At 42.5% G+C, this 59,719-nt stretch overlaps 2 pseudogenes; both read right to left on the bottom strand.

Annotated features, from left to right (window-relative positions):
- Window positions 1–28,514: 28,514 nt before the first annotated feature.
- On the bottom strand, window positions 28,515–46,439 carry LOC100593586 (annotated as a pseudogene).
- A 5,095-nt stretch (window positions 46,440–51,534) lies between these two features.
- Window positions 51,535–52,829, bottom strand: LOC100587734 (annotated as a pseudogene).
- Between the last annotated feature and the right edge of the window lie 6,890 nt (window positions 52,830–59,719).

Below are 59,719 nucleotides of genomic sequence, written 5' to 3'. Positions count from 1 at the left end.
AATATTGTCCAAGTGGATTCTGATGTAAGGGAACAAAACATTGGAAGCGTTTTTTTATTTGTTTGTTTATTTTTTGAGTCAGGGTCTCGCTCTGTCACCCAAGCTGAAGTGCAGTGGAGCGATCACTGCTCACCACAGCCTCAAACTCCCGGGCTCAGGCGATCCACCCACCTCGGGCTCCCGCGCGCACCACCACGCCCGGCTAATTCTTTTCTTTTTTGGGACGGAGTCTCACTCTGTTGCCCAGGCTGGAGTGCAGTGGCGCTATCTAGGTTCATTGCAACCTCCACCTCCCAGGTTCAAGCAATTCTTCTGCCTCAGCCTCCCCAGTAGCTGGGATTACAGGCATGTACCACCACGCCCGGCTAATTTTTGTATTTTTAGTAGAGACGGTGTTTCACCATGTTGGTCAGGCTGGTCTCAAACTCCTGACCTCAGGTGATTTGCCCGCCTGGGCCTCTCAAAGTGCTGAGATTGCAAGGGTGAACCACCGTACCCGGCCCACCCGGCTAATTTTTGTGTGTTTTGCAGAGATAGGGTTTTGCCATGCTGCCCAGGCTGGTCTCGAATTCGTGGACTCAAGCTATCTGCTCGCCTCGGCCTCCCAAAGTGCTGAGATTACAGGCCTGAGCCACCACGTCCGGCTGGAATCGTGCATATATAACAGGCTTTTGGGGGGGGGACGTTGTCAGCTGACTGTATTACTTTTCTTCCATATTTGCCCTGTGTAATGTCGACGTAATACATGCACAGATGAGGTTATGATGCAAAGCCGCTGCTCCTTGCCTCATCTCTCCCTGCTCCAGTTCCCCCTCCTAGAGACAGCCGTGTAGTTTTTTTTTATAATGCTTAGCTCCCTACTAGTCTTTTTGACTTAGATATTTCCATAAAGCTTCACAGTGAAGACCTCCCAAATCAGTCAACTTGGTTCCCAATCATAGTAATAATCTCTGAGATGAGTTTTACTTGTGTAATGCAACTTTAAAAATTAGTTTCATATTAAATTTTTTTCCTACAGTGCTTTGTAGTAAAAAGATTGACATAGACTTTCAACTATAGTTCATCTAGCATTATTATGAAGATTGCTACCCCTGGGGACAAGATTTCAAGATTTGAATGTCAGTTATTGATAGGGCTAAACTTATATGACATCTGGCTCTTAGAAAAGATGTTGAACTTGGCTGGGTGTGATGGCTGACGCCTGTAATCCCAGTACTTTGGAGACCCTAGGCGGAAGATCGCTTGAGGCCAGAAGTTCGAGGCCTGGTCAACATGGTGAGCCCCCATCTCTACAAAAGAAATTATTATTATTATTATTATTATTATTATTGAGACGGAGACTTGCTCTGTCACCCAGGCTGGAGTGCCGTGGCACGATCTCGGCTCACTGCAACCTCCACCTCCGGGTTCACGCCATTCTCCTGCTTCAGCTTCCTGAGTAGCTGGGATTACAGTTCGTGCCACCACGCCCGGCTAATTTTTGTATTTTTTGTAGAGATGGGGTTTCACCATGTTGGCCAGGGTGCGCTGGAACTTGTGACTTAAGATGATCTGCCCGCCTCGGCCTCCCAAAGTGCTGGGATTACAGATGTGAGCTGCCACGCCCAGCCAGGTTGATACCATTTGAACCACTGATCAATCTTAGTACCATTAAAAGTGAGATAACCAGATATGAGATACCTCATGATGTGATGCAATAGAAAATACCTAGTTCCTCCTGTGAAGTATTCCTGATCCCTCAAATTGAACTCAAATCTAATTAAACCTTAGATCTAGCCAACAGTTTACAGGAAATACAAGAAAGGGAAAAATAAAAACGCTGAGATGAAGTAATCAACTTCCACAGGACAAATGACCATATTCCCCAACAGATTAAATTCACAATCAAGGATGGGAGAAAGGTAGACTATTATGGGCTAAGAGTCTTCCCCCCTACGCTTTATTCCTTTTATTTATTTTTTGGAGACATAATCTGACTCTGTCACCCAGGCTGGAGTGCAGTGGCACAATCATGGCTCCAACGATCCTCCTGCCACACCCTCTCACGTAGCTGGGACTACAGGCCCCCAATACCATGCCCAGTTAATTTTTAAATTATTGTAGAGACCAGGTTTCGCCTTGTGGCCCAGGCTGCTCTCAAACTCCTGGGCTCAAGTGATCCTGCCGCCTAGGCCTCCCAAAGTGCTGGGATTATAGGAGATATTTGCTTTATTTTATGAGTTATAATCCATTGCTATCATTATTTATTTTGTTGCTTGAATTGTCCCAGATTTCAGTTATAATCTTTCGATATGTTTAAACATGTATATAATGTCCTTTTTTTGGAATTGTCTGTTTTCCATTTTTCTTTTTTTTTTTTTTAGACAGAGTTTTGCTCTTGTTGCCCAGGCTGGAGTGCAATGGCACAATCTCAGCTCACCGCAACCTCCACCTCCCAGGTTCAAGCGATTCTCCTGCCTCAGCCTCTCGAGTAGCTGGCATTACAGGCATGCGCCACCACGTCTGGCTAATTTTGTATTTTTAGTAAAGACGGGGTTTCTCCAGGTTGGTCAGGCTGGTCTCGAACTCCTGACCTCAGGTGATCCGCCCACCTCGGCCTCCCAAAGTGCTGGGATTACAGGTATGAGCCACTGTGCCCGGCCTATTTTCCATTTTTCTATTGGATTTTTATCCTTTGTTCCTCAAGTTTTATGAGTTCCTTGTATATTAGGAATATTAGCCTTTTATTTGTGCTTTATGTTGCAAATATTTTCTCCTAGTTTGTAAATTGTATTTGACTTTGCTTATGGTATATTTTGCATACTATTTTTTGATTTTTTTAATTTAATTAATTAATTAATTATACTATGGCAATAAAAGATTCCCAAATTAACATACTATTTTTGGTTTTTTGAGGTGGAATTTCGCCCTTGTTGCCCAGGCTGGAGTGCAATGGCTCAATCTCGGCTCACTGCAATCTCTGCCTCCCAAGTAGCTGGGCTTACAGGCATGCACCACCACACCCAGCTAATTTTTGTATTTTTTAGTAGAGACGGGTTTTCACCATGTTGGCCAGGCTGGTCTCGAATTCCTGACTTCAGGTGATCCACCCGCCTTGGTCTCCCAAAGTGCTGGGATTACAGGCGTGAGCCACTGTGCCCGGCCACTTTTTTTTTTTTTTTTTTTGAGACGGAGTCTCGCTCTGTCGCCCAGGCTGGAGTGCAGTGGCGCAATCTTGGCTCACTGCAAGCTCCTCCTCCTGGGTTCATGCCATTCTCCTGCCTCAGCCTCTCAGAGTAGCTGGGACTACAGGCGCCCGCCACCACGCCCGGCTAATTTTTTGTATTTTTAGTAGAGACAGGGTTTCACCGTGGTCTCGATCTCCTGACCTCGTGATCTGCCCGCCTCGGCCTCCCAAAGTGCTGGGATTACAAGCGTGAGCCACCGCGCCCGGCCCCGGCCACTATTTTTTTTTGAGATGGAATCTCGCCCTGTCGCCCAAGCTGGAGTGTAATGGCGCAATCTCGCCTCACTGCAACCTCCACCTCCCAGGTTCAAGCGATTCTCCTGCCTCTCCTCCTCAGCCTCCTGAGTAGCTGTGATTACAGGTGAGGGCCACCACGCCCGGCTAATATTTGTATTTTTAGTAGAGACGGGGTTTCACCATATTGGTCAGGCTGGTCTCAAACTCCTGACCTCGTGATCCGCATGCCTCAACCTCCCAAATTGCTGGGATTACAGGTGTGAGCCACTGCACCCAGCTGCCCCTGGATTTTAAGTCATAGCCTTTTCCCATACTGAGATTAAAGAGGAGTTCACTATGTTTTCTTCCAGTAGTTATGTAGCTTCATATTTTACATTTAGATTCTTGATCCATTTGGCATTTATTCTCATGTATGATGTGAACTATAGATCTAATTTTACCTTTTCCAAATGGCTACCCAGTGATCCCAGCATTAAAAAGCCCATCTTTGCTTTTTAGATGTCACCTTTATTATACACTACATTTTCTTATGGAGTTGAGTCTATTTCCGGGTTTTCTGTTTCCCTGGTCATACACCAGTGCCACACTGTTTTAATATAGAGGCTTTCAAATTTTTGTTTGTTTTTTTGTTGTTTGAGATGGAGTCTTGCTCTGTCACCAGGCTGGAGTGCAGTGGCGCACACAATCTTGACTCATTGTAACCTCCGCCTCCCTGGTTCAAGCGATCCTCCTGCCTTAGCCTCCTGAGTAGCTGGGACTACAGGCACTCACCACCATGCCCAGCTAATTTTTTGTATTTTTAGTAGAGATGGGGTTTCACCACGTTGATTAGGCTGGTCTTGATCTCTTGACTTCATGATCCACCCACCTCGGCCTCCCAGTTCTGGGATTACAGGCGTGAGCCACCATGCCCGGCCAGGCTTTCAAATTTTTATGTCTGACTGGGCAAGTCCCCCTTCCTATATATTTTTAAGTAAGTCTCATTGCTTAATAGCCACAATTCATTTTAAAAATCTTTTTTATTTTGTTTTACTGATTTTCAAGACAAGTTCTCACTCCATTGCCCAGGCTGATTCTCCCACCTTACCTTCCAGAGTAGCTGAGACTACAGGCATGTGCCACCACACCCAGCTAATTTTTTTTTCTTTTTCTTTTCTTTTTTTTTTTTTTTTTTTCTGAGAGGGAGTTTTGCTCTTGTTGCCCAGGCTGGTGTGAAATGGGGTGATCTTGGCTCACTGCAACCTCCACCTCCCAGGTTCAAGCTATTCTCCTGCCTCAGCCTCCTGAGTAGCTGGGATTATAGGCATGCGCCACCACTCCCAGCTAATTTTTTTGGTACTTTTAGTAGAAACGGGGTTTCTCTATGTTGGTCAGGCTGGTCTCGAACTCCTGACCTCAGGTAATCTGCCCACCTGAGCCTCCCAAAGTGCTGGGATTACAGGCATGAGCCACCATGCCCAGCTTTTTTTTTTTTTATTTTTTAAGCAGAGATGAGGTCTCACCATGTTACTCATGCTTGGTCTTGAATTCCTGAGCTCAAGTGATCCTCCTGCCTTGGCTTCCCAAAGTACTGGGATTACAGGTGTGAGCAACCATGCCTGGCTCCTTGGGAGAAATTGAAAATGTGAGCGTGTGAAGTATCTTTCCTCTCCCCAAGCCCAATCTCTCACTTTTGGCATGTGAGGAGTGTTTGAGTATTTGAGGCTAACTCTCCTTATTCATATCTTACTGGGAGTTTAGGAGAGGATCCTGCATGAGGGGCAATATTAGAAATAGGAGGTATCTCCAGTTCCCTCATTTTATATGCAGAAAGGAAGACTCAGAAAAGGAAAGTCATTTGCACCAATAAGAGAGAGAGATGGACATTGGGTACAGTGTACGCTGCTCAGGTATTGGATGCATAAAAATCTCAGAAATCACCACTAAAGAACTTATCCAAGTAACCAAAAGCCACCTGTTCCCCAAAAACTATATAAATAAAAAATTTGAAAAAACTATTAAAAAAAGAGAGAGAGAGGGAAACAAACTTAGAGATAATATAATTACTTGGTTTTACAGAAGCAGAAGTCACAAGTTGCCCACCCAAAGTCACGTGGCCGTAATAATACCATTGAGTCCTCACCATGCTTCAGGCACTGGGCTATTTTATTTGTTTGTTTATTTATTTATTTATTTATTTTGAGACAGAGTCTTGCTCTATCACCCAGGGTGGAGTGTAGTGGTGCCATCTCAGCTCACTGCAACCTTGGCCTACTGGGTTCAGGTGGTTCTCCTGCCTCAGATTACAGGCACCCACCACCATGCCTGGCTAATTTTTGTATTTTTGGTATAGATGGGGTTTCGCCATGTTGGCCAGGCTGGTCTTGAACTCCTGACCTCAGGTAATCCACTCGCCTCTGCCTCCCAAAGTGCTGGGATTGCAGGCATGAGCCACTGCCCCTGGCCTGGGCTATGTATTCTAAATAGTTTGTCTTATGTATTACAACAACCTAAAGATTAGATATTATTATTGCCTCCATTTTTTTTCCATTTATTTATTTATTTAGAGATGGGGTCTTGCTATGTTGCACAGTCTGGAGTGTGGTGGCTATTCACAGGTGCAATCATAGCAAACTGAAGCATGGAACTGCTGGGCTCAACTGATCCTCTTGCTTCAGCCTCCCAAGTAGCTGGGACTACAGGTGTGTGCCAAGTGGCACAATTGTCTCCATTTTATAGATTTTTTTTTTTTTTTGAGATGGAGTCTTGCTCTGTTGCCCAGGCTGGAGTGCAGTGGCTCACTGTGATCACGGCTCACTGCAAGCTCTGCCTCCTGAGTTCACGCCATGCTCCTGCCTGAGCCTCCCGAGTAGCTGGGACTACAGGTGCCCGCCACCACGCCCGGCTAATTTTTTTTTTTTTTTTTTTAGACTGAGTCTTGCACTGTCACCCAGGATGGAGTGCAGTGACACGATCTCGGCTCACTGCAAGCTCTGCCTCCTGGGTTCATGCCATTCTCCTGCCTCAGCTTCCCGAGTAGCTGGGACTACAGGCGCCCACTACCACGCCTGGCTAATTTTTTGTATTTTTAGTAGAGACGGGGTTTCACTGTGTTAGCTGGGATGGTCTTGATCTCTTGACCTCGTGATCCGCCTGCCTCGGCCTCCCAAAGTGCTGGGATTATAGGCGTGAGCCACCACATCCGGCCACGCCTGGCTAATTTTTTGTATTTTTAGTAGAGATGGAGTTTCACAGTGTTAGTCAGGATGATCTCGATCTCCCGACCTCGTGATCTGCCCGCCTCAGCCTCCCAAAGTGCTGGGATTACAGGCATGAGCCACCGCGCTCGGCCATTTTATAGATTTTTAAAGCTGAAGCGGAGAGTAGTAAAGCAACTTGCCCAGGTGAGTCAGACAGCTGGCACAAAGCGAACTGGGGTTTAAACTTGGGTAGATTAACACTCTTAACCATTAGGCTCCTGTGCCTCCCGGCAAGCCACTGGCATTAAAGATAAAGAGCTCAAATGAGCAGACCTAAGTTTAGTCTCCAGTCACTCAAAAATTCTTGTTTTAACCAAGAACTGAAGTGTTGATATTGTACAAACTCCTGCATGAAAGTAAAAACAGATAAAATGAACAGTTTATATTAATGATTTCACAACGCACCAGGCCAAGCCAAGAAGCTAATTGTCTCACAGTGGTAGTTTTTTTTTTTTTTTTTTAACGTATAAGCTTGAGCTTTTGCTTTAAACATATGCACATCTGCACATGTGCATTCCTTCCTTTTGACCAGCAAGTAGAGAGATACCTCCACACCACCTGAATATCCAGTTGCCCATCAACCCTTCATTCAGTGGGTTTGGCATCCATTGAAAAATCTTTGCCTGAATCAGCCATGCTATTCAAAATGTGGGCTTTCTAACTCTATCTTGTCCCTATATTAACCAGCTGGCAATCTTCTAGTAAATAGTTTCGTTTTTCTTTGTTTTGTTTCTTGCCCACTTCCTCTCTCTACTCAATAGTTTTTTTTTTTTTTTAAGAGCTTTCTCCATCAACTACAGGTTATTTGACTATTTTGAAATACAGTTCCATCGCTTCTCAGCCTTTTGGCTAGGATCACATGCAAAATATAGTTCCTACTGGAAATGATAAATGCTTAATTATTTCCTTTAATTGCCAATTTCAGAATAAGGTGTTTGTAAAACAGCTCCAAAGGTGGAATATGAAGCTTTTCAATGATATAACTGAAAGGGATTCTCATTTAGAGTACCCTTCCACTTACATACTGTGGTGTTATGATATCTTGTGTCCATTTTCGTTCAGGTTCCTGGCTGATAACTCCCCATAGGCCTTGTTGCAGTCTTTTGTTATAATGTCGGGTGTGTTAGGCTTCTTGCAGGCTTCAGGCCTCTTTGACCTTCTCCTCTACTCGTTTCACTTGACCCAAGGCAGGACTCAATACTATTCCCCTGCCTTTCTGATTGTGGGTCATAAGACCCTCATTCCAGAGAGGCCAATCACATTTCCAGATAATTGTCCATAAAAACCCAGGAGGACTGGGTTCACAGAGTTTTCAGATAGCTAATACTTGGAGGTTCCTGGAGGGTGGCCTGCCCAGGGAGGGTATGGAAGCTCCACACCCCTTCCCCCATACCATATATTTTGTAATGTTTCTTTGAGTTTTGTGAGCTGCTCCAGCAAATTTATTAAACCCAAAGTGGTAGATGTGGGAATGCCCAAAGCACTAGGGTTATAGGCATAAGCTATCTCTTCTTTTTAATATTATTACTGTTATTTTTTGAGACAGAGTCTGGCTCTGTCTCCCAGGCTGGAGTGCAGTGGCACAATCTCTGCTAACTGCAACTTCTCCTCCTGGGTTCAAGTTATTCTCATGCCTCAGCCTCCCGAGTAGCTGGGATTACAGGCGCCTGCCACCATGCCCAACTAATGTTTGTATTTTTGGTAGAGACAGGGTTTCACCATGTTAGCCAGGCTGGTGTCGAACTCCTGACCTCTAGTGACCCACCCCTGGCCTCGGCCTCTCAAAGTGCTGAGATTACAGTCATGAGCTATTGTGCTCGGCCAAAAATACATTTTGTGGCCTCCCCAGTACCTCAAGCCTGTAATCTCAGCACTTTGCAAAGCTGAGGTGGGAGGACTGCTTGAGCCCAGGAGTTGGAGACCTGGGCAACAAACTGGGACCCTGTCTCTAAAAAATTTAAAAAATTAGCTAGGTGTGGTGGTGCATGCCTGTGTCCCCACTACACAGGAGGCTGAGGCAGAAGGATCACTTGAGCCCGGGGGGTCAAGGCCGCACTGAGGAGTGTTTGTGCCACTGCACTCCAGCCTGGGTGACAGAGCAAGACACTGTCTCAAAAGAAAAAAACAACAACCAACAAACAAACATTTTAGCACCTCAAGCACTCAGAGTAGAACACAACAAAATTAACCTGTAGCATTTAGCCAGTTCTTAGGAAGTAGATCTCAACACTGAAAGAGACAAAGATCAACCATAATCAAAGAGAAGAGAGGTAAATTAGAACATCAAAATTTACAGATTTTGTGCATTAAAGGATAATATCAAAAGAGAGAAAAAACAATCCACTGAAAAGGTGAAATATTTAGAAATCATATGTCTAATAAGGGTCTAGTATTTAGAGTGAATAAATAACTCTTACAGTTTAAGAAAAAACAAGCGGCTGGGCGCAGTGGCTCATGCCTGTAATCCCAGCACTTTGGGAGGCCGAGGTGGGCAGATCACAAGGTCAGGAAATCGAGACCATCCTGGCTAACGTGGTGAAACTGTGTCTCTACTAAAAATACACAAAAATTAGCCGGGCGTGGTGGCGGGCGCCTGTAGTCCCAGCTACTCAGGAGGCTGAAGCAGGAGAATGGCATGAACCCAGGAGGCGGAGCCTGCAGTGAGCCTTGATGGCGCCACTGCACTCCAGCCTGGGCAACAGAGCAAGATTCCGTCTCAAAAAAAAAAAAAAAAAAAAAAAAAAGGAAAGAACAAACAAGCCTGGGCAACATAGTGAGACTTTCTCTATTAAAAAAATTTACTTATTATTTATTTATTATTATTTATTTTATTTTTTATAGAGACAGGGTCTTACTATATTGCTCAGGCTAATCTCAAACTTCTGGCCTCAAGTGATCCTCCTATCTTCACCTCCCAAAGTGCTGTGATTACAGTCATGAGCCACCATACTCAGGCTATATCTCTTCCATAGGGAGAAATCTACTGAAGTCCTTTGTTCATTTTCTAATTGTTGGTTTTTTTTTTCATTTTTTATTTAATTTTAAAAAATTGTTTGCTTTTGTTGCTGTAAAATTTTTTGTGTTAGTTTCTTGTTTTGTCTTTGTTTTTTGGTGTTTTGGGGGCACAGGGGCTTGCTCTGTCACCTCATAGCCCACTGCAGCCTACAACTCTTGGCCTCAAGCAATCCTCCCACCTCAGCCTCCCAAAGTGCTAGAATTATAGGCATGACTTTTTTTTTTTTTTTGTAATTAGCTGGGCATGTTGGTGTGAGTCTATAATCCTAGCTACTGTGGGAGGCTGAGGTGGGGGGATGGCTTGGGTCCAGGAATTGGAGGCTGCAGTGAGCTACAATGGCACCATTGCACTCCAGCCTGGGTGACAGAAGGAGACCCTGTCTCTAAAAAAAAAAAAAGCAAGATGATATATAAATGACAAATGAACATATGAAAAGATGCTCAACATCATGAGTCTTAGAGAAATGCAAATTAAAACCACAATGAGATACCACTTTACACCTACTAAGATGGCTACTATAATGTTGAAAAAAGAACAATCAATGACAGGTGTTGAAAAGGATATAGAGAAATTGGAATCTTCATACACTGCTAGTGGGAATGTAAACTGGTGCATCTGCTCTGGAAAGCAGATGGACAGTTCCTCAAAAAGTTAAACAGAGAATTACTGTATGACCCAGCAATCCCATTTCTAGGTATATACTGAAGGGAAACATATGTTCGTTCACATGAAAACTTGTACGCAAATGTACATAGCAGCATTGTTCATGATAGCCAAAAAGTTGAAACATTTCAAATGTTTATCAGTTGATGCATGGATAAAAAAGTGTGGTGTGTCCAAACAATGAAATACTATTTAGTCATAAAAAGGAATGGAGTACTGTTACATGGTCCAACATGGATGAACCTTGAAAACATTATGCCAAGTGAAGGAAGCCAGACACAAAAGGCTATACATTGGGAGCTTCTGGATAGTGCGTGAAGGTTCCTGGTGGGTAGTGCACCTGGAGAGGGCATAGAAGCTTCCAGCCCCTTCTCACATGTCTTATCCTATGTATCTTGTCATCTGTATCCTTTGTAATATCCTTTATAATAAGCTGGTAAATGGGACCAGCTGGATAAGCAAGGGCCCTCTGGTTTCATCTCCAAACACAATGTGGGCCACTTCATATTGTGCTGCCTCACCACCAGTTAGTACGATGGGTGTAGCACCTGCTCCTCCCACCTGCACAACTAGGACTCTGGCCCCATCTAGGAGGATGGAATTCTAAAAATTAGTAACAACTGAAGGGAGCAATGAAGCTTGAGCCAAGAACTTCAAGTTAAAAAAAAAAAAAGTCCACATTTTGTTTTTGTTTTGAGACAGTCTCGCTTTGTAGTCCAGGCTGGAGTGCAGTGGCGTGATCTTGACTCACTGCAACCTTAGCAGCTGGTCCCATTTACCAGTTTATTATAAAGGATATTACAAAGGATACAGATGACGAGATACATAGGATAGGACATGTGGGAAGGGGCTGGAAGCTTCCATGCCCTCTCCAGGTGCACCACCCTCCAGGAACCTTCACACTCTATCCAGAAGCTCCCAATGCATGGCCTTTTGGGTCTTGCTCTGTTGCCCAGGCTGGAGTGCAGTGGTGCACTCTCAGCTCACTGCAACCTCCGCCTCCTGGGTTCAAGCAATTTTCCTGCCTCAGCCTCCGGAGTAGCTGGGATTACAGGCGCCTGCCATCACGCCCTGCTAATTTTTGTGTTTTTAGTAGAGACGGGGTTTCACCATGTTGGCCAGACTGGTTTTGACTTCCTCACCTCAGATGATCCACCTGCCTTGGCCTCCCAAAGTGCCGGGATTACAGGCATGAGCCACTGCGCCCAGCCAGTATGGAAATTTCTAAAGAAATTAAAAATAGAATTACCAGATAGCCCAGCAATCCCTTTGCTGGGTATACATAGCCAAAGGAAGTGAAATCACCACCTAGTAAAGATATCTGCATTCCCATGTTCATTGCAGTACTATTAACAATAGCCAGGCTCGGCATGGTGGCTCACACCTGTAATTCCAGCACTTTGGGAGGTTAAGGTGGGTGGATCACCTGAGGTCAGGAGTTTGAGACCAGCCTGGCCAGCATGATGAAAACCTGTCTCTATTAAAAATACAAAAAGAAAAAAAATAGCCAGGTGTGGTGGTGGGCGCCTGTAATCCCAGCTACTCGGGAGGCTGAGGCAGGAGAATTGGTTGAATCTGGGAGGTGGAGGTTGCAGTGAACTGAGATAGTGCCATTGCACTCCAGCCTGAGTGACAAGAGTAAAAAAGTCCATCTCAAAAAAAAAAAAAAAAAAGCCAAGATATGGAAACCACCTAGGTGTCCATCAATAGATGAATGGATAAAAAAACTGAAACTGTGACATAGACACTCACACACACACACAGTGGAATATTATTCAGTTATAGAAAAGGAGATCCTGCCATTTGCCACAACACAGATGAAACTAGAGGGCCTTACATTAAGTGAAATAAGCCAGATACATAAAGAAAAGTACTGCATGATCTCACTACTTACATGTGGAATCTAAAAAAAGGAAAGAAAAAAAGCAACTTCAGAAGCAGAGCACAGAGAAAATTCACAGTATCTTTAAACACCTTGGTAGGACTGCCTCTGGTCTGTCAGTCGCCAAAACGATACCATCTGGGGAGTGTAGAAAAGACCTCTCTGCTTAATTTATTCTCAACTTTTCCACTTTACTGAGACTCGTGATTAATCATCAGCAACCCCCCCTGTGTCCTCTATCTCCTCTTTAAATAGTTCATTCATCTTGCTGTAGCTGAGAGATTCTCACCTGGAAGCAATTTTGCCCACCTCCCCAGAGGACATTTGGCAATGTTTGGAGGTATTTTTAGTTGTCACAACTGGAGATGGTGCTACTGACATCTAGTGGGTAGAGGCCAGGGATGCTGCTAAACACCTTACAGTGACAATGTACAGGATGGCCCCTCACAGCAAAGGATTATCAGACCCAGATGTCAATGGCCGAATTGAGAAACCCTGACTCTTTTCTGTAGGCACTGCTTCCTCTTTAGCCCTCTCAGATCATCTGTGTTTTCTCGTACCACTGGGTTTGGAGGCGGAGTGGGAGTCTTCTTCCTTTCTTATTGCTGCTTGCAAACAATTCTCCCTCCCTAAATCCTTAAAAAAGCCCAGCTTAACTTTGAATTTTACATCATCAGACATTATCACTCACTACCTCTCCTTATTGCAGTCATCTACAGATTTTCACTCCTTTCATTGTCATTCTCTCCAACACTACAACCATCTTAAACCTTGGTGATTTCATCATCCACACAGATGATCCTTCCAACATCTTGAACTCTCAGTTCCTTGTATTCCACTCCTACAGGGAGTATGACTCTCCACCACAGTCACTTCCTTACCTACATTGCCATGATTGCCATCATCTGAATTCCACTTTCTGAGCACTACATCCTATCATTTCAGCCCACTCCCTGTAGTAGGTTTATTTCAACAAACTTTTGATCTCATTAGGTAGTGAGTGATAATGTCTGATGATGTCATTAGGACAACAAATCCATCAATCAATTGCATAGTATTTATACTATGAAAATCAGCAAATCTAAAAATTAGTGTTCTTTTCCTTTCTTTCAGAAAGCTAGTTGTTAAACATTTAACTCTTGTGTATTCATGGAATATACCTTAAGCAATCTATGTATGTGTGTGTATGTATATATATGTATGTATATATGTACACATATATAAAATGTTGCTTTGCACATTTAAACATTTTATATACCTGGTTTACTATAGTATGTTTTCTGATATAACTTTCCCTCCACAACATTTAGGTTATGAGATGCATTCATGTTGATATGTGTAACTCTGGATTACTGTTGTTTTTTTTTTCTTTTTGAGACAGAGTCTCACTCTGTTGCCCAGGCTGGAGTGCAGTGGCGTGATCTCAGTTCACTGCAGCCTCTGTCTCCCAGATTCAAGTGATCTTCCCACCTCAGCCTCCTGAGTGGCTGGGACTACAGGCCTGCACCACAATGCCTGGCTAATTTTTGTATTTTTAGTAGAGAAGCAGTTTCACCATGTTGGCCAGGCTGGTCTGGAACTCCTGACCTCAGGTGATCCACCCGCCTTGGCCTCTCAAAGTGCTAGGACTACAGGTATGAGCCAAGGTGTCGGCTGGTTCATTCATTTTTACTGTTCTGCCCTACACAGCAAGAATGTAAGCTCCATGAAGGCAAAGATTTTTATTGGTTTTATTCTCTGCTATATTCCTAGGATTTGGAACAGTGCCTGGCACAAAGCAGGCTCATATTTATTTGAAAAAACAGGCCTAGGACAGTGGCTCACACCTGTAATCCCAGCACTTTGGGAGGCCGAGGTGGGTGGATCACTTGAGGTCAGGAGTTTGAGACCAGCCTGGCAAACATGGGAAACCCCATCTCTAATAAAAATACAAAAATTAGCTGGGTGTGGTGGCTCACACCTGTAATCCCAGCTGCTTGGGAGGCTGAGGCAGGAGAATCACCCGAACCTTGGAGGTGGGGGTTGCAGTGAGCAGAAATTATGCCACTGCACTCCAACCTGGGCAACACAGTGACACTCCGTCTCAAAATAAAAAATAAAGAAAGAAAAGAAAGAAAGAAAGAAAGAAACAAAGAAAGAAAGAAAGAAAGAAAAAGAAATGAATGGTGTGGCTGAAATTCTACCTTTGCCACTTATTTAATTTAAAATATTGCTTGGTTATTTTTCTTTTTGTTTCTGTTTTTGGTTTTTATTTTTTTGCTGCCCCTTGCGGAGCAGGGCTACCCCATACGCAGTGTGCCGAGTAGCCTATGTTGCTGTTTGGTAGTTTAGTAGATCTTACTACACTGAACCACTTGGGTTTTCAAACCTTATCAAGGAATTTATTTTGCATATCATTTGTAACCAGAAGAGGGCAAGCTTGGAGGGAAAAAGAAATAGGTGAGAAATGGAAACAAGTCTTAAATGCAGGACTTTGCCTGTTTTGAATATCTATAGCCACCAGGTGGCAGTATGAGTATGCTGGAAATTTAAGGTCGGTGATCCAGGCTACAGGGGTCTCCGGATGTAGATGGGTGCCCCAAACTTACACATTTTCCACTTTATTTCTCCTTTTGGTCAACTTGTCATTTTTTAACATCATTATAAGTTGATACCTTCTATTTTCCCTTACATTTGACAATACTAAATTTAAAATATTGGAGCATAACAGATAATAAAAATCACATAGCAGGGGGCAGTGGCTCACGCCCGTAATCCCAGCACCTTGGAAGGCTGAGAGAGGAGAATCGCTTGAGCCCTGGAGCCCGGGCAACATGGGGAGACCTTGTCTCAAAAAAAAAAAAAAAATCTACGCATGGTGGTGAGCACCTATGGTCCCAGCTACTTGGGAGGCTGAGGTGGGAGGATCGCTTGAGCTCAGGAGGTCGAGGCTGCAGTGAGCTGTGCCACTGCATTCCAGCCTGGGCGAGAGTGAGACCATGTCTCAAAAAAACAAAAAACAAAAACAAAACAAAACGACAAACAAAAAGATAAAAAGCAAAACAAAACAAACTCACATAACATACAAATCACTTTTAAGCCTGCCTGCTTCCTTGCTTTCTGCCTGCTTGCTTGCTTCCTTTTCTTTCTCTCTCTCTCTCTGTTTTTTTTCTTTCTTTCTTTCTCTTTTCCTTCCTTCCTTCCTTCCTTCCTTCCTTCCTTCCTTCCTTCCTTTCTTCTTGCCCTTTTCTTTCTTTTTTAACATAATCTGACTCCATCACCCAGGCTGGAGTACAGTGGCACGATCTCAGCTCACCGCAATCTCTGCCTCCTGGGTTCAAGCAATCCTCCCACCTCAGCCTCCTGATTATCTGGGACTACAGGTATGTGCTACCATGCCTGGCTAATTTTTGTATTTTCTGTGGTGATGGGGCCTTGCTATCTTGCCAAGGCTGGTCTCCAAATACTGAGCCCAAGCAATCTGTCTGCCTCGGCCTCCCAAACTGCTGGGATTGCAGGCTAGAGCCACTGTGCCAGGCCTTAAACCATTTTAAAGTGTAAAATACAGTGGGTTTTAGTATAATATATTCACAATGTTGTTCTACCATCACCATGACCTAATTCTGGAATATTTACATTAAACCAAAAGGAAACCTTATACCCATTCAGTCACTTGCCAGCCTCCCCCCATCTTCTGACAAGTACTAATCTACTTTATGTCTCTGTGGATTGCCTGTTCTGGGGATTTCAGGTAAATGGAATCATACAATATAGCAGCACTTTTTTTTTTTTTTTTTTGAAACAGGGTCTCATTCTGTTGCTCAGGCTGGTGTGCACTGGTGCAATCTCGGCTCACTGTAACCTCTGCCTCCTGGGTTCAAGCAATTCTCCTGCTTTAGCCTCCAGAGTAGCTGGGATTACAGGTGCCTGCCACCATGCCTGGCTAATTTTTGTATTTTTAGTAGAGACTGGGTTTCACCATGTTGGCCAGGCTGGTCTTGAACTCCTTAACTTAGGTGATCCACCCATCTCGGCCTCCCAAAGTGCTGGGATTACAGGCGTGAGCCACTGCACCCGGCCAGAAGCACATATTTTTAATCGCAGTATTTATCTATGGCATCATACAGATGGACATTGGAGACAGATGGGGGACGTTGAAGGCACATGAGGGATGAAAAGCTACCTATTGGGTACAACGTACACTATTCAGGTGACCTATGCACTAAACATCTAGACTTCACCATTCCACAATTAATCCATGTAACCAGAAACCACTTGTACCTCTAAAGCTATTGAAATTTAAAAATGTTATAAAGGACCTATCTATGGCATCGAAATAAGGCTCTATTTTTAGGAATTTCATCTAAAATATCAAAGTTATATACAAGGTGGAAAAATATACAATTTTGGAACAATTAGTAACCCTAACTTCCTTTAATATTACATAATAAAAATTTAAGGGCTACCTAAATTGTGTTTGCCTGCCCTCTTGGGCAGGGACGCACTTTGATTCTCTTAATTGCAATAAGATAGAGACTGAAGAATGGAAGTGATGGAGAATGATTAGCAGGATTCATGTTCCCTTAATTCTCTAGCAAATAAAATGCAAAGCAATATCCAGACATTACCCATCATGTTTTCAAGCTCCTACATAGTCTTCATGGCTCTGAGCTCAGAGCTGGCTGCAAGTGGTCCCTGATGGGTTTTGCCCACGGCACAGGCACGGCACCTCTGGAGACAGCTGGGCTAATGTTCAGCAAAGGTTGGCAGAAGCAGGGAGAGGGGTTTGTCTTCCTTTCATAACTTTCCCAAAAATAGAACTTGTGAGTTCATGGCAACATTTAGTCACAACTTAATTTTGTAAATAGAGAAAGGGTCTCACTCTTTCACCTGGACTGGCGTGCAGTGGTGTAATCATAGCTCACTGCAGCCTTGAACACCTGGGCTCAAAAAATCTTCCTGCCTCATTCTTTCAAGTAGCTGGGACTTACGGGTGCACGCCACCACACCCAGCTAATTTCTTTTGAATTTTTGGTAGAGACAGGGTTTTGCCATGTTGCCCAGGCTGGTCTTGAACTCCTGGGCTCAAGGAATACTCCCACCTTGCCCTCCCGAAGTGCTGGGATTACAGTGTGAGCCACCATACCCAGCCTCCTTCTTTTTCTTTATCATTATTATTTTTTAGACGGAGTCTTGCTCTGTCGCCCAGGCTGGAGTGGAGTGGCATGATCTCGGCTCACCGCAACCTCTGCCTTCCAGGTTCAAGCTATTCTCCTGCCTCAGCCTCCTGAGTAGTTGGGACTACAGGCACATGCCACCACACGTGGCTAATTTTTGTATTTTTAGTACAGACAGGGTTTCACCATGTTGGCCAGGATGGTCTCGATTTCCTGACCTCGTGATCCACCCGCCTTGGCCTCCCAAAGTGCTGGGGTTACAGGCATGAGGCACGACGTGTGGCCTCCAAAGGGTTTTTCTGAGGGGCTCCCACAGCACTGAATGACGTCTTCACTGGTGACAAACATGTGAAAGATGAATGTACTTTAAAACTGAAATTCACGGCTGGGCGTGGTGGCTCACACCTATAATCCAGCACTTTGGGAGGCTGAGGCGGGTGGATCACCTGAGGTCAGGAGTTCGAGACCAGCCTGACCAACAGGGTAAAACCCTATCTCTACCAAAAATACAAAAATTAGCCAGGTGTCGTGGTGTGTGCCTGTAGTCCCAGCTACTTGGGAGGCTGAGGCAGGAGAATTGCTTGAACCCGGGAGGCGGAGGTTGCAGTGAGCTGAGATCCCACCACTGCACTCCAGCCTGGGCGACAGGGCAAGACTCCGTCTGAAAAACAACAACAACAACAAAAAGCCAAACAAAAAAAAACCCAAAACCAAAAACTGAAATTCACTGAAGTAAAAGTGACAGGAACATAGGGAGAAAATTATTCTACAGCCGTCATAATTTTTTTTTTTTTGAGACAGAGTCTTGGTCTGTCACCCAGGCCAGTGGCATGATCCCGGCTCACTGCAACCTCTGCCTCCTGAGTTCAAGCGATTCTCCTGCCTCAGCCTCCCAAGTAGCTAGGACTATAGGCGTGTGCCACCATGCCTGGCTCATTTTTGTATATAATTTTTTATAATAGGAATAGACAGCTATGTCTTGAAGATTACAAAAACATTCAGATTTTTAAAAATTCAGAGAGCTGGGTGTGGGTGACTTGCGCCTGTAATCCCAGCTATTTGGGAGGCTGAGATGAGAGGGTCACTTTAGGCCAGGTGTCCCAGGCCAGCCTGGACAACATAGCAAGACCCTTGACTCTTAAAAAAGTTTTAAACAATTATCTGGGCTTGGTGGCACACACCTGTAGTCCCATCTACTCAGGAGACTGAGGTGGGAGGATCACTTGAGTCCAGGAGTTCAAGGCTTCAGTGAGCTATGATCATGCCACTGCACTGCAGCCTGGATGACAGAGTGAGACCCTGTCTCAAAAAAAGAAAAAATAAGTTCAAAGAAAGGAGAGGCATAATTCTTTGGAATGATGGCCTAGTACAGCAGTTCACGCCTGTAATCCCAGCACTTTGGGAGACCAAGGTGGGTGGATCACCTGAGGTTAGGAGTTCGAGACCACCCTGGCCAACATGGTGAAACCCCATCTCTACTAAAAATACAATAATTAGCCGAGTGTGGTGGTGGGCACCTGTAGTCCCAGCTGCTCAGGAGGCTGAGGCAGAATTGCTTGAACCCGGGAGGCAGTGATTGCAGTGAGCCAAGATCGCACCATTGCACTCCAGCCTGCGCGACAGAGTGAGACTTGGTCTCAAGAAAAAAAATATTCATTGGAATGAGATTTTCTTTCATTTATTGTAATTCATTAAATATTTAGTAAGTTCCTATTATTTGCTCTGCACTGTGCTAGATGTGCCATGATCAAGAGGATTGGGTTGTCCTGAAATAGTCAATTCTGATCACATAGTTTAAAATGACCTCAGTGAAGAAGAGAAAAAGGAGATGTCTGCAAAAGCCATTGTGATAGTATGCGGCATTTTCTAATTAGTTCGGATATTAATAGAAAATATATGCATGATGGAAATAAGGAAATGTGACCAAAGATGAATAGAGAGAGTTCCACAAATCTGTGAAAATGGCATGAGGAATACTAAAGCTCAAATGAGGGAAGAATTGCAAAGCCACTAATGACAAATAAAACAGTTTTTTAGGCCAGGCACGGTGACCCATGCCTGTAATCCCACCACTTTGGGAGGCCAAGGTGGGTGGATCACCTTAGGTCAGGAGTTTGAGACCAGCCTGGCCAACATGGTGAAACTCCGTCTCTACCAAAAATACAAAAAGTAGCTGGGGGTGGTGTCATGTGCCTGTAGTGCCAGCTACTTGGGAGGCTGAGGCAGAATCGCTGGAACCCAGGAGGCAGCAATTGCAGTGAGCCAAGATCACACCACTGCACTCCAGCCTGGGCGACAGAGTGAGACTCTATCTCAAAAGAAAAAAAGATCACATTTAGCTCCAGAAGATAAAAGAAGACCTAGGTCTGATGCTTGGGCTGTGTAGTGTGAACAAGTGACAGAGGAAGCAGAACCTTTTGAGTCTGTCTTCTGTGTCAAAGAAAATGGTCTGGATACTGTTGAAGGTAAAATAAAAGTTGGTCAGAAGGAACTGGAGCCCAATGTGGGTGAGAAGTGTGAGAATATATAAATTGTACAGTGATCTAAATAATTTTCAATTATCTGGCCTATGTGAATTATATCTCAGCTTAGAGAGCCCTGAATGAGTAGATGAACAGATATTCTGTTATTTGAAAATCAAGGAGAATGAAATCAAGATTGGATATTAACAAATACAGTGGCAATTTCTAATAGGAGAAGGTGGAGCTCTCAAATTATATGCTGATGAAATTGGTTTTGATTCTGGGCAAGATTCAAGAAAGAATTCTTCAAAGTATCATTTATGTGGTCATATAAAGGAAACACATTCTTAGAAGTGAGAGTTTGCTAAAGACGTGTATTTTCAGATTCACTTTATTTTTACTTATTTTTTTGAGACAAGGTGTGGCTCTGTCACCCAGGCTGGAGTGCAGTGGCACTATTACCACTCACCACAACCTCCACCTCCTGGGCTCAAGCCATCCTCCCACCTCAGCCTCTTGAGTAGCTGGGACTACAGGTGCATGCCACCATGCTTGGCTAGTTTTGCAATTTTTTTTTTTTTTTTTTGGTAGAGACGGGATTTCCACATGTTGCACAGGAGTTGTCCTTGGTTTTTCAAAGTGCTAGGATTACAGGTGTGAGCCACTGTGTGTGGCTAACTTTCTTTCTTTTGACATGATTAATGAATTTGTAAAAGAAGGAATGCGAATGACAGGAAATCTTTTTCTTTCTTTTTTTTTTTTTTTTTTTGAGACAGAGTCTTACTCTGTTACCCAGGCTGGAGTGCAGTGGTGCAGTCTCGGCTCACTGCAACCTCCGCCTCCCAGGTTCAAGTGATTCTCCTGCCTCAGCCTCCTGAGTAGCTGGGACTACAGGTGCACATCACCATGCCCAGCTAATTTTTGTATTTTTTAGTAGAGACGGGGTTTCACCATATTGCCCAGGAGGGTCTCGAACTCCTGACCTCGTGATCCGCCCACCTCAGCCTCCCAAAGTGCTGAGATTACAGGTGTGAGCCACCGCACCCGGCCAACAGGAAATCTTGACTTCCATAAGGCTATAGAATAGGTTTCTCAGGGTATCTTCCAGACTGCAAGGTCCTTGAGTGTAAACGATTGTGCCTCATTTGTCATTGTGTCCTCCAATGCCTGCCTGAAACAGATTTTTCTTTTTTGAAGAAACATCCTGAGATTTAGCTTTTATTTATTGATACACAATAGTTGTACATATTTATGCAGTACATATGGTATTTTGACACATGCATACAATGTGTAATGATCAAATCAGGGTAATTGGAATGTCTATAACCTCACATATTTATCATTTCTCTGTGTTAAAAACATTCCAAATCTTATCTTCTAGCTATTTTGAAATATATGATAAATTATTATTAACTATAGTCACCCTACTGTTCTATTGAACACTAGAAATTATTCCTTCTATCTAACTGTATTTTCGTACCCATTACCTAACCTCTCTTCATCCCCCCTTCCTCCTACCCTTCCTGGCCTCTGTAACCACCATTCTATTCTCTACCTCCATGAGATCAAATTTTTAGCCCTCACATATGAATGAGAACATGCAATATTTGTCTTTCTGTGCCTGGCTTATTTCCCTTAACATAACATCCTCTAGTTCCATCCATGTTGCTGCAACTGGCAGGAGTTTATTCTTTATTATGGCTGAATAATATTCATCTATAAATATCACATTTTCATTTCTCTCTCTGTCTTTTTTTAAATACCACATTTTCTTTATCCGTTCGTTCATCCACTGATGGACTCTCTTAGGTTAAGATTCCATTTGTTGGCTATTGTGAATATGCTGCAATAAACATGCAAGTGCAGATATCTCTTTGGAATGCTGATTTCCTTTGTTTTGGGTATATAACCAGCAGTGGAATTGCTAGATCATCTGGTGGTTCCCTTTTTAGTTTTTTGAGGCACCTCCTCTGTACTGTTTTCCACAGTGGCTGTACTATTTTACATACCCACCAACAGTGTAGAAGTGCTCCTCTTCTCCTTGTTAGCATCTGTCCTTTTCTTTCTTTTTCTTTTCTTTTCTTTTTTTTTTTTTTTGAGACAGAATCTTGCTCTGTCGCCCAGGCTGGAGTGCAATGGCATGATATGGGCTCACTGCAACCTCCGCCTCCTGGGTTCAAGCAATTCTCTGCCTCAGCCTCCCGACTAACTGGGATTACAGGCACCCGCCACCACGCCTGGCTAATTTTTGTATTTTTAGTAGAGACAGGGTTTCACCATCTTGGCCAAGATGGTCTCGAACTCCTGATCTTGTGATCTGCCTGCCTTGGCCTCCCAAAGTGTTGGGATTACAGGGGTGAGCCACCGTGCCCAGCTTTTTCTTTTTTTTAACCCTTCCTATGGTGCTGAGCATTTGTTATTTTTGATCTTTTTGATAATAGCCATTTTACTGGGGTAAGATATCTCATTGTGGTTTGATTTGTGTTTGCCTGATATGATTAGTGATGTTGAGTTTTTTTTTATATACCTGTTGGCTATTTGTATGTCATTTATTTATTTTTAGAGACAGGGTCTTGCTATATTGCCCAGGTTGGACTTGAACTTCTGGCTTAAGAGATCCTCCTACCTGAGCCTGATGAATAGCTGGAACTACAGGCATGCGCCACCATACCCTTGTACATCTTCCTTTGAGAAATGTCTATTCAGATCTTTTGCCCATTTTTAAATTGAATTATTTATTTTTGCTATTGAGTTGCATGAGCTCCTTGTATATTCTGATTATTAATTCCTCGATAGATGGATAGTTTACAAATATTCTTTTAATTTTTTAAATGAGTTAATTATTTTGTAGAGACAGGATCTCACTCTGTTGCCCATGCTGGCCTTGAACACCTGGCCACAAGCCATCCTCTTGCCTTGGCCTCTGAAAGTGCTGGGATTACAGATGTGAGTCACTGCACCCAGCCAGTTAGCAAATATTTTTCCCATTCTGTAGGTTGTCTCTTCACTTTGTTAATTGTTTCCTTTGCTGTGCCAGAGCTTTTTAGTTTAATGTAGTCCTATGTGTCTATTTTTGTTTTTGTTGCTTGCGCTTTTGAGGTCTTACACAAAAAAAATCTTGCTCAGACCAGTGTTCTGGAGCATTTCCCCAATGTGTTCTAGTAGTTTTGTAGTTTCAGGTCTTAGAATCAGCTCTCGAAGCCATTTTGAGTTTATTTTTGTGTATGGTGAGATATAAGGGTCTAGTTTTATTCTTAGGCACATGGATATCAGTTTTCTGAGCACCATTTATTGAAGAGACCGCCCTTTCCCCAGTGTAAATTTTTGGCAGCTTTGTTGAAAATGAGATGGCTGCAAATGTGTGGCTTTATTTCTGGGTTCTCTATTCTGTTCCATTGGTCTATGTGTATGTTTTTATGCCGGTACCATGCTGATTTGGCTACTGTAGCCTTTTACTAGTCAGGTAGTGTAATGTCTCTGGCTTTGTTCTTTTTGCTCGGAATTACTTTGGCTATTCAGAATCTACTATGGTTCTGTACAAATTTTAAGATTAAAATTTGTAACAATCTGGTCTGGCATGGTGGCTCACGCCTGTAATCTCAGCACTTTGGGAGGCCAAGGCCAGAGGATCACTTGACATCAGGTGTTTGAGACCAGCCTGACCAACATGGTGAAATCCCGTCTCTACTAAAAATACAAAAATTAGTCAGGCATGGTGATGCACGCATATAGTCTCAGCTACTCAGGAGGCTGAGCAGGAGAATCGCTTGAACTTGGAGGCGGAGGTTCCAGTGAGCCGACGTCGTGCCACTGTACTGCAACCTGGGTGACAGAAGAAAATTCTGTCTCAAAAAAAAAAAAAAAGCTTTTTCTTTTTATGTAAAAATGTCATTGATATTTTGATAGGGATTGCATTGAGCCTGTAGGTTACTTTGGGTGGTATGGACATTTCAACAATATTAACTCTTCCAATTCGTGAACATCAATTATCTTTCCATTTTTTTGGTGTCCTCTTCAATTTCTTTCATTAATGTTTTACAGTTATCATTGTAGAGATCTTTGATTTCTTTGGTTAAATTGATTCTTAGGTATTTTATTTTATTTTTGTAGCTATTGTAAAATGGGATTGCTCTCTTGATTTCTTTTTCAGATTGTTCACCGCTGGCATATAGAAATGCTACTGATTGTTATATGTTGCTTTTTGTATCTGCAAACTTTACGAAATTTATCAGTCCTAAAAGTTTTTTGTGGTATCTTTAGTTTTTTCTCTAAATAAGATAATGTTATCTGCAAGGAAGGACAGCGTGACTTCTTCCTTTCCAATGTGAGTGTTCCTTATTTCTTTCTCTGGTCTAATTGCTCTGGCTAGGACCTCCAGTTGAATAAAACTGGCAAAAATGGGCACCCTTGTCTTGTTCCAGATATTCAAGGAAAGACTTTCAATTTTTGTCCATTCAATACGATGTTAGCTGTGGGTTTGTTATACATTGCCTTTATTGTTTGAGGTGTGTTCCTTCTATACCCAGTTTGTTAAGAGTCTTTATCATGAAGGGATGTTGAATTTTATTCAGTGCTTTTTCAGCATTTATTGAAATGATCATATGGTTTTTGTCTTTGATTCTGTCAATGTGGTATATAATGTTTATTGGTTTGCATATATTGAACCATCTTTGCTTCCCTGGGATCAAATCTCACTTGATCTTTTACATATTAATTATTAATTTAATAAGTAACTATTATTGAAGAGACTAATAATATTAATATTAATAAATTTAATATTTATTTTTAATTTAATTTAGTTTGTTAGTATTTTGTTAAGGATTGTTGACTATGTTTCTCAGGGGTAGTAGAATATAGTTTTCTTTTGTTATTGTGTCTTCGTTAGGTTTTGGTATCAGGGTAAAGCTGGCCTCACAGAAGAAGCAGTACCTTCTTATTAATTTTCTGGAATAGTTTGAATAGAATTGGTATTATTTCTTTACAAGCTTGGTGGAATATAGCAGTGAAGGCATCTGGTCCTGGGCTTTTCTTTATTGGCAGACTTTTTATTATGGCTTTAATCTTGTTACTTGTTATTGGTCTGTTTAAGTTTTCTATTTCTTCATGATTTGATCTTGGTAGTTTGTATGTGTCCAGGAACATATATATATATATATTTCTAAGTTGTCCAATTTGTTAGCATGCAGTTGTTTATAACAGTCTTTAATAATCCTTTATGTTTCTGTGGCATCAGTTGTAATGTATCCTTTCTCATCTCAGATTTCATTCATTTTATTTTTATTTATTTGTTTATTTTATTATTATTTTTTAGAGATGGAGTCTTGCTATGTTGCCCAGGCTGGCCTTGAACTCCTGGGCTCAAGTGATCCTCCTGCATCAGCCTACCAAGTAGATGGGATGCATGCACCACCACATCTGGCTATTTTTCTTTAATTGATATTAATATTTGTACATATTTATGAAGTAACTGATATTTTGATATATGCATAGAATGTGTAATGATCAAGTTAGGGTACTTAAGATATCCTTCACCTCAAACATTGATCATTTCTTTGTGTTGGGAACATTTGAAATCTTCCTTTCTTGCAATTTTGAAATATACAATATATTGTTGTTAAACATAGTCACCCTACTAGGCTATTGAACACTACCTACTACCTAACTGTATGTTTGTACCATACTTATTTTTTTCCTTTTTGAGATGGATTCTCACTCTGTCCCCCAGGCTGGAGTGCAGTGGTACTATCTTGACTCACTCCAACCCCTGCCTCCTGGATTCAAGCGATTCTCCTGCCTCAGCCTCTGAGTAGCTGAGATTACAGTCGCCTGCCACCACACCCAGCTAATTTTTGTATTTTTAGTAGAGATGGGGTTTCACCATGTTGGCCCGGCTGGTCTAGAACTCCTGACCTCAAGTGATCCACCCACCTTGGCCTCCCAAAGTGCTGGGATTACAGGCGTGAGCCACCATGCCTGGTGTGTTATTTTTTTTTTCTTTTCAGTAATAACCATTATAACCGGGGTAAGATGTTATCTCATTGTGGTTTTGATTTGTATTTTCCTGATGATAAGTAATGTTGACTTTTTTTTTTTTTTTTTTGAGGCAGGATCTCACCCAGGCTGGACTGCAGTGGTGCAATGAAAGCTTACTGCAACCTCGACCTCCCACCTCAGCCTCCTAACTGGCTGGGACTACAGACATGCATCATTACATCCAGCTAATTTTTAAATTTTTTGTAGAGATGGGTCTCACCATGCTGCCCAGGCTTATCTCAAGCTCCTGGCCTCAAGCAATCCTCCCGACTCAGCCTCCCAAAGTGCTGGGATTACAGGTGTGAGCCACCACACCTGGTCTTACAATGTTTACATTGATTTGCATATGTTGAACCATTATTGCATCAGCTAGATGAATCCCATGTGATCATGGTATCTGTCTAAATATCTTTTAAATGTGTTTTTGGATTCAATATGATAATATTTTGTTGAGGATTGTTGACTCTATGTTTATCAGAGATCTCAGCCCATAGTCTTTTTTTGTGATGTCCTTGTCTGGTTTTGGTATCAGGGTTATGCTGATCTGACAGGATGAGTTAAAAAGTACTTCCTTCTCTTAATTTCTTTGGAATAGTTTGGGAAGAATTGGTGTACATTGTTCTGTATATGATTGATACGATTCAGCAGCAATGCCATCTGGTCCTGGACTTTTCTTTGTTGGGAGTTTTTTTAAATTACTGATTCAATCTCATTCCTCATTATTAGTCTGTTTAGGTTTTCTATTTCTTGTAGTTCAATCTTGGTGGTTGTGTGTCCAAAAATTTTCCATCTCCTTCCATTTCTTAGCATATAGTGGCTTGTTATAGTCTCTAATAATCTTTTGTATATGTGTGGAATCAGTTGTAATGTCTCCTTTTTTCCCCCAATTTTAATTATTTAGGTCTTCTTCCTTTTTTTCCTTGATTAGTCTAGCCAGGTTTATCAATTTTGTATATCTTTTCAAAAAACCAACGTTTTGTTTCATTGATCCTTTGTATTGTTTTTAAGTCTCTATTTCATTTAATTCTGCTATTTTTTATAGCTTTTGCTTATTTTATTCAATATATTTGAACTTAATCATTCACAAATTTAACCTATCCTTAAAAGTAGGCATTACTTATTTTAGCATAATCCCATTTGCATACAAAACAAACCCTTTACATATTCACACTTAGGTAAGTGCACAGAAAAAAACATGAAAGAATATGCATTATTAAATTCAAACACTGGTAACCTTTGGGAGGGTAGTAAAGGGAGATCATTTTTTATTCTATTCTCTATATTTGAATTTTTACAACATGTATTTATGGATTACTCACATAAATTTTTTTTAAAAGGCATAATGGGATCCAATTAAACCATACTTTCTAGCCATTATTTGCGTATTAATCAAGACTTCTATTATTTCAAGTAGCTCTTAAAGTTTGTGAAATGCTTTCTAATTTCCCCCTCAATTTTGCTTGCCCCAGTCATTTATTTAGTAAACCCTCTTCCTCACTCATAAGTTAATCCCAGTTTTGTCAGAAGTACAATTTAAAGTGGCTCCAGGCTACAGGTATCCTGTTCAAAATTCAGGAACTAAAGAAATTTGGATGGGTTTTTGGAACTAAAAAAAGGTTTAGATAATGTGTTCTACATCCAAACTCATAAATGAATATATGTGGTACCAAGGAATACTTTGTATTGCTATCTGGGGACTTTTGCATTAATGTTGCCATTAGGGAAGTGGTTTATAATTCTTGGGTGCCCACTGGAAAAAATCTGTGGAACTTTAAAAAATACATAGATGCTTAGGCACCATCTTTAAAAATTTCGAGTCTGTATTTGTAAGGGAAGCAAATATTCTTTAGAAATGCTTTTTCCTAAGAAGAAGAAGAAAAAGAAAAAAAAGAAATGCTTTTTCCTAAATCTCGATCAGTGATTATATAAATATATGTGTAAAAAAATGACATTACCCAGAGAATGACTGAATACAGAACCTTACAGAATGCAAAAACTAAAAAAATTCAGAGTAAAGTTAGGGGTTTTTTGGGAGGAAGGGAACAGAATTGGTTTCTGCTAAACATGTTCAAAAGCACCAAAAAAGATTAAAAACAATTAAAAAATACCTGTTTTTCCAACAGTGGTGTTTTGTAGTAGATAATCTTCCTTGGAAACCATATACTGATAATATGGTGCAAAGACTGAAAACAAATAATAAACATAATCCTGATGTTTATTTATCAAATGTCAGTCAGTGGAATCTTTGATCGGCTTTTAAAATGAGGACAGTTTCGTTTACACTGGCATACTTGGCAAACCAGGTAAATACAGAAACCCTTTTCAAGATTTAAAAAATGGAGCAACGCTGGTCAGCATTTGGTATGTGAATATAATACACCTACTGAAAATCTTCCCATACATCATGAAAACTTGGAGGTAATCTGTATAGCTTGAAATGTCTTTAGAATATTAGGCACAAAAGGGCCTCATCAGTAACAGAAAAGTGGCATTTTCTGTGTTTCGACTACAATTTAGAACCCAACTGGCTTTGATGTTATATTAAGTAAATTATACTTCAAGCTCCAGAGTATGTGGGGCATAAAATCCTGATTCGAGTTTTATATGACAAAAATTCTAGTAAATATTCCTTTTACTAAGTGGCTTATCAATATTCTCAGATTCAATCTAATCAAGAAAAAGGAGTTTCCACTCTTCTTTTGTTCTACATCCTTAATTGAATTAAATTTATTTATTCGTGGTCTATAGTGGTTGGAATCTCTTATGAATGTAGTTTCAAGCTGAGACTAAAATGTATTCATGCCAGCCAAAGGGGTTTGAGGACTGTTTGCAACTGTGTTCTTAGTAGATAGGACACCATCAAGAATGATGACATGATCCACTAGATAGGTGGCCATGATGAAGTCATGTTCCACAACAAAGGCTGTCTTTTTTGCATGAAGTATGAAACGTTTGACAACTCGAGCTGCCACCAATCTTTGCTCAGAATCCAAATATGCAGATGGTTCATCAATTAAATGGACATCAGCAGGTTTGCCCAAACAAAGGGCTAAAGCTACTCGCTGTAGTTCACCACCCGATGATGTCTGCACCTCTTGATTGATGGTGTTTTCAATTTGCAGAGGCTTCATTACATTAGTCACAAATTGTGGATGTGTATAAGCATCTCTTATCTTTTCATGTAGTAACTGGCAAACACTTCCACTTGATTTGGGACTAATTTTCTGTAGCTTATAACTGACATTTAGAACTGGTACTTCTCCTTCATCAGGTTTAAGTCTTCCAGGAAGCATTCTGATAAATGTCGTTTTACCCATTCCATTTTCCCCCAGCCTCATCACCATGATTTCAGAATCTGTAAACTCTCCAGCTACAATTGCTAGCTCAAACTCTCCCATTTTTTCTTCATTCCTGGATATTTATACATACACATCATTTTGACTTCTTCATTTGCTGTCTCAGCCACTTTAAAAACAAGTGATGCATCTCTGAATCTCAAGTTTTCTGTTGGAACATAGCCATCCAAAAAAATGTTTATGCCCTTTCTTACACTAAAAGGCACAGTGACAACTCCATAGGCACTTGGTACACTGTATAAACAGCAGATGAAGTCAGAGAGATAGTCTAATACACTTAGATCATATTCCACTACAATGATATATCTATCTGGATTTATCAGAGATTGTATAGTAACAGCAGGCTTTAAACGCTGCTTGACATCTAGGTAACTAGAAGTCTCATCAAACATGAAAATATCAGCTTTCTGTATGCAAACGACAGCACAGGCAAATCTCTGCAACTCTCCTCCTGAAAGATCTTCAACATTTTGTTCTGTTAGATGGGTTAATTCAAGCTGCTGACATATAATTGCCTGTGTCTTTGTTTCATCTTTTCAGGCCAAAATAGATCCCACTGTCACCTTTGCAGGCTTAGGAATCTGGTCTACATATTGAGGTCTGATGATGGCTTTTAGGTCCTCTTCTAGAAACTTGGTAAAGTAATTCTGTAATTCAGATCCACGGAAATAAGTCAAAATCTCTTGCCAGTCAGGAGGATCATCGTACTTTCCAAGGTTTGGCTTTTGTTTTCCTGCCAAAAATTTTTAAAACTGTTGACTTTCCAATACCATTAGTTCCAACTAATCCCAAAACTTTACCTGGACGAGGGATAGGCAGGCAACCTGTGAAGTTTGAAGACATTGGCACAATATCAATGTGTGGTTTCTTTTTCCAAGTTGCTTGGTAAATTGTCAATTGATAAGGCACCAAAGGGGCATTTCTTAATACAGATACCACAGCCAATACAAAGAGTTTCAGAAATCCATGCTATTTTGCTCTGAAGTGTAACTTCTATGCATAATTCTCCCATTTGAACTACAGGACAACTCTTTTTGCATTCCTGTTGACATTTTTTAGGTTTACATTTGTCATGGTTGACAATAGCAATCGTCATTAATTTGTCTGCTATAACTGTGCGAAAGAATATCCAGCTCTTCTGGAGAAAATGATCCCCTTGAGGAGGGGAGCGCAGAGGCCAAATCAGCTCTTGCCTTTACTTTTCAGCCACACAGCATGTTCTCGTGGCCACCGGCCAAAACAGCTTTTTTTTTTTTTTTTTTTTGAGATGGAGTCTCACTCTTGTTGCCCAGGCTGTAGTGCAATGGTACAATCTTGGCTAACTGCAACCTCCGCCTCCCAGGTTCAAGCGATTCTCCTTCCTCAGCCTCCCGAGTAGCTGAGATTACAGGCCACCACCACGACACTTGGCTAATTTTTTGTATTTTTAGTGGAGACGGGGTTTTGCCATGTTGGCCAGGCTGGTCTCAAACTATTGACCTCAGGTGATCCACCCGCCTTGGCCTCCCAAAGTGCTAAGATTACAGGCATCACCGTGCCTGGCCTATTCTTTTTTTATTAATTAAAAAAAAATTAAAATAGAGGCAGGGTCTCATTCTGCACTCACCCAGGCTGGAGTGCAGTGGTGCAATCACAGCTCACTGCAGCCTCAAACTTCTGGGCTCAACAATCCTCCTGCTTTAGCCTTCTGAGTAGCTGGAACTACAGGCACCCACAACCATGCCCAACTAATTTTTTGTTTTATTTATTTTATGTATTTATTTTTGAGAAGGAGTCTCACTCTGTCGCCAGGCTGGAGTGCAGTGGCGTGATCTCAGCACACTGCAACCTCCGCCTCCCAGGTTCAAGTGATTCCCCTGCCTCAGCCTCCCGAATAGCTGGGACTCCAGGTGCATGCCACCACGCCCAGCTAATTTTTGTATTTTTAGTAGAGATGGGGTTTCACCATGTTGGCCAGGATTGTCTCAATCTCTTGACTTCATGATCCACCTGCCTCAGCCTCCCAAAGTGCTGGGATTACAGGTGTGAGCCTATGTGCTTGGCCAATTTTTTATTTTTTATAGAGATGGGGTCTCATTATGGTGAAATGATATCGCACTGTGGTTTTGATGTGCGTATCTCTGATGACTAGTGATGTTAAGCATTTTTTTCATATACCTGTTTGCCATGTGTATGTCTTCCTTTGAAAAATGTCTGTTCAAATCCTTTGACCATTTTAAAATCAGATGATTATTACTTTTTGCTATTGAGCTATTTGAGTTCCTTACATATTCTGATTATTAGTCCCTTGGAAGATGGATATTTTGCAGATATTCTCCTCCATTCCATGGATGATCTCTCTCTCTCTGTTTTTTTTTTTTTTTGAGACAGGGTCTCACTCTGTCACCCAGGCTGGAGGGCAGTGGTGCGATCACAGCTCATTGTAGTCTCAGCCTTCTGGGCTCCGGTGATCCTCCCACCTCAGCCTCCCAGGTAGCTGGGACTACAGGTGTGTGCCAGCATGCCTGGGTAATTTTTTGTAGAGACAAGGTTTTGCTTTGTTACCCAGGCTAATTTCAAATCCTAGGATCAAGCGATCTGCCCGCCTCAGCTTCCCAGAGTGCAGGGATTACAGGCATGAGCCACTGCTCCTGGCCTCTATGAGTTGTCTCTTCACATTGTTAATTGTTTCCTTTGTTTTATAGAAGCTTTTTAGCTTGACATAATCCGGTTTTCTGTTTTGCTTTGGTCACCTGTGCTTTTCAGGTCTTACAGAAAAAAAATCTTTGCCCAGATGAATGTACTGGAGCAATTCCCCAATGTTTTCTTCCAGTAGTTTCATAGTTTCAGGTCTTAGAATCAACTATTTAATCCATTTTGAATTTATTTTAATGAATTGTGAGAAATATAAGTCTAGTTTCATTCTTTTTTATTAAATTTTATTATTACTATACTTTAAGTTTTAGGGTACATGTGCACAACGTGCAGGTTACATATGTATACATGTGCCATGTTGGTGTGCTGCACCCATTAACTCGTCATTTAGCATTAGGTATATCTCCTAATGCTGTCCCTCCCCGCTCCCCCCACCCCACAACAGTCCCCGGTGTGTGATGTTCCCCTTCTTGTGTCCATGTGTTCTCATTGTTCAATTCCCACCTGTGAGTGAGAACATGCGGTGTTTGGTTTTTTGTCCTTGAGATAGTTTGCTGAGAATGATGATTTCCAGCTTCATCCATGTCCCTACAAAGGACATGAACTCATCGTTTTCTATGGCTGCTAGTTTCATTCTTTTGCATAGAGTTATGTAGTTTTTCCAGTACCATTTATTGAAAAGACTGTCCTTTCCCAATTGTATGTTTTTGGTGCCTTTCTCAATAATGAGTTGTTGTAAATGTGTGGATTTATTTCTGGATTCTCTATTCTGTTTTATTGGTCTATGTGTTTGTTTCTATGCCAGTACCATGCTGTTTTGGTGACTATACTTTGTAATAAATTTTGAAGTCATGTAGTGTGATGCCCCTAGCTTTGTTCTTTTTGCTCAGGATTCCTTTGGTTATTTGGGGTCTTTGTGGTTCCATATAAATTTTAGGATTGCTCCTTCTATTTTTGTGAAGAATGTCATTGGTAATTTGATAGGGATTACATTGATCTGTAAATTGCTTTGGGAAGTATTGTCATTTTAACAATATTCTAATCTATGAGCATAAAATTTTTTTTTTTTTTTTTGAGATGGGGTCTCGCTCTTTCGCCCAGCCCGGAGTGCAGTGGCGCAATCTCGGCTCACTGCAAGCTCCGCCTCCCAGGTTCACGCCATTCTCCTGCCTCAGCCTCCTGAGTAGCTGGGACTACAGGCACCCACCACCACGCCCGGCTAATTTTTTGTATTTTTAGTAGAGACGGGGTTTCACCGTGTTAACCAGGATGGTCTCGATCTCCTGACCTCGTGATCCGCCCACCTCAGCCTCCCAAAGTGCTGGGATTACAGGCGTGAGCCACCGCGCCTGACCAACATAAAATATTTTTCTATTTTTAAATGTCCTCTTTCATTTATTTCATCAAAGTTTATTTTTATTTTTATTTTGTTGTTGTTGTTTTGTTTTGTTTTTTTGAGATGGAGTCTTGCTCTTGTTGCCCAGGCTGGAATGCAATTGCATGATCTCGGCTCACTGCAACCTCTGCCTCCTGGGTTCAAGTGATTCTCCTGCCTCAGCCTGCTGAGTAGCTGGGATTCCAGGCACCTGCTACCACATCGGGCTAATTTTTGTATTTTTAGAGACAGGGTTTCGCCATGTTGGCCAGGCTGGTCTTGAACTCCTGACCTCAAGTGATCCGCATGCCTTGGCCTCCAAAAGTGCTGGATAACAGACATGAGCCACCGTGCCCGGCTTAATTTTGGTTTCTATGTTGATTTTTCTGCCTGAAAGATCTATCTAGTTTTGAAAGTGGGGTGTTGAAATGTTCTACTATTCTTGTGTTGAGGTCTATCTCTCTAGCTCGAATAATATTTGCTTTATATGTCTGGGTGCCTTAGTGTTGGATGCTTATATATTTGCAACCGTTATATCCTCTTGCTGAACGGACCCCTTTGTCATTATATAATGACCTTCTTTGTCTCTTTTTGCAGTTTTTGACTTTGTCTATTTTATCAGATGTAAGTATAGCTACTCCTGCTCTTTTTTGGTTTTCATTTGCATGAAATTTTTTTTTCCATCCTTCTCTTTCAGTCTATGTGTGTCTTTATAGGTGAGGTGAGTTTCTTTTTTATTTTATTTATTTTATTTATTATTTATTTATTTTTTTGAGACAGAGTCTCGCTCTGTCGCCCAGGCTGGAGTGCAGTGGCACAATCTCAGCTCACTGCAAGCTCCGCCTCCTGTGTTCACCCCATTCTCCTGCCTCAGCCTTCCAAGTAGCTGGGACTACAGGCGCCCACCCCCATGCCTGGCTAATTTTTTGTATTTTTAGTAGAGATGGGGTTTCACCATGTTAACCAGGATGGTCTCGATCTCCTGACTTCGTGATCTGCCTGCCTCGGCCTACCAAAGTGCTGGGATTACAGGCGTGAGCCACTGCACCCACCTGGTGAGGTGAGTTTCTTGTAGGCAGTATGTAGTTTAGTCTTTTTATTTTTATCCATTCAGCCATTCTATGTTTTTAAATTGGAGAGTTTAGTACATTTACATCCAATGCTATTATTGATAAGTAAGGACCTTCGTACTGCCGTTTTGTTACCTGTTTTCTGGTTGTTTTCTAACTCTTCTTTCTTACTGTCTTCCTTTGTGGTTATTTTCTCTGGTAGTGTGGTTCACTTTCTTGCTTTTATTTTTTGTGTGTCTATAATAGGTTTTTGTTTTGTGGTTACCATGGGGGTTACAAAAAAATCCTATAGTTATAAGAAGTCATTTAAAACGGATGACAACATTGTAAAGAAAAGAAATAAATAGCTAAAACAAAACTAAAAAATTCTATACTTTTACTGCATTCCTCTCACATTTTCATTTTTTTGTGGTCTCAATTTATATTTTTTTATCTTAATTTTTTTTTTTCTGAGATAGAGTCTTGCTGTGTCGCCCAGGCTGGAGTGCAATGGAGCAATCTCAGCTCACTGCAACCTCTGCCTTCGGGTTCAAGCGATTCTCCTGCCTCAGCCTCCTGAGTAGTTGGGATTACAGGCACCTGCCACCGCACCCAGCTGATTTTTTCTTTTTTTTGAGACAGAGTCTCGCTCTATCACCTAGGCTGGAGTGTAGTGGTGCAATCTCAGGTCGCTACAACCTCCACCTCCTGGGTTCAAGCGATTGTCCTGCCTCAGCCTCCTGAATAGCTGGGACTACAGGTGCGCACCACCATGCCCAGCTATTTTTTTGTATTTTCAGTAGAGACGGTTTTTTTTTTTTTTTTTTTTTTTTTGAGACGGAGTCTTCACTGTGTTGCCCAGGCTGGAGTGCAGTGGCATGATCTCGGCTCACGCAAGCTCTGCCTCCCAGATTCACGCCATTCTCCTGCCTCAGCCTCCCGAGTAGCTGGGACTATAGGTGCTCACCACCATGCCTGGCTAATTTTTTGTATTTTTTAGTAGAGGCGGGGTTTCACCTTGTTAGCCAGGATGGTCTCAATCTCCTGACCTAGTGATCCGCCCACCTCGGCCTCCCAAAGTGCTGGGATTACAGGAATGAGCCACCGTGCCTGGCCTAATTTTTGTGTTTTTAGTGGAGATGGGGTTTCACCATGTTGGTCAGGCTGGTCTGGAACTCCTAACCTCAGGTGATCACCTGCCTCAGCCTCCCAAAGTGCCGGGATTACAGGCATGAGCCACGCGCCCAGCCTTTATCTTAATTTTCAAATTTTAAAATAATTTCTTTTTCCCATTGGTCTGTGTGATGCATCAGTTTATATCTTTTTATAGTGTCTTCCACTTAATAAATTGCTGTAGTTATTATTTTTGATATATTTTTAATCTTTATACTTAAAACATGAGTGGTTTCTATACTAGAATTACAGTTTTAGAGTATTCTGAATTTGTCCATGTACTTGCTTTTACCAGTGAGTTTTATACCTTCAGATACTTTCTTGTTGCTTGTTAGCATCCTTTTTTTTCAGATTGAAGAACTTCCTTTAGGATTTCTTGTAAGACAGATCTGATGGTGATAAATTCTCTCAGCTTTTGTTTGTCTGGGAAAGTATTTCTCCTTCATATGGGAAGGACAGCTTTGCTGGAAACAGTATTTTCAGTCAAAAGTTTTTTTCCTTCACTTTGAATATGTCATATCATTCCTTGCTCTCCTGTAAGTGTTCCACTGAAAAGTCTGCTACTAGACATATTGGATCTCCTTTATGTGTTACTTGTTTTTTTTTCTTGCTGCTTTTAGGATCCTTTCCTTGCCCTTGTCCTTTGAGAGTTTGAGTATTATATGTTTTGGAGACACTTATTTTAAGTGAATCTCCATGGTGATTTTTGACATTTTTATACCTGGATATTAATATCTGTCTCAAGATTTGCATACTTCTCTATTATTATTTATTTGAATAAATCTTCTATCCCTATCTCTCTACTTTCTCTTTTAGGTCAATGACTCTTAGATTTGCTATTTTGAGGCTATTTTCTATATCTTTAAGTGTTTTTTCATTCTTTTTTCCTTTTTTCTCTTCTGTGTACTTTCAAATAGCCTTTGAGCTCACAAACTCTTTCTTTTGCTTGATCAGTTCTTCTGCTGACACACTTGATGCATTTTTAAACTTGTCAATTGCATCTTTCAGCTCCAAGATCTCTGTGCTTAAAAATTATTTCAATCTCTGTTAACTTTGATAAATTTTAGAATTGCTTCTGTGTTTTATTGAAGTTCTTTGAGCTTCCTTGAAATAGCTATTTTGAATTCCCTGTCTGAGAGGTCATATGTCTCTATCTCTCCATGGTCAGTCATTGGTGTTTTATTTAGTCACTTTGGTGAGGTCATATTTGTTCTTAATGTTCTTTTTTTTTTGAGACGGAGTCTCACTCTTTTGTCCAGGCTGGAGTTCAGTGGCACAATCTTGGCTCACTGCAACCTCTGCCTCCTAGGTTCAAGCAATTCTCCTGCCTCAGCCTCCTGAGTAGCTGGGATTACAGGCATGCGCTACCATATCCAGCTAATTTTTGTATTTTTAGTAGAGATGGGGTTTCACCATGTTGGCCCGGATTGTCTTGAACTCCTGACTTTGTGATCTGCCCGCCTTGGCCTCCCAAAGTGCTGGGACTACAGGCATGAGCCACTGAGCCAGGCTTTGTTCTTAATGTTCTTAATGCTTGTGGACATTCATCGATTTCCAGGCATTGGAGAGGTGGGTATTTATTCCAGTTCTCACAGTCTGACTTAGTTTGTTCCTGTCCTTCAGAGGGCCTTCAAAAGATTCAAAAGGAACTATTGGGTTCTTGTCTATGGTCACTGCAGCCATTTCAGCACCAGAGGGCACCCTAAGCCCAGTTATGCTGCGACTCTCTTCCAGCCTCCTAGATACCAGCCCAGATGGATGTGGGGATGATCAGGGAGAAATCCCTGAGTTCCAAGGGAAAGTCACTCATTCATTTTCCTCTTTTTCACCCAAATGCCGAAATAGAAGGAGTCTCTCTCAGCACTGAGCTGCCTGAAGTTGGGGGAGGGGTGATATGGGCCCCTCTGTGGCCATCACAGCTGGTGTTATGCTAGGTTACACCCCAAGAACGTAGCTTCCTGACCAGTGCAGCACCAGGGTTCACACAAAGACTGAGGTCACTATGGCCTGGCTGCCACTAACAGTTATTCAGGCTTTACCACCCTTTCCTTCCCCACCCACCCCTCCAGCACACAGATTCTTCCTACAAGCTGCTTTAGCTGCTTGGGGTTAAGGGAGGAGTGGTGTCGGCAATGTGAGACTGTCCCTTCTACCCTTTTCAATGTGTCTTTTCTTGTTATTATGCTAAAACCAGGTACTGTGATTGCTCCTCTGATTTTTTGATTCTTGTGAAGGTGCTTTCTTATGTGGAGATTTGTCCAATTGGAGGTTCCTGTGCAGGGACGATTGCTGGAGGGTTCTTTTCAGCCATCTTGCTCCACCTCCCTTGAAACAGTTCCTATTAGTTTGCTGAAGTCTGTGCTCTGGCAAGCAAATGTACTACTTGGATGAAGGAGGCAGAAATATAGATCAGATGCTAGTACAAATGAGTGGTTACTGGTTACATAATTTTGCTTATGAAGTGTTTAGCCAATGGATCAGTATCAAACTAGACAAATGAAAAATTCAAATTGTGAAAGAGTAGGTTGAGAACAATACCATTTTGGTTTTGAAAATGATATATTTGAATTCAAAATATAAGCCTAGGCAGCGTAGTGAGACCCTGTCTCTATAAAAAATAAAAATAATAGCTGGAGATGGTGGTGTGTACCTGCTAGGGAGGCTGAGGTGGGAGGATCACTTGAGCCCAGGAGTTTGAGGTTACAGTGAACTATGATCACACTATTGCACTCCAGCCTGAGTGACAGAGTGAGACCCTGTCTCTGACAAAACAAACAAACAAACAAAAAAACAAACAAAAGAGAAAAAGAAAATATTTATGTATTATCAGCAGTGTAAGGTAGCATAGCTGTCCAACAGAGCAATACTCAGTGATGTTAAGAATATGTGTACTCTGTGACTCTCTACAACAATTTGACTCCTGAGAATATATCCTACAGGAACCCTTCACTGACAATCAGGGAGACAGAAATAAGGATGTTCATATTTTTGTTCGTAGCAAACAAGAAGCAACATAAAGGCAGTACCTTAGACCTGGACAAGAGGGGCCTCTGCTCCAGACCTGCACTTCAGAATTCCTCGTGTATCACAATGACATAAAAAGTACCCATGGGCACCCTGACCACTGACTTGATATTTAGGGGTGGCACAGCCTGACCTGTGACCCTGCATATTCTTTGTTGTGACTGATGTTATTCAGGCTCCAGGGCAATGCATCCATATATCTTGCTCTATGTCCTTAAAAAAGGGGGCTGAATTAGAATGTTGCAAAGGTCTTTAGGTTGTACTGTTGCCAACCTTGGAGATGGGCCCTGCTTCAGAGCACAGAAAACACTTGAGTGGCAAAAAAAAACTCAGGTAAGGGATAAAATAAATTAATTACAGAACTTGACAAATCTTTCTTCTCAGATGCCACAAATACATTAGAATCTCACATAATGAAGCATCTTTTCTCAGTAGTGCTGGGGATCCATTTCTTTGCTTCTCTCGATGTTCCAATTCACGTTACTCACAAATTAACACTGTATTTGCAACACACAAACCTAGCAGCTAAGGTGCATTTGCAATAATGAGCAATTCATATTACTAAATATATATATATATGTGGTTTAGACATAAGGGGCTTAAAATGAATAACTGATTATTTACATTGGCAACTAAATGGACACAGTGCTAGAATTGTGAATAGTTTTATTTTTATAAAAATATATTAAGCCTGTAATCCCAGCACTTTGGGAGTCTGAGACAGGAGGATCACTTGAGCCCAGGAATTTGGGATCAGCCCAGGCAACATAGTGAGACCCCATCCACACACACACAATTAGGAGAATTGTTTAAGCCTGGGAGGTCAAGGCTACAGTGAGCCAGGATTACACCACTGCACTCCAGCCTAGATGACAGAGCAAGATCCTGTCTCAAGAAAAAAAAAAAAATATATATATATATATATATACATATATATAAAATACATATGAAATATGTATTATATATGTACATGAAGGTTTAGTCAAGTTTTCAAAAAACTAAATTTACTTATTTATTTATTTATTGAGACTGAGTCTCGCTCTGTCGCCCAAGCTGGAGTACAGTGGCGTGATCTTGGCTCACTGCACCCTCCGCCTACCAGGTTCAAGCAATTCTCATGCCTCAGCCTCCCAAGTAGCTGGGATTACAGGTGCGTGCCATCACACCCGGCTAATTTTTGTATTTTTAGTAGAGACGTAGTTTCACCATGTTGGCCAGGTTGGTCTCTAACTCCTGACCTCAAGTGATCTGCCCACCTTGGCTCCCAAAGTGCTGGGATTACAGGTGTGAGCCACTGCCAGAAAACTAGATTTAAAATTCCACTTCATTTAAACTATTTTGACCAAATATTCGTGTTTTTTTTTTTTTTTTTTTTTTTTTTTTTTTTTTTTAGTAAAATGAATGATTGCCTTTATTTATTTTGAGATAACTTTTTGCTCTGTTGCCCAGGCTGGAGTGCAGAGGCTTGGTTATACCGCACCGCAGCTGCAACCTCTCAGGCTCAAATGATCCTTCTGCCTCAGCCCCCCAAGTAGCTGGGACCACAGGTGCATTCTGCTACACCTGGCAAATTCTTTATTTTTTGTAGAGATGGGATTTTCCTATGTTTCCCAGGCTGATGTCAAACTTCTGGGCTCAAGCAATCCTTCTGCCTTGACCTCTCAAAATGCCAGATAGTAAGCGGGAGCCACCATGCCTGCCCAATATTATTTTAACAGCACGATGTTTACAGAAAACAGTGTGACCTTTCTAGGTTTAGAATAAACTATTTTGAAAATAGAAGCTAAACATTTAAGACAGATAAATAACAATGACGGTCCAGGATAAAAATTCAAAATAATCCAAAATAATAATTATTTTGAATGGCTAAACATTTAAAACAGATAAATAATAATCACTGTCCAGGATGGAAATTCAAAATAATAATAATGGTTAATAAAGTGAGAAAAGAAATCATATACAAAATAGAAATTGAAATATTTACATTATTCACTTCAACTAGATTGTAGAAAGTCATGTTGAATAATTATATATACACACATATTTGAACTACCAAAAAAACCCCACAAAGAAGTAGAAAATTAAGGAATGCTTCACTGATTTTATACCTGCTGTAAAAAAAAGTTCAGGCTTTTGGCTTAAGTCACAAAGTGAGAAAACATTTTTAAGCATTGATTCAAAAGATTGCCCAAAGCAAGCCAGCGAAGAAGTCTGGATGGCCCTGGAAGCACATTTCTTCCCCTCCTTTGGTAGCTTAGCAGGGAGCTGGCTCATCAGGACTGAGCCTGTCTGCAGAGGGATAGCTAGGCCACTGGCTGATGCTAATGTTCCCAGGAGGTAGAGATTCTCCAGGGCCGTTCCCAAGACCCTTGATGTATCACTCTACACTTGGCATTCTTCCTGGACCTGAGATCCCTTGATATATATATTTTTTTCTTTCTTGGAGAAACTAGGTCGTCCCCATTCTCTCTCTTTTTTTTTTTTTTTTTTTTTGAGACGGAGTCTCGCTCTGTCACCCAGGCTGGAGTGCAGTGGCGCGATCTCGGCTCACTGCAAGCTCCGCCCCCCGGGTTCACGCCATTCTCCTGCCTCAGCCTCCCGAGTAGCTGGGACTACAGACGCCCACCATCACACCCGGCTAATTTTTTTTTTTTGTATTTTTAGTAGAGACGGGGTTTCACCGTGTTAGCCAGGATGGTCTCCATCTCCTGACCTCGTGATCTGCCCGTCTCGGCCTCCCAAAGTGCTGGGATTACAGGTGTGAGCCACCCCCACTCCCTTTTAGTTCAAAAATTTATAAGTAGGTAACAGTGAGGAGGGAAGGTCCTTTCTTCTCGACTGCTGTTCATGGCATGTCTAGTCTTTTGCCTTAGGCTGGCCCCAGAGACTTTGGCCAAGTTGCATTCAGAACATGTAGGCCAGGGCCAGGCACAGTGATTCATGTCTGTAATCCCAGCACTTTGGGAGACCCAGGTGGGTGGATCACTGGAGGTCAGGGGTTCGAGACCAGCCTGGCCAACATGGTGAAACCTCATCTCTACTAAACATACAAGAATTAGCTGGGCATGGTGGTGCATGCCTGTAATCCCAGCTACCTGGGAGGCTGAGTCAGGAGAATCGCTTGAACCCAGGAGGTAGAGGTTGCAGTGAGCCAAGATCGTGCCACTGCACTCTAGCCTGGGTGACAGAGTAAGACTCTGTCTCAAAAAAAAAAAAAAAACATCTAGGCCAGGCTTGTGTTATAAAATAGCAAGAGTTCAGGGGACTGTGTGTGCTCTACCAGTAAATCCTGTTATAGATGCACATATGGCACTAGCAGTGTGTGTCTGTAACTTTGTGATATCCTCCACCGCAAGCACAATAAAGCCTACAATAAAGGCCTTGCTAAAATAAAGTATACATGCTATAATTTTAGCCAAAAATCCAGAAACATTCTTGAAATCACTTATGCCACTTCGAATTTGTTGGATGTTAATCAGCCAATAGCAATGTCTCTGGATCAAATCAAAGACTAAATACACTATTCTTTTTTTTCTTTTTTCTTTTCTTGACACAGGGTCTCACTCTGTCACCCAGACTAGAATGCAGTGGCAGGATTTTAGCTCACTACAGTCTCCACTGCCAGGTTCAGGAGATTCTCATTCCTCAGCCTCCCCACTAGCAGGGATTACAGGTGCATGCCAGAATGCCCAGCTAATTTTTGTATTTTTAGCAGAGACAGGGTTTTGCCATGTTGGCCAGGCTGGTCTCGAACTCCTGGCTTCAAGTGATCCACCTGCCTTGGCCTCCCAAAGTGCTGGGATTACAGGCCACCGTGCCTGGCCTAAATATAGTATTCTTGATCTGCCCTGGCCTCCCAAAGTGCTGGGATTACAGGCCACTGTGCCTGGCCTAAATATAGTATTCTTGATCTGCCCAAACACTGAACACCCTGATGAAGTATAAACAAAATCACTTTTGAACACAGGAGGAAAATGTTTATTAAATTTTGTTAACGTAATTGGATTTAATTTAGACAAGATATACAATGCACTAGAAAAGTTAAACAAAAGAAGACCTTTAAGCATAGAGCAATTTGTGAGCTTTGTGGGAGAATGAAATTTATTTTGAAGTTGCACTAGTCACAGTTATTTGGTATTGCTATTTCTAATGTCATTAATTCCTATTCATTGGTATTACTAATGTTAGCAAAGCTTTAGCAAAAAGCCTTACATATCCAAGTTTCACTTTTGAGAAAATATTTTTTTAAATTTTAGAGAAAATAGTTTTTTTTTTCTGAATCTGTTTCTCGGGAAGAGAAAAATGGTTCTAAAACAAAATATATTGAACAAGATGACATTCAAATAAAATATGCAGAAATTAGAGCAAAGAAACAAAAAAGTTTATATAAATTTCGTAAATGAGATGATTCATTTACAAATAACCATCAAACATTTCCATAAAGCATGCTTTCTAGCTATGATAGATTGAAGAGACATTTGAACAAATTGATTAGTATACTCCCAATTTTAGTTTTCTTTGTAATGCCCCAGCATTAAAACCTTTGAAACAACTTAATAAATATTCTCCTTTTTTTTTTTTTTCTGAGACAGAGTCTCACTCTGTTGCCCAGGCTGGAGTACAGTGATGTGGTCTTAGCTCACAGCAACCTCTACCTTCTGGGTTCAAATGATTCTCCTGTCTCAGCCTCCTGAGTAGCTGGGACTACAGGCATAGGCCACCATTCCTGGCTAATTTTTGTATTTTTGGTAGAGATGGGGTTTCACCATGTTGGCCAGGCTGGTCTTGAACTGACCTCAGGTGATCCACCCGCCTCGGCCTCCCAAAGTGTTGGGATTACAGGTGTGAGCCACCGCACCCGGCCAGAACCTAATATTCTATGGATATATTGTTTTAAAGAGATAATAGGCCAGGCATGGTGCCTCACACCTGTAATCCCAGCACTTTGAAGGCCCAACGTGGGAAGATTGCTTGAGGCCAGGAGTTCGAGACCAGCCTCGGCAAAATAGCCAGACCTCCATCTCTAATTTTTTTAAAAAATAAAAAATAAGAAAAAGAAAATTGCAGTATAACTGAAAGCAATTTGTACAGTAAAATTAAAATATTTGCAATATTTTTGTTATAATAATTTGTTATATGCATTACAATAAATAATTAATAGCATCATTTTATTGTCATGGTATATGATGCTAGAGGTAAGACTAGTGCTTACTTTAGGGCCGGGTACAGTGGCTCATACTTGTAATCCCAGCACTTTGGGAGACCGAGGTGGGTGGATTACTTGAGTCCACGAGTTTGAGATCAGCCTGGGCAATATGGTGAAACGTGTTTCTACAAAAAATACAAAGCTGAAGTGGGAGGACGACTTGAGTCCGGGAGGCAGAGGTTGCAGTGAGCTCAGAAAGCACCATTGCACTCCAACCTGGGCTACAGAGATCCTGTCTCCAAAAAAAAAAACAACAACAAGAATACTGCTTACTTTGTGGGGTACAGAAAAGAAAGGGGCCTGAGAGATCTTACTGGGGAACTGATCTATTTCTTGATCTGGGTAGTGGGTTACATGGGCATAAACATGCACAAAGGTATTGAGTTATACACTTAAGCTTTGTGCACTTTACTGTATACAGATTGTACACCTCAATGTGAATGTTTAAAAATTCATGGTTCATTTTTTTTTTTTTTTTGAGATGCAGTCTTGCTTTGTCACCCACGCTGGAGTGCAATGGCATAATCTCAGCTCACTGCAACCTCTGCCTCCCGGGTTCAAGCGATTCTTCTGCCTCAGCCTCCCGAGTAGCTGGGATTACATGCATGTGCCACCACGCCCAGCTAATTTTTGTATTTTTAGTAGAAACGGGATTTCACCATGTTGGCCAGGCTGGTCTCGAATTCCTAATGTCAGGTGATCCACCTGCCTTGGGCTCCCAAAGTGGATTACAGGTGTGAGCCACTGTGCCTGGACCATGGTTAATTTTTTAATATAAGTATGGCATCAGATGAGTGAAATTTCTCCAAATTAATACAAAAATTGGCCGGGTGCAGTAGCTCATGCCTGTAATCCCAGCACTTTGGGAGGCCTAGGCAGGTGGATCACCTAAGGTCAGGAGTTCGAGACCAGCCTGGCCAACATAGTGAAACCCCCATCTCTATTAAAAACACAAAAATTAGCTGGGCGTGGTGGTGCACGTCTGTAATCTGAGCTACTCAGGAGGCTGAGGCAGGAGAATCTCTTGAACCGGGAGGTGGAGGTTGCAGTGAGCCAAGATGGCACCACTGCACTCCAGCCTGGGCATTTTAGCAAGACTCTGTCTCAGAAAAAAAATTATATATCTATAACCACTCAAAAACGTTTGTCTGCATTGGTCTTGCTGCCAGTAGAAAAGAAAATAGGGGAAGGTTTTGATTGTTATAGTGATTTTGCTGAAAAAGAAAGGCAGAAAAATAAAGTTTTATAATAAATATCTAATTTTTGAATTACATAGGTCTTTAAAACTCATCCAGATGTCATCATCCATCAACAGAAGATGTGGGTAAAAATAATTAACTTTAGCCCTCTTTGATGTTATGCCAATTCTAAGTCATATAAAACTCAGAGTTTTACAGATACATTTCAATTTTTCTTTTTAAAAAATTATCTAAGTCTGAATGAAAAGGTTAAATTTGTCTTTACAAAGGAATATTTGGCAAGGAAGAAGAATAAATATCTAATTTTACAGCATGTTATTATCACTTATGACTTCTTTTTTTTTTTTGAGATGGAGGCTCACTCTGTTGCCTAGGCTGGAGTGCAGTGGTGTGATCTTGGCTCACTGCAATCTTCACCTCCCGGGTTCAAGTGATTCTTCTGCCTCAGCTTCCCGTGTAGCTGGGACTACAGGCGTGTGCTACCACGCCTGGCTAATTTTTGTGTTTTTAGTAGTGACGGAGTTTCTCCACGTTGGCCAGGCTGGTCTTGAACTCCTGACCTCGTGATCCACCCGCCTCGGCCTCCAAAAGTGCTGGGATTACAGGTGTGAGCTACTGCGCCTGGCATCACTTATGACTTTTAAATATTTAAACTTTTTTTTTTTTTTTTTTTTTTTTTTTTTTTTTTTTTTTTTGAGATGGAGTCTTGCTCTTTCACCCAGGCTGGAGTGCAGTGGCGCGATCTCGGCTCACTGCAAGCTCCACCTCCCGGGTTCACGCCATTCTCCTGCCTCAGCCTCTCCGAGTAGCTGGGACTACAGGCGCCCGCCAACACGCCCGGCTAATTTTTTGTATTTTTAGTAGAGACGGGGTTTCACTGTGGTCTCGATCTCCTGACCTCGTGATCCGCCCGCCTCGGCCTCCCAGAGTGCTGGGATTACAAGCATGAGCCACCGCGCCCGGCCAAAATATTTAAACTTATGATATATAGGCTGCCTTTGATTTCTTGCCTCAGACCCCACAAATGTTAAGGGCCTGATTAAGGGAATGGACAGGTAAACTGTGGCATGGAGTTAGATTTATGTATCATAATATGGGTAGATCTCAAAAAATAATATTGAAAGAGATAAAGAAGAAACTGAATATTATTTATGTTTTTCAATAGTAGACATTTATTTTTCTTTCTTTCTTTCTTTTTTTTTTTTTTTTTTGAGACAGTGTCTCTGTGGCCCAGGTTGGAGTGCAATGGTGCAATCATGGCCCACTGCAGCCTCGACCTCCCAAGCTCAAGCAATCCTCCCACTTCAGCCTTCTGAGAGGCAGGGATTATAGGCGCGTGCCATAGCACCTAGCTATTTTTTGTATGTTTCAGTAAAGACAGGGTCTCGCCATGTTAGCCAGGCTGGTCTCCAACTCCTGGGCTCAAGCAATCCACCTGCCTAGGTCTCCCAATGTGCTGGGATTACAGGTGTGACCTACCTTGCCTGGCTGACATTTATTTAATACCATATAGCGTCTACTATGTGCCAGACTCTGTTCTAAGCACTTAATAAGTATTAGCTCATTAAACTAAATATTAACTCTTTATAACAATCCTATGAGGTAAGTACTAGTATTTTTTTTAATTTTTTTTAATGAGAAAACTGAGGCATATAGAGACTAAGTAAGTCGCCTGTGGTCACATAGCTGGTAAGTAGCAGAGCCAGAATAGAACTCAGGAAGACTGTCTTCAGAGTCCTAACCAGTACTCTATACTATTTACTTAAATAAATGTAGGAAAGAGTATTGGAAGAACCTTTAATTAAGTATACTGGAGTGGGTTTCTGTAAGGAGAAGAGAATAGGGATGAAGGAATAAATAATACAAGTAACAAAGAGGAACCTTGCACTGATCAATAGTAGTAGGAGGGCATGAACTGAGGGGTATGAGCATCTCATTTCTATGCCCCTGAGTGACTTTTTAAAACTTATTCACTTGATAAACCAGTTGTCTTGAAGAATGGGATTATGGGAGATGTTCAGTTTCTATATTTCTATATGTTTGAATTTTTGAAAAAAGATTAATAGGTATTACCTTTGTGATAAAAAACACTGTATCCAGCTGGGCAGTGGCTCATGCCTCCCGGCACTTTGAGAGGCTGAGGCAGGAGGATTACTTGAGGCCAGGAATTTGAGACCAGCCTGGGCAACATAGCAAGAGCCTGTCTCTACAAAAATTTTAAAAAACTAGCTGGATATGGAGGGGCATGCCTATAGTTCTAGCTACTCAAGAGGCTGAGGCAGGGGCAGGTGGGGGTGGGTGGATCACTTGAGCCTGGGAGTTCAAGGCAGCAGTGAGCTATGATGGCATCACTGCACTGCAGCCTGGGCAACAGAGCAAGACTGTCTCAAAAAATAAAATAAAATAAAATAAATCCCAGAACAATAGGTTAAATCTCTCAAGATGAAATTTGTAAGCATATTTATAAGACGCTAATTTTTTTGCAAGGAAAAATAAGAATATCTTTCTTTCGTTCTTTTTAACTTTTATCTTAGATTTGAAGATACATGTGCAGGTTTGTTACTTGGTTATATTGCATGATGCTGAGGTTTGTGGTATGATTGATCCCATCACCCAGGTACTGAACATAGTACCCATGACATTAATTTTTGAATCCAATTGTTCTTTTTATTATCTGTGACCTAGAACAAGTTATTTAAAATTTTAAAACCTTACTTTCCTCACGTGATGGAATGTTAAAATAGGACTCTTCTCTCAGATCTTTCCTGGGTACGTAAAAACATTTAAGAAAAAAAATAAAAATATAGCTGGGTGTGGTGGCTGATGCCTGTAATCCCAACATTTTTGGAGGTGAAGGCAGGAGGATTGCCTGAGCCCAGGAGTTCAAGACCAGCCTGGGCAATATGGAGAGAACCTGTCTACAAAAAATTAACAAATTAGTTGGGCATTGTGGTGAGGGCCTGTGGCCTGGGTGACAGTGTGATACCGTGTCTCTCTCCCTCTCTCCCTCTTTTTTTTTTTTTTTTTTAAGATGAGGTCTCACCATGTTGCCCAGCCTGGTCTCGAACTCTTGAGCTCAAGCTATCCTCCCACCTTGGCCTCCCAAAGTGCTAGGATTACAGGCATGAGCCACCCATGCCTGGTCAGACCCTGTCTCGAGAGAAAAAAAAGCCCAGGCGCAGTGGCTCATGCCTAGAGGCTGCAATGAGCTGTGATGGCATCACTGCACTCCAGCCTGGGTGACAGAGTGAGACTCTATCTCTTAAAAAAAAAAAAAAAAAAGAGAGAGGAGGTCTCACAATGTTGCCCAGGTTGGATGCTGGATCTGAACTCTTGGGCTCAAATGATCCTCCTGTCTCAGCCTCCTGAGTAGTTGGGACTACAAGTGTGTGCCACTGTGCCCAGCAAAAATCAGACTTTTTATTATCTTAAGAGTGACCAGATAAGTCACAGGGCTTGCTTCTAAAGCAAATCATCCCTCTAGAACAGGTTTGAATGAAAAGTGGAGAAAAGAAAGCCAGTTGTTTTTCCAAATATAACTGAGTCCCACCTGTTCAGTGTATCAACTATATTCATTTCTTTTTTATTTTTTTAAATTTCTTTTTCACCTATATTCATTTCTAATATGACATAATAATAGGGTTTATCTCCTAGGTTGTTGAGAAAGTAACAGAGATAATGCAAGTAAAATGCTCAGAACAGTGTTTGATACAAGGAATGAGGTCATCTTAGACCATCTAGCCCCAGTCAGACTGCCTGATGATTGCAGCTGCATAAGTGATTCCAAGTAAGACTGGCAGGAGAACCGCACAGCCGAACTCAACCCAAATCACTCATCCTCAGAACTGAAAGGCCTTAGAGCCAGGTGTGGTGGCTCATGCCTGTAATCCTAGCACTTTGGGAGGCTGAGGCAGGAGGATCCCTTGAGCCCAGGATTTCAAGACCAGCCTGGGCAACATAGGGAGACCCTGTCTCTTAAAAAAAAAAAAAAAAAAAGAACCTGATAGACCTTGGAAAAGAGCAGATGCAGAGGGAGCATGACGAACAATTGTTCTTGAAGGTATGGTCCTAAAGGATAGGACTCAGGCCAAGAGGTAGATGGAAGAAAGATTTCTTTTCAATATACAGAAGAACTTTAAAAATGAAGTTTCCTGAAGATTAAATAAAGTTCCTTTGAAAGTAGTGAGTTTACCATCACTTGAGTGTTTTGTTTTGTTTTGTTTTGTTTTAAGCTGGATGAACTTCAAATGTCAGGGATGGTGTAGAAGGAATGAATTCAAGTCTTGTATGGGTCCCTTTACCCTTACAGTTTTTGGAATCAATTTGGCACATCAAATTTGGCCTGGAAGTTCTGAAAATACTTTCCTTTTATTATTCACTATAGTAACAATTTTAACAGCTTTCTATGAGTTTACAGCAATAAAGATGATTCATTAGAAATGTCTGTCACAGCTATTCCTTTTTGTCCTTTTAGTTTATGAAATTGCAATTAGCCAAGTAAAATTACTTTATCCTTGGGATTTATCAAACACACACATATATATATATATATATATATATATATATATATATATATATATACTTTTTTTTTTTTGATACAGAGTTTCACTCTTGTTGACCAGGCTGGAGTGCAACGGCACAAGCTCAGCTCACTGCAACCTCTGCCTCCCGAGTTCAAGCGAATCTCCTGCCTCAGCCTCCTGAGTAGCTGGGGATTACAGGTGTCTGACACCATGCCCAGCTAATTTTTTGCATTTTTAGTAGAAACGGGGTTTCACCGTGTTGGCCAGGCTGGTCTGGAACTCCTGACCTCGGGTGATCCAACTGCCTCAGCTTCCCAGAGTGTTGGTATTACAGGCATGAGCCACGGTGCCCAGCCATTTATATATATATTTATATATATATTTTAAGAGACAGGGTCTCATTCTGTTGCCCAGGCTGGTGTGTTATGGCACTATTATAGCTCACTGCAGCCTTGAACTCCTGGCCAAAAGCCATCCTTCTGCCCCAGTCTCCCAAAGTGTTGGAATTAGAGGCATGAGCCACCATGCCTGGCCTATTCGGAGACTTTAATTTCTAAACCTAGCTCCTTATATGGAAAAAAGTTATAGTAATGAGTTTTAAATAAAATAGCATTCATCATTTCATTTACTTTACATGGGGTAATTATTTTGAATTTTATAATAATGAACACAATGTAGGTAATTTTTGCAGACAGGCAAATTAGTGAGAAAAGATACATATTTGTGTCTTCTGTTTGGTTAAAATCCATCTCACTGAATGTGTGTGAGCATGACGTTCAGTCTCCTAGGAAAAATAATAGTCATTATGATCTTGATTATTTGAATGTTCACCTTTGCCTTTTTGCCCTTTATATCTGGGAGTTTTAAAGATTAAGATTTACTTTCTAGGCCAGGTGCGGTGGCTCATGCCTGTAATTCTAGCACTTTGGGAGGTTGAGGCGGGGCAGATCACCTGAGGTCAGGAGTCCGAGGCGAGCCTGACCAACATGGAGAAACCCTGTCTCTACTAAAAATACAAAATTAGCTGGGAGTGGTGGTGCATGCCTGTAATCCCACCTACTTGGGAGGCCGAGGCAGGAGAATCACTTGAACCCGGGAGGTGGAGGTTGCGGTGAGCCGAGATCACGCCATTGCACTCCAGCCTGGGCAACAAGAGCAAAACTCCGTCTCAAAAAAATAAAAAATTACTTTCTATAAGGAAGGCTTACATTTGAATTGGGGCAAGATGAGTTCCCAGCATAAGGCATAGAGAATTAAAATAATTTGTCTTGGCCCAAACTCTTTTCTTTATTTTACTTTGGACTAGGAGTTTTTCTCATGGTTAACAGGCCTCTCTCACATTCCCAAACCCTACCAAACCCTAAGAGGCAGGTTGGGCCTCTCCCTCCCCTGACCTGTCAAGACTCCTCCATATGAAACCTTTTGGACTATTATTATGTGGAAAAAGAGAACTTCCATGAAGGGTCAGGCACTCCTCACTGAAGGATCAGTGGAAGGCACTTCCAGATTTAGGCCTTCCCAACAATGGTGCCCTTTAGGGAGGCTCACTTCACTTTTTTTTTTTTTTTTAATTTTTGAGACAGGGTCTCGCTCTATCACCCAGGCTAGAGTGCAGTGGCCTAATCTTGGCTTGCTGTAACCTCTGCCTCCCAGGCTCAAGCAATGTTTCTGTGTAAGCTTCCTGAGTAGCTGGAACCACAGGTGTGCACCACTACGCCCAACTAATTCTTTTGGGGGGGTCAAATGAAGCATGTTATTTCATTTCACAAAGACTACAAAATTCCTTTATAAAACATGGGGTAGATGCCATCTGGTTTCCTCACTCGGCCCCCATCCAACTCTGTATGAGGGGGCAGGTGAGGGTGGAAAGTGTGTGGATGGAATAGCATTATGTACAATGCAGGGGTTGAAGTGATAGGTACAAGTTCTTTCATATTTACTGTTTCATATATTCACAGGTATACAGAGAACCAGCAGGAAGGAGTGAACTCTGGCTCTCTTCTCTTTTATAAAAAAGAACCAGTGTCTTGGACTGGACACTCACTGCTATAAAAGATGCAGGGAGGCCCAGGGCTTGATGGTCACGGACTGATATCCCGACTGGAGTCCCACAACTTGTTGGGTGGCTCAGCCCAAAGGTGGGCGAAGAAAGGATGCTGAAGGGCTTCACCCAAGGTCAGCCGCTTAGCTGGTTCATACTCTAGCATGCTTTCAATCAGATCGAAGGCTGGTGATGTTCCTCTGCCTCTGAGGTCAGATACTGCCGCAGCGGTTTGCAGTTCTCACGAACATAGCGCCCAGCTGATGTGTTCTCATCCCAATCCAGGCGACCCCGGTAAAAATATTTCTGTTTTCTTGTCTTTCGGATCATCCGGGAAGGGATAGGACCCAAGATCCTTTCCATCATGGCTAGATGCTCTCTGTTATCATGGGTCTGGAAGAGGGTGAAGCCCACATAGTACTCAAAGATGATGCAGCCTATACTCCACACATCACAAGGCTGTGACCAGCCCAACTCAGGGATGACCTCTGGTGCTCGGTAATGGTGAGTGGAGACAATGGTGCTGTGGTGCTCATGGTCAAAGGTGGCACTGCCAAAGTCTCCCACCCGCACAGCTGTGCTCTTCACACTGTGCTCATGTCACTTCTTCTCTAGGTTGTAGGTGAGCTCATAGTCTGAATTCACAAACAGAATATTTTCAGGCTTGAGGTCTGTATGTGTCAGCTTGTTATCATGGAGGAACTTGACAGCCTGGCACAGCTGGAAGGCCATGTGGCGCACTTGGTGGATGGGGTAGGGCAGGTAGTTGTTGTCTTTGAGGAAATCGAAGGTGCTAAGGCCCAGAAGCTCCAAGGAGATACACACATGGCCATGGTAGTCAAACCAGTCAAACATCTGGACACAGAGGTTCTTGTCAGGGTCTTTCTTGTTGATTTTCTCCAGCACGTTGATCTCAAGTTGAGCTGCCTCCTTACACTTCCCCACATTCTTAATGATCTTCAGGGCAACTCGAGCCCCACTCCTGCGATGGTCAACACATTGTACAACTCGGCCGAAGGTCCCCTTTCCTAAGGTGCTAACGATTTCATATCGCTCTTGTAGCCAGGCCCCGACGTGGTAGATGAGGTGGCCCTCAGCGTCGTCCTCTACGCTCTTGGCTTTCCGGCTGCTGTGCTGCGAAGACGAGCAGCTAAATGTCCGGCTGCGCCTCCTCTGGACATGGTAGCTGTCCTCTCGCCGGCGCCGTCGTGTCCGGTCACTACTGCTTGACCCGGAGCGACTTCTTCGTCGCTTATGTTTTCGGCTCCGATAGTGTTCACGGTAACTCCCCCGGCTGCGTCGCTCTGAGGAATGGTAGCTTCGAGGATGAGGCATCCTTCTGGCGGCGAGGCCCGTGCGCTTGTCCCGCAGGAAGTCCATGATGGTGGCGGCACTGCGGCCGGAGTCCTGGCACCCCCGCGGCGACGAAGTGCTGCTCCACCCCCCCAACCCGGGACCCTGGGACCTCCCGCCCCGTTCTCGGGCTCTGCTTCAGTCCTGCGCGCCTCTCCTTAACTGTCGGCCTGTTTCGAGTACTGGAGTTTTCAAAAACTCTGATGTAACAATCAGTAGTCTTGCGTATCTGGGTTCACTTTGGGGGTTGCTAAAGCAACATGTTCTTCAAAGGAACCGAATAACTGATTAAATAAATACATAATTTCCCACCAGTCTGCCCTAACATGTTCGGAGCTAGGCAAGAGTCAACTGGAGGCCCACAATTCACATATCTAAATATCCAAGTTATCAGTCAACACCAGCTCCAGCAACTTGCTCCCAGGCAAAAGCTCTGGAGAACTGGAGGCTCAAGGACCCGGCTCTGCTCTGGGCGAGGACGGGATGGTGGTTGTTCTGACCCTGAACCGGGCGTGGGAACTGACCCCATCAAGCTCCTAGCCCTTATTCTTCTGGTTCAGAATCTCCAGGCAGTTCTAAGGGTTACCCAAAACTACACCAACGGGGCAGTCAGAGCAGGGGAGAGCAGTCAGCTGGGGGGCCGTCTGCGCGCACACCTCTGGGTCACCTGGGCCGTCCACGATGCCGCAGAGGAGGCCCTGTCCCTCGCTCCGGCCTCCCTGGCCGAGCCTGGAGCGTCTCCCCTCTGCTTGTACACACACGTCCTCCCGCCCCAACTCCGCGTCCTCAGGCGGTCCTCTCCAGGACTTCCCATCCGCCCATCAAAAACCCCAGGAAGCGGAAAAAAGAGGGCGTCGCTGCAGGTGCACCATCCTCTCTCAGGACCCAGGACAATGAACCGTGTCCTCAGGCCAAAGGAGCGGCTACGTTTCCAGTTTCGGAAGGGGTTTCTCTAGAACACCAAACACCAGTCGGTGCCTTTCTCCTAAAACCAACACCTCGGGGTGGGGAGCGCGTTCAGAAGTTCACGGTTGACCCTATTACTGGGTTAATTTGATGTATGCTAACTTCTATAGCCCCGAGTACTCGATGTGCATGTTTTCAATGGCCATTTAAAGAACGGCTGGACCTCTATATCAGTCTGGAGTTAGTCATCCTTCTTGGAAGGGAGCAGAGGAACCTCTTAAATGGCATCGGAAGACTCATCACTGCATAGAACTGCGTGGCCCTACAATATTTAATTAGGCAAAGACTAAACTGGAATTCATCTAGGCCTCCTCCAACAGCCCAGGCACAGATTCTGGGAACCCTCGCGGACGCCCGCCGGGCCCCTGCCCGCGCCCCCAGCCCAGGGATCCTGGCCCCTCGCAGCGGCGGGGAGCAGGCCCGGAGCCACAGCCTCACCTCCGGTACTCCAGGTACTCGTCCACCGCCGCCGCGCCGCCGGGAGGCAACATCAGCTGCTCCATGGCGGGTGGGGAAGCCAAAGGCACCCTCCCAGCTGGCCGGCCGACGGCGAAGCCCGACCCAGCCCCGCTCCCTCCCGGCGCCGCGCCCCCTCCCGCCCGCCTCCTGATTGGCCCGGCCTGAAGCCCGAGGAGGCCGCGCGCGGCAACTGCGCAGGACGCGCGCCCCTACCCGGCAGCCGGCGCCAGGCATCAGAACCCCGGTCTCCGCAAGCGCAGCCCCGCGGCACGTGGAGTGCAGTTTGCCGTCCTCCACAAACCTTGTCCCTGTTGCCCTCTCCCTTTCCCTGGACCGGCAAGTCTTCTTGTAAATTAACAAGTGACAAGGGAGTGCAGTGCCTTGCATATAACAGGCGTATAGAAAATGGCTTATTTCTTTCACCGTGTTAGTCAGGATGGTCTCAATCTTCTGACCTCGTGATCCGCCCGCCTCGGCCTCCCAAAGTGTTGGGATTACAGGCGTGAGCCACCGCTCCCGGCCACAATGTATTTATTGAGTACCACTACAAGTGTTTGGAAACAGTGAATAGTGAGTTGTTTAGAATCAAATATAGGCCATTGGCTTAACATACATACTTTAGCATAAAGGACCATTGCATAAGTTACTTGCTTCAGTGCCTTTCTTTAATGCTTTAGTGTGCTTACAATGATAATAGTGGATGCAGAACTTGTGGATACGGAGAGCCAACTGCGAGACTTGAGCATCCGCAGATTCTGTTATCCTATGGAGTCCTGGAATCAATCCCCCATGGATACCAAGGGACGGCGGTACTGTGAAAACTACTTTATACACATCAGCTCACATTCTCATTGTAATCCTCATAATATCCTTTTGATGTACTCTTATTACACTTTGCAGATGGGAAACGGAGGCTTAGAGAGGCTGTGGAGCTTGCCCAAGGTTACACAGTTGTAGGGCTTGGAATTGAATGAAGGCAATCTGACTCCAGACCCCTACTCTTTTATTTTTTTAACTGGGAAACATAACACATATGTGGAAAAATGCATAAACAATAAATACATACTCTAATGAATTATTACAAAGCCCACAGCAGTGTAACTACCACCCATACCAAGGAATAGAAGATTTGTAGAATTACAACCCCATTCCCTCTTTGCAGTCTCAAATCCCTCCTCACAGGGCTCCTTTGGTCTCAGAAGTAGCAACTAACCTCCCTTTTATGATGATCAATTCCTTGCTTTTCTTTACAGTTTTAACACCTAAGTACACATTCTTTTTTCCTGCTTTTGAACCTTACAAAAATGGAATAACACAGTATATATTATTTTGTGAATAGTTTCCTTTTCTTAATATTAAGTTTTTAAGATTCATCTCTATTGTCGAATGTAGCTTGTTCCTTTTTCCAAACTGCTGTATTAGTTTACTTTGCCTATGGCAAAGTATGAGAATTACCATTGCTCCACTGTGGTCAACATTTGTAATCGTCAATCTTTTTCTGTTTTAGCCATTCTGGTGGGTGGCATGTTATTCTCTCATTGTGATTTAAATTTTCTTGTCCTCATATGAGGTCAATGCTTTTTCATATGTTTATTGGTTATTTGGATTTCTTCCTTAGTTAAGAGCCTGTTCAGCTCTTTTTCTTTTTTTTTTTTTTGAGACCAAGTCTCGCTCTGTCGCCCAAGCTGGAGTTGGAGCGCAGTGGTGCGATCTTGGCTCACTACAGCCTCTGCCTCCAGGGTTCAAGTGATTCTCCTGTCTCGCCCTCCCGAGTAGCTGGGACTACAGGCGCGTGCCACCACACCTGGCTAATTTTTTGTATTTTTAGTAGAGACTGGGTTTCATCATGTTAGCCAGGATGGTCTCGATCTCCTGACCTAGCGATCTGCCCGCCTCGGCCTCCCAAAATGCTGGGATTACAGGTGTGAGCCACCGTGCCCAGCCAGCTCTTTTTCTTTTTCTTTTCTTTTCTTTCTTTCTTTTTTGAGACAGAGTCTCACTGTGTCGTACAGGCTGGAGTGCAGTGGCGTGATCTCAGCTCACTGCAACCTTGGCTTCAGGCATGCATCAGCACATTGGGCTAGTTTTTGTATTTTTAGTAGAGACAGGGTTTCGCCACGTTGCCCAGGCTGGTCTTGAACTCCTGGCCTCAAGTGATCCGCCCACCTCAGCCTCCTAAAATGCTGGGATTACAGATGTGAGCCACCGTGCTTGGCCTCAACTCTTTTTCTTAATGATTGTAGTTCTTTATGTATTCTAGATACAAGACTTTTCTTGGTTATACATGTTGTAAATTTCTTTCTCTCTCTCTCTCTCTTTCTTTTTGATGGAGTTTCGCTCTTATCGCCTAGGCTGGAGTACAATGGCGCAACCTCGGCTCACTGCAACCTTCGCCTGCTGGGTTCAGCAATTCTCCTGCCTCAGCCTTCTGAGTAGCTGGGATTACAGGCGCCCGCCACCACACCCGGTTAATTTCTGTATTTTTTAGTAGAGACGGGCTTTCACCATGTTGTCCAGGCTGGTCTCAAACTCCTGGCCTCAGGTGATCCACCCTCTTTGGTCTCCCCAAGTGCTGGGGTTATAGGAGTGAGCCACTGCATCTGGCCCATGGTGTAAATTTCTTAATCATCTGTGAGGCTTGCCTTTTAACCCTTTTAATGGTGTAATTTGATAAAACCAAGTCTTAATGTTTTTTGTTTGTTTGCTTTTTTTTTTTTTTTTTTTTTTTTGAGACAGAGTCTCACTCAGTCACCCAGGTTGGAGTGCAATGGCACGATCTCAGCTCACTGCAACCTCTGCCTCCCGGGTTCAAGCAATTCTCCTGCCTTAGCCTCCTGAGTAGCTGGGATTACAGGCACCTGCCATCATGCCCAGCTAATTTTTGTATTTTTGTAGCGATGGGGTTTCACCATGTTGGCCAGCTGGTCTTCAACTCCTGACCTCAGGTGATCCGCCTGCCTCAGCCTCCCTAAATGCTAGGATTATAGGCATGAGCCATTGCGCCTGGCTGTCTTAATGTTAATGTGGTCAAATTTATCTATTTTCCTATTTTAGGTAGTGCTTTTTGGATTAGTTCAAAAAGTCTGTTCCCTTACCCTTGAGATCAATATACTGTTATATTATCTTTAAAAACAATAAAAGCATTATTTCTTTTTTTTTCCTTCTCACTTTAAAGTCTGCAAATAGATAGCTTCATTCTTCTGCCTTTAAAATTTATGTTTCAGCTGGGCATCATGACTCACTCCTGTAATCCAGCACTTTGGGAGGCCGAGGCAGGAGTTTGAGATCAGCCTGGACAACACAGCAAGATCCCTTCTCTTAAAAAAAATTACTCAGGCTTGGTGGCATATGCTTGTAGTCCTAGCTGCTTGGGAGGGTTGCTTGAGTCTGGGAGTTTGAGGCTGCAGTAAGCTATGATCACAGCACTACACTTCAGTCTGGGCAACAAAGTGAGACCCTGTCTCTTAAAAATAAAAAAAGTGTCTGTTAGTTACCTGAAATTGACTTTTGTGTATAATGTGAAGAGTCCAATTTCATTTCTTTTCCAAATAGAGCACTATTTGTTCCAGTGCTATTCAATCATTGAAAAGTGTTCTTTAGGTGTTGCTTTGCATCACCAGGCTAGTCTCAAACTCCTGGGCCCAAGTGATCCTCCTGCCTCAGCCTCCCAAATAGCTGGGGTTACAGGTGTGCACCACCACACCCAGGTCACTGGGCTCTCTATTCTGTACTACTGGTAGATTTGTCTATTTTTGATCTCCTTCCACACTGCCTTAATTACTATGAAAGTTGACAGTATCGAAATGGAATCACTTGTGGGGAAATCCCCAAAGACCCTGACAAATACAGGCAGGAAAGCTAAGAAGACAGCGTTCTCGGGGGCGGTGGCTCATGCTGATCCAGCATTGGGAGGCCGGGGGGCGGATCAGAGGTAGGATCGAGACCACGGTGAAACCCCGTCTCTAAAAAAAAAAAAATAAGCCGGGCGTGGTGGCGGGCGCCTGTAGTCCAGCTACTCGAGAGGCTGAGGCAGGAATGGCGTGAACCGGGGCGGAGCTTGCAGTGAGCGAGACTGCGCCACTGCACTCCAGCCTGCGTGACAGCGTGACAGAGCGAGACTCCGTCTCAAAAAAAAAAAAAAAAAAAAAAAAAAACAGCGTTCTCACACTTGCATGCCTGATAACAAAATTACCACAGAAGACTCCGGAAAATCACAACATTAACAATGGTCATTGTAACCTTACACAAAATGTACTTCTATGAGGATATCTGCTCAGCAATTGTCTGTCTAACCTCAGACTGGAATCACCCTTGTTATTATAGATTCTTGTAGCCAAGGATAATAATTTCATAACAATTATGTAATGCCCCTAATTTTTCCTGTAAAAACCTTTGTCTTCCTTTACCTCCTTGAATACACACATAGTTTACTGTGGCATGTGTATTCCCATTGCAACGTCCTAATCCCAAATAAACATATTTTTCTTTTAGAGAGCCTCTCTCTGTTATTTAGGTTGACACAAATGGTGCCAGAAACAGGACCTGAAAAAAGATCACTATCACAAGGAACTGACAGTTCTTGAATCTGGTGCAGTACTCATTTAAGCCATTTCAGTTCTCTGCTTCCATGGCTCACTTTTTCTGCCCTGATGAGTCTTCTCTAAGACCACACCTCCTTCTTTATGGTAGAAGCTCTTGACTTTATTTGGGGTCTGATTTGAATAAGCCAGCCCTAAATAAAGGACTTTACATCCCTCCTGGGATTAAACAAAGACTTTTTGTATTTTTTAGGAAGTCTTTTCTGATTTCTACAGAATTTCCATTCTGTCTGTGAGGCATGTCTTTTCTGATGAATTTACTTTTGGTCTGTGTGCCTACTTTAATATTTTGTCTGATCCACATGCCTGGGTTAAAATTTTTATGAACATTCTTGGTTTTATTTTGGTTACATACAACTTTTTTGTTGTTCTTTTCCCTTTATGTTGCTCTTTTCCCTTTATGTTGCTCTTTTCCCTTTATGTTGCTCTTTTCCCTTGTTTGTTTCTGAAAATCTTCTGAGAGCAAAAAGAAACATTCTTTTAGAATGGACACATTCTAAATGATGGACACAGGATGGCTAAGTAAAAGCCACTAGAGTGGTTGCTACCATCAAATACATTGGTCCAAACTTATGACATTCTGACAAGATTGATAATTTTCTTTGCTCTTGAGAGATTGATAAGTAATGTAATTGGGTTTTCTTAATTTTTCTTTCTTTCTTTTTTTTTTTTTTAAGAAACAGAGTCTCACTCTCTCTCCCTGGCTGGAGTTCAGTGACGCAATCATAGATCGTCGCATCCTTGAACTCCTAGGCTCAAGTAGCTAGGACTATGGGTACACGCCACCATGCCCAGCTACTTTTTTTGTTTTGTTTTGTTTTGTAGAGACGGGGTTTCACTATGTTGCTC

The sequence above is a fragment of the Nomascus leucogenys genome, chromosome 17 (assembly GCF_006542625.1).
Source record: "Nomascus leucogenys isolate Asia chromosome 17, Asia_NLE_v1, whole genome shotgun sequence".
Taxonomy (NCBI): domain Eukaryota; kingdom Metazoa; phylum Chordata; class Mammalia; order Primates; family Hylobatidae; genus Nomascus; species Nomascus leucogenys.
Note: the sequence above shows the minus strand (reverse complement) of the source record. Positions and strands in the feature narration are given on the sequence as shown.